Source organism: Monodelphis domestica, chromosome 1 (assembly GCF_027887165.1).
Source record: "Monodelphis domestica isolate mMonDom1 chromosome 1, mMonDom1.pri, whole genome shotgun sequence".
Lineage (NCBI taxonomy): Eukaryota > Metazoa > Chordata > Mammalia > Didelphimorphia > Didelphidae > Monodelphis > Monodelphis domestica.
The window spans coordinates 406,578,335-406,650,423 of record NC_077227.1 but is presented as its reverse complement, the minus strand read 5'-3'; the positions used below and the strand labels follow the sequence as shown (position 1 = coordinate 406,650,423).

The 72,089-nt window shown below is 37.8% G+C and overlaps 1 protein-coding gene and 1 long non-coding RNA gene across 3 annotated transcripts; one reads left to right on the top strand and one right to left on the bottom strand.

Moving 5' to 3' along the window:
* The first annotated feature begins 19,429 nt into the window (after nucleotides 1-19,429).
* On the top strand, nucleotides 19,430-23,152 carry LOC103099804 (uncharacterized). The gene is made up of 3 exons (XR_008915232.1): nucleotides 19,430-19,490; nucleotides 20,725-20,807; nucleotides 22,858-23,152. It is a non-coding gene; the product is annotated as an uncharacterized LOC103099804 (long non-coding RNA).
* Nucleotides 23,153-23,440: 288 nt separating this feature from the next.
* CDK5RAP1 (CDK5 regulatory subunit associated protein 1) lies at nucleotides 23,441-58,456 on the bottom strand. 2 transcript variants are annotated; one of them, XM_016428426.2, is made up of 14 exons: nucleotides 58,323-58,456; nucleotides 55,961-56,296; nucleotides 54,499-54,602; nucleotides 51,892-51,926; nucleotides 50,884-50,984; nucleotides 47,025-47,235; nucleotides 46,628-46,748; nucleotides 43,190-43,420; nucleotides 41,157-41,254; nucleotides 40,471-40,526; nucleotides 37,109-37,239; nucleotides 36,695-36,844; nucleotides 28,503-28,643; nucleotides 23,441-25,698 (listed from the first exon to the last, which is right to left on the bottom strand). In XM_016428426.2, exons 2-14 carry the CDS (start codon nucleotides 56,271-56,273, stop codon nucleotides 25,618-25,620), a joined length of 1,773 nt encoding a protein of 590 aa, XP_016283912.2. In that variant the 5' UTR covers nucleotides 56,274-56,296; nucleotides 58,323-58,456; the 3' UTR covers nucleotides 23,441-25,617. The 2 variants fall into 2 exon arrangements, with proteins under 2 accessions (XP_016283912.2, XP_056667915.1); XM_056811937.1 differs by having other exon boundaries at nucleotides 58,328-58,456.
* Between the last annotated feature and the right edge of the window lie 13,633 nt (nucleotides 58,457-72,089).

Sequence of the window (72,089 nt, the reverse complement as noted above, 5' to 3'; positions counted from 1 at the left end):
AAAACATATTGCTGTTACTTATACAATGTTCTCTTGGTTCTGCTCACAACACATTTTATCAGTTCATGTAAATCTCCCTGGTTTTTTCTGAAAGCATCCTGCTCATCATTTCTCATAGCACAATACTATTCCATCACAATCATATACCACAGCCTGTTCACTTATTCCCTAATTGATGAGTATCCCCTCAATGTACATGCCTTTGTCACCATGAAAAGAGCTGCTATCAAATCCTCCCCCTCCCCTTTTTTTGGATCTCTTTGGGATGAAGACAGTATTTCTATTTTTGGGTCAAAGAGTATTAATAGTTTCATAGCTTTGAGTGTAGTTCCAAATTGTGCTCTAAATCTAGATCAGTTCACAAGTCCAACAGTGCATCAGTATGCCAACTTTCCCACACTCCCTCTGGCATTTGTCATTTTCCTTTTCTGTCATGTTAGTCAATCTGATAGGTGTGAGGTGTTACCTCAGAGTTGCTTTAATTTATATTTCTTCAATCAATAGTGATTTAGAACATTTTTTCACATGACTATTGATAAGTTTGATTTCTACCTCAGAAAACTGTTCATTCATATCCTTTGACTTTTTATCAGTTGTGGAATGATTCTTATTTTTTTATATAAATTTAGCTCTGTTCCCTATATAGTTGAGAAACAGCCCTTTATTAGGGAAGCTTTCTGTCAAAAAAATTTCCCCCAGTTTCCTGCTTTCTGTCTAATTGTTGCTCCATTGATTTTGTTTTTATAAACCCTTTTTAATGTCATATAATTAAAATGCTCCATTCTTCTTTCTGTGATCCTCTCTATTTCTTGTCTGGCAGAAGGGAAGGTTTTGGATTGATGTAAGAAAAAAAGTACCTTGCAAAGAGATCTAAAGTAGCATGGAATGCCTCCTGAGGTAGTAAGTTATCAAGAATGTGGATGAGGAGATTCTCACTAAAGGACAGTTTGGACTTGATGGTTTGGCTTGGTACTTTCAGGCTGGACATTGGTGTCATACCTTCCTTTCTAGACAATCTTCTTTTGCTGAGCCATTCTCTTTTCTGAGATTCTCAACCACAGTCACCAAACACATTGACTCCTCTCTATCCCAAATCCTACTCCAAAATATTGGAAATATTCACTATAGTAATAAGGATGTCACATGAGTCTTATGACCTATCATATATAAACTTGATTTTTTTTCCCACTCTTTTCAGTTATGAATGCCTCTCTGAAAAAAAAGACAGAAGAAATGATCAAATGTTCTAAGGTTACGTTGGCAGGACTGATTGGAGAACTTTTATGTGGATTAATATCTAATGGGGGCCTCTCTGGTCTTCCTGACGTGTTAGGCATGCTTACTAGTGGTCCCCTTTCTGGTTCACCGTTAAACCTACCTGGTACTGACATACTTGGGGGAAATTCCAAGTCCCCTCTTGGAGGTCTAACTGGTCTTGCTGAAGGTGAAAATCCGGCGGATGAAAAGAATCTTGGTGGCTTGACGAAAATGCCTTTAGGGAACAGCAAAGATTCAGAAGAAAGCAAAGAGGGAAATGAAGATGAACCTAAATCGAACCTGGATAATGTTTTACCAGGAAAACCAGACGTGAGCCATGTAGTTGAAAATCTGAAAGAATTGTAAGTCAACCTCTTGGCCAAAAAGTATACTGACTAGTTACTCTGCAGACAGAGAGTTTAGCCTATAGAAGGGATGGTTAAGGGGGCCTTTGTTCTGTGGAAGAGGGATTATATTTGTTCTCCTTGGCCATACAAGGCAGAACTGAGAAGAGTAGTCATCTAAATGGTAGAAGAGACCACTCCAGGGGAGTATAGGTTCCCCACTTGAGAGTAGAGGGTGGATGACTCACTTGGGTCACCTGGACTCTGGAAAAAAAGTTACCACAAATTCCCTAAAATCAGTGAGTTGTCAAACAACAGGTTAGAAGACACTTTGGGGACAACATACAAGTTTAAAGAAAAGACAATTTTCCCAACAAACCAATGCCCATATTCAATCATTCTTTCATTAGACGACCATTTATTAAACACTAATTATGCATAGAACACTGTACTAGGGGTTAGATGATGATACTACTTTGGACTTGTACCTGTTCTCTACAGAAGGACAGACCTTGGACAGCAGATTCCAAGCAGGTAGATTTCCAATTTGATACAAGGAAGAAAAAGTTTGTAACAGAACTGTCCAGCAATGGGATGGCTTTTCAGCTGATGGTCACTTTCAAGTTATAAAATCACTTATTGTTGAAGCTAAAGCTACCTGGGGGTTCACTCGATCCCATTCCTTTCTTTTTGAATATAGAGACAGGATCTAGGAGAGTGAGTGGAGGGGGAAAGTGACTTGCCTTGGGCCACATTAAGTAGCAGAGGAGACTAGCAACCACTCAACTGGGAGAATCATTAGAGGAGTAGAGGATAATTAATCTGGGGGGAAAGATATTGGGAGGGGGAGAGGGAATCTGATTGCTCTCTTTGAGCATTTGAGAGGCTATTACAGAGCTCAGGGACGTGACTTACCCTGCTTGGTCCCAGAGAGGGTAACTAGGAGCCACTGACATGCACATTTGGAATCTAGGTAAGGCTTAAAACAGAAACTACTTCCCTGAGAGGCCATAGGCTCCCAGCCACAGGATGCAAGCAGGAGGCCAACTTCCACTTACCAATAGGTTTCCTTCTTAGCTACGATGGCCCCTCAGCTCCTTCATGCTCTGAGATTCTGTCACTGTAAAATATGGTCTTCGTCCTGGTTGAGTTTACATTGTAGTAATCTCTACTCTAAAAGCCGGCATAGCATAGTGAGTCAAGAGCTGGCCTTAGATATAGGATGTCCTATTCGATACAAATTAACTCTGACCATGAGCAGATAACTTAATCTCTCAAACAATTCCCTTAACTCCCCCCAAACTCTCTAAGACAATAAATTACAAGTCCGTTCCTCATCTGCTCTATGGAGGGAATTCCCTACAATGAGGAACTAGAAGGTCTGGACTTCTCCTTCTTTGCTCTCCACCCCTTCCTACCTCAATTTACCATCTACTCAAACCAAATCCAAATCCAGTACTGAAACACTGCTTCCCTAGTTAGAAATATGATCAGGGATTTTCTGTGTAATTGGGAGGAAGGTGGGAAAGAAAGGGGGGACTTAGAGGTTTTAGAGATGTGTCCAGTGGGATTGGATTAAGAAGATGGCTATCAGGCACCCTGCAAAGGCAAAGACTTTCCCAACTTAGAAAATCCATTTGCATAAGTTTCTTTTGACTCTGTCTTATTGCCTTACAGACTTCATGTTCAAGAGATCACTCTGAGTGATATAGTAAAAACAATGGAGGGCAACACTATGAAGGTTCAAGCTCCTGCCGTAGTGAACATGGGTGGATCCAATGAGTAAGTTCTTTACGACTTCATTCCTCCATAGTCTTCCCATGCTCTTATCAATCTCATCCATCGAGGTTCGATCCCCTCTAATGAAACTTTCTAATGGCAGTTACTTGTTTTTACACACTCCTTAAATGCCCATTGCCACCATCTTAACCCCATAGCAACTTAGAAGCTGAAAGTTTGTTCCCTGAACTCCATTGCCCACTTCCCGCCATTCACACAGGCCTGGAAGGCCTTCCCTCGCCTCCACCTCTCAGAATCTTCAAGTGTCTGGTGGTACCTTCCAATTAAATTTTCCTTGGTCTGGCTAAGGACTAGTGTCCTTCCCTCCTCGCCTACCTTACATTTATATATTTAAGTATCTGTCCCTCCCAGCCACAACCAGCAAAATGTAACCTTCAAAGCACAGAGAAGGCACACTCTGTCTCCGGATGCCCAGTGCCTCTCTCTCACATTGCAGGCACTTTGGAATGGAGTATTGGAACCTAAACAAGAACAAACACTGGGGGGAGGGGCTGGCTTAGGAGGTCATTTTGTAGTATTATCTTCTATCCTGATGTCCTAATATTTATATGACCTTTCTGTGCATGGAAAGCATCTAGGTTCCCTTTGAATGTTCGGACAACCATTATGAAAATCTTACAAGTTTTCAATAGTCTTTTGAAAAATGGCTCTTAAAAAAAAGTGATAGCAATATTTCTCCATAAACAACTGTAAATAACCTAATTGTCCTCAGCAGTGCCTTGATCCAGTCCTAGAGATTCATGAAGAAAATGCCATCTGTCCCCTGAGAAAGAACCGAAGAAGTCTGAATGCAGACAGCAGTGTACTCTGGGTCACTTTCTTCTTTTTCATGATGCTAGGGCTCTTAACCTGTGGCCTCTGTTTGGAGCTAATGGGCTGGCTCGGACAGAGAGTTCACGACCCTGGGAGGAAGGGGTTCCCTTTACACAGTGACCTCTTCCACAGAATGTGGAAAGATATTGGAAATCATATGGAAAAATGTTTTACATGATTGCACATATAAATCTTATAATGCTTACCAGTGGCAGGAAGGAGGGAAGAAGAGAGAATTTGGAGCTCAAAAAATGCTTTTAATAAATGGTAAAAATTGGTTTTTATGTGTAATTGGGCAAAAATATTATTTTTTACGTGGTTCCTGAACTTAGCATGCAAAGATGCCACCCCTGTAGCTTATGACATGGCAAGCCTTCCAGAGTGAAGTTGTGAATACAGGCAGACTCTTTTGACTCTACCTGAAGAATTTTACATTGATTACGAGCAAAGGAAGACCCTGTTGCTCGTGACATACACAATGCCTGGTGACATTGCTTTACAAACAGAGGTTCTTGATGGTTCTACTGTGTAATAGATTTCTATAATTTGATTTCCATGATCCAACTAATTTCAATTATGAACCTATGTTTGTTCTGCTGGGGATTTTTAAAAAGTAGGCCAACAATGCAATGAAAATTGTGTCTTGGTATGACTTTTAAAGTTCAATCTTGAGGGAAAATGGTCCCTTTCTAGAAAAATTAGAAATATGACAATACTCCAAGTGTCACAAGACACAAAAGTTATGCCAAAACTTTAAATATCATTTTTAAAGATGAGTTCCCTCAGCATTAGATTCATGTGAGAAGGAGGGAGTTATGTCCCAGGTGGATTCCTATCCTTTTATATTTATGTAGCTCTAATCTTATGCAAAGGTTCATATTCTCCCTTTCAAAACACAAGGTTTTAACTTGGCCTGTTTTTTGCTTTTCTTATATGATAATAAAGGACAGGCCATAGATTATATTGGGATAAAAATGTGCTACAAAGACACGTGAATTTGCCTGAAAGATTCCCAGGCTGCACTAACAAATAGTCTCTTACTAGTGTTGCATTTTAACCTAAATCTTGTTTCTTCTTTAGCATCACGGGTGCTATCCTGGACATACCAGGTTTTCAAATTATTTGTCAGGTGGAATACCACATTTATGTGACTGAAACGGAAAACTGTCTCACCTTTGCCACAAAGGACGGAAAGATTACCATTAAGGAAATAAAACTTGTACGACTTGATAAGTAAGTAAGAGAAATTTTCACTCATTTGTAGCAACCTTTTAGATTCTTTCAAGGAGGCTCAGTACTGAATTCCAGAATGAGAGAATGGCAGATCTGGAAGGGACCTTACAATACTGAATGTCAGAGTAGAGAATGATCATAAAATATATGGAACATACGATGTCAGTAGAACAGCTAATATTTCTAGGTTTTACAATTGACAAAGGGCCTTCCTCATAATGGCATTGTAAGGTGGAAAAGGGATTGGAGTTTGCTTCATTATAAAAATAATTTTGATCTAATGGATCCCGTGAAAGGGTGTCAGGGATCCTCGGGGGTGCTTGGACCATACTTTGAAAATTGCTGATCTAATCCAACCCTTTCATAGAGAGGAGAAAAATAAGGCTGAGCCAGGCCCACGTTCATATAGCTAAGAAGTAGCAGAAGTAGCAGAATTCAAACTCGGGGTGTCTAACTCTTAAGTACAGTGCTTTTTCTACAAATGTGGTGGAGTGGAAGGGGAGGAGGAAACTAGGAACTCAGATGCTTGAATATCAGGGCATTCAAAAAAAAGCAGCTAGGTGGCTCAATGGATTGAGAGCCAGGCCTAGAGATAGGGTTAGGAAGACCTGGTCTTCAAATCTGGCCTCGGGCATTTCCTAGCTGTGTGACCTTGGGCAAGTCACTTACCCCTCAATTGCCTAGCTCTTACTGCTCTTCTACCTTAGAACGGACACTTAGTATTGATTCTAAGGCAGAAGGTGGGGATTTAAAGTTTTAAAAATAAACCATTATGATCAATATGGGGTTGTTCCCTTACCCAGTAGTTTCTGGGTCCATGAGCTAAACAATATAACACATATATAACAATATAACCTCTTTGCTTTGCCAGGTTAACCAAACAAGTAATACCATTGCCAGTGATGCCACTTGTCTCTACTGTGATCACAATAGACTTGACACAGAATGTAAGTCATGGGGTATCACTTCAGTGGTAGGGATGATGCTTGGCTGGGGAAAGGCATATAGCTGATGATCTCTTCAGGTCTGGCCCACTAGCAGCCCGAGTTTGGGACTCGGCTTCAAATAGGGTCTTATGTTAAGGGCCATCTGCTCACAGTATTGATTCTAAAACAAAAGGCAAAGGCTAAACACACACACGCACATGTGCACAAACTAGAGGGGTCTATTTTGGTTTGGTTTGAATTGAATTGAAATGAATTGAATGAAAGCCTAGTAAAAATAGATAGGGTGACATGCCATATCATGTGATCTTGCACTGAATTAAGAGGATTCGCATCCAGGACAGGAGAGGTGATTATCCAGCTGGGCTCTGTTCTCATGAGACCATCCATGGAGCTCTGTTCATTTCTGGGGGCTCCTTGATAAGAAAGACTTTGGTAAATGGGAGAGCATCTAGAAAAGAGCGACGAGGGTAGTGAGGGCCTTTAAGTTTCTACCAAATGAGGTTTAATTTAAGGAACTGGAACTGTTTAGCCCAGAGAAGAAAAGCTATTGCTGTTGTTCAGTCGTTCAGCCCTGTCCAACTCTTCCTGACTCCATCTTCTTGGCAAAGATGCCAGAATGGTCTGCCATTTCCTACTCCAGAGAGGAAAAGTCAAGAGGGTGGCTTGCCAGCTGCCTGCCTTGGAAGGCTTGGCCTGTGGAAGGGAGATTAGACTTTTGCTCTGTTTGACCCTCAAGGGGAAAACGAGGAGCAATGGTACACAGTGCAAAGAGGTAGGTTTGGGCTGGATTTCGGGAATACAAATGAACAAACTGCGTCCTAACAGTGAGAACCGCCTACTTTGGGAAGTGATAGATTCTCCCCCAGTGGAGTTCTTCAAGCAAAGGCCAGGAGACGTCTTCATTAAGGCCACATTTTGGAGGGGGTGCTTATTCAGATGGGATCTGGACCGGCTGGCCCCTACGCTCCCCTGCTACTCTGAAATGCTGTCTGTCCTCCTCACGCCCCATTGTGTCTGTTACAGAAAGAATGCTTCGGACCCTTCACGCCTCTCGAGAACAGCGGTGAGTATCATATACCCAACACACCGACTGACTGATTACAAATGATGGCATACCCCTAACCACTCGAGTCCTCATCACCGGGAGTAAAGATAATAGTTATTAAAGCAACAGGAAATCAAAAGGGGCCCTAAGAGTCTTGGAGTTATTTTGTAATAATCCTCACTCCTACGGGACTTTCTTCCCAACTATGTCATATATGGTAGGTAGGTTATGAGCATGATTGTTCTCATCTTGCAGAGGAGAAAACCGAGGCTTAGTGAATGGTCCAAAGTCAAGAAGTACACGAGGTGGGATGCAAACATGGGTCTTTTGACTCTCAAGTTCAACAGCAAGTCCACAAGCTGGTATCTTAAGAAGTTCTCTAAACCAGGATTTCTTAATCCTTTTAATGTGTTACAGATACTTTTGGCAATCTGGTGAAGCCCAGTGAACCCCTTCTGAGTTTGTGTTTTTAGATAACTGAAGGAAATATTAGGTTTCAGTTAGAGGCTAGTGAAAATATAAAGGTAATTTTTTTTTTTTTATAAATCTTTTGGAGATTCATGGATTTCAGGTTAAGGACACCTTGTCTAAAACATCCTTTTTCCCATTGAGCAGGAAGAGCATTGAGTTGGGTCACAAAATATTAAAATTCAATTCTGGCTATGCCACTGATGGACCACATAACTAAAAAAAAGGGGGGGGGGTCCTTTCCCTCTCTGGATATCAAGGGCTTCCTATGTAAAAGGAAAGGGTGGGCTAGACCAGTGGGGTCAAATTCAAATAGAAAAGAGGGTCACAATCATACATGAGGGACTTCATGGGCTATATATCGATATAGAAAACCACAAATTAGAATATTTATCTCTTACTGTATTTTTATTTATTTTGTTAAAATTTTCCAATTATATTTTAATGTGACTCAAATTACACTTGCCACATTGCAATCTGCTGGGCTTGTGTTTGACATCTTTGGATTAGAAGATTCTACAGATTCCAACTATCTACATGGTAGTTACTGTTGTCTTGGCCATTTCCATTTTGGGGAATGCAAACTCTTATGGCTAATGCTGGGATACCAGTTGGTCGATTGGTATACTAAACCCAATTAGCATTTAATAAATGGTTGGCATAATGTATGTGTGCTAGGTCACATGGCTGAAAATTAATTCTGCTTATAGATATACTGGAATCAATAATTCAATCAAAATAGTTATTGGATCTCTACTACCTAATGTAGCAATATAGTATAAAAGAAAAAATAACAAGCATTTACTATATAGAGAGCCTAGAGCTTAGCCCTGGGAGGGAAATGAAATTAAGTAAGAAAGAGTTTAGAAGAATGATTTGGATTTGTTTGGGGGGATGTGGGGCGGGTAGGGGTTGGAGGGAAGCATACATTGTGGGAGAACAGTCTGAGCAAAAGCTGAAGTGGGGTAGCTGCTAGGTAGCACAGTGGAAAGAGCATCAGGCCTAGAGACAGGATGTCCTGGGTTCAAATCTGACCTCTGACACTTCCTAACTGTGTGACCCTGGGCAAGTCACATAACCCTGATTGCCTACCCCTTGCCACTAGGCTGCCTTAGAATTGATATTAAAACAGGAAGTAAGAGTTTTAAAAATAAGTTGTACAAGAAAGCACTTATCTCACAGTGTTGTCATGAGAACCTAATGAGATAATTAGATCTAATTTAATTCATTGCAAGTCTTGGAGTGTTATCATCATGACTTCTTAACGTCTCTTCTAGCTTTAAATGTATGATCCTGTGATCTCTGGACTCAGGCACAATGAGTTAAGTTACATAGACTATTTTGTAAACCTGAAAGCTTGATATTAATATTAGTTACTATGATTATTTATCCATTAGCAAAATAATTTTGGATGTAAACTCCTCATCCCTGCACTCCCAACCTTGGTGACTGCATGGCCTTTGATAACAGGACTCCAACATTCTTTTTTTCTGTGTCTGACTTTAGGGTCTGGGTCTAAGGACGGTGGTTACTTCTTATATAAGATGAAAGATGCAAATTTCATTGAAAAAGGCCTTTTGGTGACCTTCTGTGTAAGTGGAATTTTTCATACAATGATTCTTCAGAGCTAAAGAAATAGCCCCTAGTAGAATAGAAAGCTAGGCCTTTCTCCTGCCTGGTACCCTTTCATTTAATAAGGCCCTGACTTGCCAGCATTTCCCTTGCTCCATCTCTGAGGTCCTGGGCAAACATCAAGAGGAGTTAAACCAGATTTTCTGTTCAACAGCCTTCCCATGATGCATTAAGCAAGATGTTGCTAATATGGAAATCAGTCAATAAGTGTATACTGATACTGCCCATAAGTCAGGGCCAAGCTTGTGGGGATTGAAGCAAAGAAGAGAGGGGAGGCTCAGGCTCAGGGGGAGTTTATAGTCTAGTTGGAGCAACATGTCACATACATAAAAAACTATTAGAAACCAGTAACTGCTAAATTTCGTAGTGCTCCTACTCAATATGACCATATTTTCCAAGTTAAAATTTGAAGCACATAATTCGATTGAAGATTCTTTCCTTTGATCTGCAAATTTATTGACATAAGAAACCTTACAAAAAAATTTAAAAATTAAGTTGATTTTTAAATTAAAATGTTTTACATGAAATTGATAAAAAAAAATTTAATGATTCCTTATTTGAAGGCTATAGTACCTGGAAGAAATGAACACTCATAAAGTCAGAGATTATCTGAAATTGTGCTATCTCTGGAAAAGACAAGATGTCTGGTGGTTGGGTACACTGAGGCCATACAATGTAGAAACTGGATGAGAGTCAGGGAGCCTGGGTGCAAATTATGCATCTGCTACTTCCTGTCTCTTGTGGCTTGGACAAGTCCTTCTCTGGGCTTTAATTTGTTTGTTCCTCTCTAAAGTAATGGAGATGGACTTGGCAGCTTCTAAGGTCCTTTCTGGTACTAAATTCTATGATCTGTGACTTCATAAAAAGGCAAGAGTGGAAGAGACCAGTGGGCCCCAGGGCAATGTGGAAAGACTAAAGGATGAGTGATTTGAATATGGCAGAATTCCGAAAAGCAGATAGGAAGGGCATGACTTTCCAAGGTAGATTGAAAGGAGGTAGGACAGAGCACAGATCCCAAGCAGAGGTCTAGAAGAGGAGACAGAGCATCATATTATGAGGGACAATTGAGAAGACAGAAGTGCCTGGAACAGTAGTGTCATCTGGTGTCAGATAACAAAAATCTCTGGACTTGTCACATCTTAAGAATCTCTTTAATTTCTAGCATTTCAAGCAGAGATTTTAATTGGGGTTTCTGAGAGGCAGAAAAAGCCAGAGTTATGATTCCTTAATATCACAAAGGTAGTTTGAGTTTGTAGTGTCTCTTTTGTTCCTCTTTTGGGTCTTTGGCTTGGCATTTCAAAGCCTTCCTTTCATAGGACAGTTGAGGTAATTTAGAATTATCGTCATTAGTGAGCCATTAGAAATGGATTTAGGATTAGTGCATCTAAAATATATTGCATCTCTTTATTTAAATATGGGAACTGATTTTTTCCTGTTTTCCCAAAGGTCCAAAATAAGGGAATCAGAGTAGACTTAAGCAATGTCCAAGTAAATGGATGTGCTGCTTAGAACCTGAAGTACTGACTCTCTGTCTCTCTCTAGGTTAAATTCAATGATAAAGGACAGCTAATTAATGTGCCTGGTAAACAAATACCTAAAAATCAGGAAAATACTAATACTTCCATGGGAATGTCTTCTGAACAAATCAAGAAACTAATTGTTCAATTGGTAAAGGAAATATCTAAAAAGGTAAGCATTGTCAACAGTAGTTGTCTAAGGGAATAAATATTTTTGGTCTAAACCCTTTTCCTTCTGAATTCAGCTAAGAAGTGTAACAAGGGAATCACTTTAAAAGACTGATATATATTAATTTAAGGTCGCCAAGGAATCAGCTATGTAATTCCTAAATGAAAAACTCAAGTCAGCCGTCAGCCTTTTTTGGAGTTTAATTACAATAGGAGCAAGAAAGGAATTAGAGATATATATAGAGAGAGAAAGGGGAGAGAAGGGAATAGGGCTTAAATACCCCTTCTTTTTAGGCTGGGCCAAAAGGCCCAAGCCCTTAGATAGCTGGGGCAAAGAAAAGAGATCAGTCCCTATTACTCACGTGTCCAAAATGGAGAAACAGTCTCAGAGGCCCCCACCTTCAGCTTCCTTCAGAGCAAGCTTCCTCAGAGCCCAGGAACCACACTGACCCAAAAACTCAACAACCACTCTCTCTCGAGTCTCCAGACCCTCCTATCTTTAAGGACACCATCCAAGTTGCCTCCCCTCAGTCCTCACATCTACCAATCACTCTTCATCAATTTCCCTGTCAATGGAGGCTCTCGCTTAACCCAGGACCGCCCAGAGGTTTCTGGCTTTTGCACATGTCTGTTGAAGGTCATATTTTTCAAATGATTAAATCTTTACTCCTTTGTTCCAGCCCTTTCTAAATCCTGTTAACTTGAGTATGGTAGAGATTGGAATAATTAAATTTTGATCTAGGCTGCAGCCCTTACTTAATCCTATTAGGACTGAATAGGGTGGAGTATCTCCATTGTATCAATTCTAAAATCAATCAAGACTCAAAGAAATTCCTGTTCTATGCTCAAGCATAGGTCAAAGTCCTTTCCATTGTTCAGCAAAGGGTTTCTGTCCTAAAGTAATCTTAAGAAGGGAAGAGAAGGAACCTCCCATGCCAATGGAGTTCCCATTCCAATAGACTATCAGTAAGAAATTTTCCAAGTATGAAATATCCCAATGGTGAAATTTCCAACATTTATAAGTCTAAGGAATTTTGAGGTTTACAGAAGGCTCCCTATTTTTTTTAATATCTTCAAGATGGAGTAGTGTAGTAGGAAGGGGCCTGGACTCAGAGTTCAAGGCTTTGTATTATTATTTACTACCTATATATATGGTGGCCTAACAGAGAGAATGCGGGAAATGAAGTTAGGAAGACCTGAGTTATAATCTCGTCTCAGAAACTTATTACCTGTGTGACCTTGGGCAAGTTGATAAATCTCTGTCTCAACTATAAATAATAATACCTACCTCCCAGGATTGTTGTGCAGATCAAATGAGATTATATTTGTAAAGCACTTAGCACAGTGCCTATTCCTTCCTTTCTTCCCTCCTTTCTTCTTTCTTAGTTGACCCTCTTACATCCTCCTCCCCATTAAGTGTCCCAGCACAAACTCTTCCTTTCAAGAGACATTCAAGTGGTTCTCGTTTCTTCTCTCTGATTGATTCTTTTAACAATTCCCAAAGAGATTCAAATGTGGAGACATCATGGAAGAAGGAGACATATCCTGCATTTTTTTTCTCTGAGTTTTGCCAGACACATGGGACCAAGTGGACAGTACGATAAATGAGAAAATCAGTTTTAGCCAGATATGCTCAGTCATTCCTTCTTTTATTAAATAGACAATGATGTTTTAGGCACTGAGGAAAATACAAAGTTTAAGTAAGGTCCAGTCCCTTGACCTTCCCGAGCTTGTAGAGGAAAAGATTCAAACACAGATCAATAATGTACAATAATACATGATAAGTACATCAGAGAGATGCAAAACCCAGGGCCAGATTAGAAGGAAAAGAATTATCACCAAGGTTGAAAAGGACCAAGTTAGGATTCCTAGAGGGATGGGCATTTGAAGGATTTTGAGGGATAATTAGTATTTGACAATCAAGGGGAAAAGGGGAGAGAGAATGACACAATCAAAATCACAAATGCAGAATGTATTCAGATGGCAGAGAAGTCCAATTTGGCCAAAGTAGAAGAACAATTTAAGACTAGAGAGAAAAGATGGTACCAGAATGTAGAGGGCTTAAAGGAAGTTTAATATCTCAAGGAACAAGGCTCCAAGGGCAGCTCCTGTAGCTACTCACCTACTCTCAATAGGTGGGGAACCTCACAAGAATATTATCTTGCTAGAAACAAAGTTCTAACCACTCTTTGAGAGTTCCATAGCAATAAAAAGGTTATAGCTATGGGCATGACTATATGCTAATGGCATACAAGCTTTCAAAGATCTTACTAAGCCAAAAAGATGGTTCCAGAGATATATGGAGTGTTGATCTTTCAAGGATCAGTCTAATTAAATATATAGAGAGATATTTACTACGGAAAGACTAGAAATTGAATATTTTAATCATGGAAATTCTTAGGGGGTTTTGATCTATGAAATGGATGGAGTATCCAAAAAGATGAAGTCATGCCTCTTTTGACTATCAAATTAAACACTGTGAAAAGTTTTAATGACTATAAATAAAAGCAAGATGAAATTATTACTGGTTAAACAAAGTAGATGTCCATCAATTGGGAAATGTCTACGCAAATTGGGGTCCCATGGATATAATGGAATATTACTAAGTTATAGGAAACAATAAATATGGCAACAACAGAAAAGCACGGAAAGACTTCTCTTGCCTGCTATAAAGAGAAATAAGAAGAATCAGGAAAACAAGATGTAATATGTACAATAATGTAAATGGGAACAACAGAATAATTAGAACTGAATGCTGTGAAATTATCATGACCAAGCTTGGCCCAAAAGGATAGCAATAATAATTTATATGGTACTTTACATATATTATTAGGTCATTTGAGTCTCACAACAAACACTGTCTGATAGATGCTTTTATCTCCATTTTCCTGGTGAGAAAACTGAGACCTAGAGAAATTAAGTGGCTTTCCCAGAATCACAGAACTACTAAATATCTAAGGCAGTATTTAAACTCAGATCTTCCTATCTATTACAATGCCAAGTCACTTTATATGTAGAAGTGGGAGGTTATAGGTTTGAAGCACAGAATATAATTAGACTTTTTCAATGTGGCAGTTAGCTTTGCTGAGCTGTTTTTCACCCTTTCTTATGGTTTGTTTAAGGGATTGTTCTCTGGGAAAGGGTCTAGGGAAGGATACGTTGGGAAATGTAGATTCTATGAAGACAGAAGATAACAGTAAGATTTTCAAAAATAAATTACCCTTGGTTGCATTGACAATGAACCAGTCTTCCTTTCTTTCATGCTCCAAATCACATTCTTTTCAGGAACCGTCAAGTGAAATGGAAATTTCTATAAAGAAAACCACCTGTACATTCGAAGTAGAGAAACTTATACTAATTCTTGATTTTGATGTGAAAAAAGATGGCATGATTTCTTCTGGTCAGGTGGTGAGTACTGAGTTCAGATTCAAACCTCTAAAAGTTAGACAGATGAGTCATTGGAAGAGTTCAAGGGAGAACTGTGAAGCATAGATGAAAGATTTGAGGTTAAAGTTTGAAACCATGTAGCTAATCCGTGTATAGACTTGGGCAAGTCAATTGTTTTGTCAGGGCCTGTTTCCTCATATGTAAAATAAAGGGGGTGAACCAGATGATTTCTAGGGGTCCCTATAGCTCTATCATTTAAGTTGGGCCTCGAAGGAAGGATGGGCATTTGATTGGTGGAGCATGGGGAAGCATGAGGATTGCCTAACTGGAATGGAGTGTCAGTTTGAGGAAAAGGCGACCTAGATTCAATAGGATAGAGCAGACTGTACAGAAGAACTCTGACCACTCAAGATGTCCTATGAGACTATTTTGGGTCTGTAGATTTAAGGCAATGACCAGGCTGATTCTAATTCCAAATTCATTTCATGTTTTGTTTTTTTTCTTATTTCAGGTGATCCTCATCTCCTTTAGCTGTAAGATTAACAATGGCCACATAGTTGGTGTCTTCACCCTTGTAAGGTATTGTACAGAAGTGCATTCCCTACCTAGTACTTAGAACAATTTAAGGCCATGTTCAGAAAGACTTGGGAAAAGAAGCACAAGAAAGGTCAAGGTAACCTGGTACAGCAGAGGGTGTGTGACTTTCTCTAACCCATGCTACCTCTGAGCCTTGGACTCCTGATCTCTAAAATGGGGCTAATGCAATTTATCCTCCCTACTTCAAAGCCCCTGAGGAAAACATTTTGTAGACTTTGGAAAGCAATCGAAATATGGTATTATTATTCACAGCATGGCATAGTAGATGGAGTTCCTGGTTTCAAATCCTGCCTTTAATACGCATTAGCAATGTGTACCTCTTGCAACTTTGGGCAGCAAGGTGGCAAAGTAGATAGAATGCCAGGCGGTGAGTCAGGAAGACCTGAGTTCAAGTCTAACTTCAAATACATATTAGCTGGGTGACCAGAGGCAAGTTGCTTCATGCTGTTTGTCTCAGTTTCCTCATTTATAAAATGAGCTGGGGAAGGAATAGCAAACCACTCCAGCATCTTTCCCAGGAAAAGCCCAGGTCACAAACAGTCAGTCAGGACTGAAATACCTGAAGGACATCACTCCTGGAAACTAGACAAGACATGGCTCCTCAATCTGCTGGTGGCGGAGGGGGTTCTCAAGCAGCAGTTAGTTCCCCATAGAGACACAATCAAAGATCCTTCTGATAGGTGGGTCTCACTATTTTGACCCGGGAAGTTTTTGCTTAGACAGAGGCACAGGTGAATCAGCTAGTGATTAACCTAGCAGGGCATTAAGTCTTATTTCATTAGCTACTTCCCAACATATACCGGAATGCCTTTGCTAGGCACTTTATCACCGCCTGGGTGAAATGAAAGCGAAAACTGGTGGCCAAAATCTGAAAGCAAACAAACAAAAACCCCTGCATTAGCAGAAGGGGGAAATACACCAAACCAAATCAACCTTTCTTATGCTTCCCTTCCTGACAGCTCTGAGACCAGGATGGACACCCCTGATGTAAGTCAACTAGTTCTGTGTTTGCTCTTTTTTTGTTTTGTTTTGTTTTAACAAATACATACATATATATATAAGAAATAATGACTTTAGTGCACTCTATAAGGGTAATGGGAATTCAGGAGAAAAGTGTAACATGGGTCAAAATAGGTAAGACCAAAAGCGGGGTGAATCAAAAACAAAACTAGTCAGAGAAATTGGGCTTTAAGGCCAGGTCTTCTACTAACCTTGCTTGACCAAAGACAAGCTATTTCTCTTCTCAGCCTCAGCTTCCCAATGACGTGGTTGGACATATGCCCCCAGAGGATCAGTTGAAGGAACCTGGGGCATTTAGCGCAGAGAAGACTGAGGGGGGGTGTGGTAGCTGTCTCCAAGTGTCCATAAGGCCTTAAAGCACAACTGCAGTTGGTTTTGCTCTATTGGGGCCCAGATCAGATGGCTGAACTCGGAATGGTAGGGAATGGAAGTTACAAAGAGGTCGATTTAGACTTGATATTAGGAAAAACTACCTAACAGAAGTGTGGAAAGGTAGAATGAGCTGCCTTGGGCACTAGGTTGCTCCTGCTTGACAATCTTCGATCAAAGGGTAGGTGACCATTTATCAGTCGTAACACGCAGGGATTCTTTTTAGGGCATGAGTTGAACTAGACAGTCATTGAAGTCGTTTCTGGTTCTAGAATTATATAGTGCTGTGACTAAATGCTTCCTAAGATCCTTTCCAGTTCTGACATCTTCTAGGTTCTCAGGTTCTTTCCATCTCTGATCATTTGTGTTCTAAGTTCCCTTCCAGCTCTAAAATGCATCTGAAGGTCTCTTCTATCTCGACCATTCCGTGTTCTAAAGGCATATGGTAGCTCTTATATTCTGCAGTAAAATCCCTTCCAGCTCTAACATTTTAACATTAATACTGCATTCTTAGAATGATGTTTTCTGCCTTGAGGGTAGGCCCTGCTCAAGACTGAATATAATCTTGTGGAATTATGGGAAAGCCTATATGAATCTGTACTTCTCATGATGTTTGCCACCTTATAAGGAAAAGGAGAAGCGTGAGCATCTGAAATTATGCCCAGGCCCTGGTCATTAAGACAATTCCTTACTTTTATTAGTACCAAATTCACTAATAATTTAAAAATGAAAGAGAAATTAATGTAATGGTGGTCAAATGATAACAATAAAATTATAAAATCATAGACTCTTTAAGCTGAAAATTATCTTTCAAAGTTGATAAATAGCCTAAGATCTATATCAAGCATGAATTCCCTCATGACATAAATAGCAGATGATAGGCTAACCTGCATTTAAAGAAGCAGTGTGGTATACTAGAGCCCTAGATCTGAATTCTAGAAGACTGAATTCAAATCTAGCCTCAGACATTTATTGACTGTGTGACCCTAGACAAGTCACTTAACTTCTATCTGCTTCAGTTCCCTAGACTATAAAATGGAGATAATAGTACTTACCTCCCAGGGTTGTTGTGAAGATCTATTGAGATAGTATTTGTAAAGAATTTAGCACAGTGCCAGGAACAGAATAGGAGCTTAAATAAATGCATGTTCTCACTCCCCACCTCTTCACTTGAAAGAGCAAAATCTTTTTTTGCACTCGGAGGCCTCAGGATAAATGTGTATGGGGATTCTAGCTCTGGCATTGTACTGTGTGAGCTGGAGCACAGGACTCGATTTCTTTGCACCTCAGTTTAAAAATCCATCCTACGAGGAGGTTAAATAAGAGGATATCCAAGTCCCTGGGTCTGTGAACTAATGCTGATGATAAGGAACCTAAATCTTTGTCAGTTTTCCCAGCGCTTTTGGACACCCCCCCACCCCCCCCAGAACATTGCAGTTTGTATCACTATCATGTTAGATTTAAATGTACTTTATCACGTTCCAATCCTCTAAAAATGATCATCTATAGATGGGATCGATAGGAACTTGTTATGAACCGGATTAGCCTATTCACCAACCATAGCAGATAACAGTTAGCAGCGACATTGGGAAATTAGAGAAGATCTAATGAAGGGCAGGGAGGATGGTGAAGGGGAGGATTAGTTAAGGAACTGAGGAAGCTAGAGAAGCCCGGAAGGCTAAGGTGGAGAGAAAAGGAAGTGAACCTTGTCTTCATGTATCTGAGAGGCCATCATATGGAAGAATTAGGCTTGTTTGGGTTGGCTCTTTGAGTCAGTGAACAGATTGCTGGACTTGGAGGTAGGAAAACTGAGCTCAGTGGGCCTCGGACAATTAATAGCGAGTCATTTAAGCATTGCTTGCCTCAGTTTCCCCATATATAAATGAGTACTCAGAGTTGTGAAAACCAAATGAGATCACACACCCCAAACCTTCAAGTGTAAATGCTAGGAAATATCAGCCTTAGAGGGAAGAACCAGAAAACCAGAGGGAAGCAACAGAAAAAGGCAAAAGAGAAGCAGATGGTTCGGTAGAAAGAAGTTTTCTAATGAGAGCTGTCAGTGTGTGGAGTGAGGTCCTGTCAGGGTCCCACCTCTCAAGGTCTTCATATGGATTCTAGAGGAGCATAGGCTACACTCAGAAGCCTCAAGGGACCTTCCCAAACTGAGACCTTTTGAACCAATTGTCATAAGTGGATCTTGGGACTCCAATCAATGCAATGGCCAACTATTACCCCAGGAGGGCAAAGACAAGGCATTCTTTCCACCCTTTGGCAGAGAAGTGACAGGTTAGAAGTGAAGAATGATAGACATCTTCAGATATAACTAATATAAAGATGAATTTGGTTAGACTTTGCTTTGTATTAGGGGTTTTCATAGAAGGAAGGTTAGTAATGACACCAAAAAGAAAAGGAAGAAAAGAACATTAATGAAATATTTTCTTTAAGAATGGAGGGGTACAGAAAGAAATTCAGAAGAGACACCAACAAAAAGGACAACTTTGGAACTAATATGTTGAACTTATGTGTCTATATTTTTGTATGTATAGCTCAACAGATATAGTCATGTATGGCTATAAAGATGTATACTACATATACATGTATATTTTATTATATATACTGTATATACCATATGGTATATATACATATATACATGTGTATACCTATGCATACACACATACACCAAGCTATACTTAAGAGATTCGTAGTTTCATATATAATCTTTTTTTTTTTCTGTTCTGGGAAATTTTCTTATTTGATTGATATGCCAAGTGCAGAATTTAAAAAATAAAATTGACAACCTAAAAAATAAAATGTCTTTTGCTTTTCTTATAGAATGAATTTGCCAATACTATAATAAAAAGTATGCCTGCTGAAGTGGTGAAAAAAATGAATGGTAAGTTGAATCGGCTATTAATAAACTTAGAGGAGTAAGTGATCTAGTATGTGATCCTAGTCGCCTTGTAATGATAAAATGTGACTTAATAATGACAGAATGCATGACCTAAGTCACTGTGGATTCTATAGCTTGCATGTGCATAATTATGACCCTAGTGTTATAGGGTCCCTCCTTGTGGATACCCTACCATTTTGAAGTCCTAGTCTTTACAGTGGGCAAAAGCCCTGGTATTTCTATCATTGAAGACTTGTGGATTATTCAATTGCACTATTTAAAGAGAGTTGATACTTAATTCATTCAGCAGCATTGAAGGCAGAACAGTAGAGTGAAAAGAATAACGAATTTGACATCTTACTATCTGTTTTTTTTCCAGCCCTATTCTGTTATTGCTTTTATGTACTTAAACGAGTCAATGTCCTTTTCTGTAAAATGAGGGTGTCAAACTAAATGATTTTAAGCTCCTGTCTAGCTCTCAATCCTATGATTTGATGTAAACGGAGTTCTTGAAAAGCTCCACAGCTTAAATAAGTACCTCTGGTGTCTTATAACAAAATATGGCTAATTTGTGTTTTCTGTCCATTAAATGCACAGGCCACGAAAGTGTGTGTGGTGCTAATGATGAACAAGGGTTCTGTTTCCCTGTGGCCAGTTGGTATTAAGCCTTTGGTCAACAGAGAGCTGGGAGGAATGTGTGAATGGTTCAAAGTCATCCATCTCCACTGCTGAAGAAACAACTCAGAGCACATGTCCTTCTTATGCCACTAGTAGCAAATTCATAAACAAAAGTTTCATGATGTCCTGTCATGAAACTATGCCCTTATGGTTTCCCCATTTGCCCATCTTCACACTCTAATAGATCTTAAGATTGAGTTTCTCAAGTCTTGTATGAATTTGGGAAAGTCACTCAACTCACTTGTCTGGGCTGTGGTTGCCTCTTCTATAAAATGAAGGAGTTAGACCTGGAATCTTTAAGCTCCCTGCTCGCTCTAAATCTTATGATCTTATGTACACTGAGAATTAGCATGAAAATCCAGGCTTGCTCAGATCTCTCCTGAGGTTGCTTCAGCCTTTTATGGGAAATATTTTCCATGTGCACAAATGTGATAGAAAGGCTATTTCAGAAGTTGGCCCAGGTTGAGAAGATTCAATTCCTCAAATCCTATTAAGTTAAAGCAGAAGCGCAACTTTTTTTAGTTTACATTTCAGGAGAGTGTTTTTTCTTTCATTGCAGATAATTTAAAACAGTGTAACACACCGCCGAATTCATGCCATCTGCCAGGTGTACAAGAGGGAAAATGTCATTTTACAAAACAGGTAAAAAGGATCAACCTGGACATTTTCTTTTCCCAGATCCCTGAGGATCTTCCCAGGAAGACCAAGAAAGGCTCTCAAGACTGGGATACTATCTTCCTGGCTTCTGTCACTCTCTTAAAAACTACCTTGATTCTCTGCCTAGCTAGAACCAGTGTTCTGTATGCCTTAGGGACATCATAAAGCAGTGAAATAAGCTCCAGATTTAGCATCAGAGGGTCTAAGTTATGCAGACCTGTCACTGACCACCTGTGTGACCTTGGACTAGCTCACCTTTCTGGGCCTGCTTCCTTTTCTATGAAATGGAATTGGACTAGATGATCTCTATGGCCCATTCCATCTTTAAGTCCATGATACTATGACATCCTATCCCCAGATCCACTGACCAAGAGACACTAGGCATGGTGGAAAGTCAGCCTTGGTGTCAGCAAGACCTGAGATCAAGTCCTACTTCTGACACATATTCATGGATTAATTCATTAACCAATTAGTGTCTAAGGAAATACTCTAAGACTATAAATTGCAAAGCAGGTTCTCACTTGCATTGATAAAAAGGTTTCTACACTGGGAGTTCCTTATACTACTGAAATCACAAGTCTGATCTTTTAAAAAAAGCTTAATATCTCCTGTTACTACCTTAATCCCTCATATTATCATATTTATTTCTGCCTTTCACCCCTAGAACTATTCCTCTTCTGAATTTCCCTGTTTCTGTCAAGGGTACTGTCTTTCCAGGAACCTAGATTCAGAGTCTTAGCCTGACTGTCTCTCTTCCCATATATCCAATTATTTGCCAAATTCCATCTCTAGAACTTCTTTCACATCTGTCTCCTCCCTATGCACAAAGCTATCCCAGGCTCTCATCACATCAGATCTGGACTACTGCAAGAGCTTCCTAATTAGTCTCTGTGCCCCTGGTCTCCCCACTAAGCAATCAATCCTTCATATAGCTGCTAAAGGGATTTTCCTAAAGTGGAAGGCTGAACAGAGGACTCTCTTGCTTTATAAATCTGTAGTTTCCTACACCAATGTCAAACTGCTGTTCCAGCCTTCTTAAGCATTTATCCCTTCTATTTACTCTACTGGTGCTATTTATCAAACTGGCCTCCTTTTAACTGACATGCACTTTACACACATACTCAATTTCTCTCTCCTCTCTCTCTCTCTCCCCTCCCCCAAATTACTTTGTTGTATTTATACTTATATAGTTGCCTATTTTCTCCCCAATATGAGTATCTTGGAGGGCAGTATATTTTTTTGTCTTTGCATCCCCATTGCCTAAGTAGTGACTGACATCTAGAAGGTGCTTAATATTTGTTGATTAATTAGATATCTGAGGGCCCTTCCAGCTCAACATCCTGTAAGCATGATGTGCCTAATATTGTGGATTATATAAATACATTTTCTCATTTAGCAAATGTCTGTTCAGTGTCCCCTGTAGGTGATATTATACTAAATGTGATACTATCAATTCAAGAGGTATTGAGAGGAAGAAGTGCTCAGGGCACTTTGGGAGACCTGTGGAAGGTTTTCTGGAGATGAGCTGAAGAATCAGTGCGATCTGAAAAAATAATGGGAATGAGGCCACTGCAGTTATGTGCTAGGAGTTTGGGTGGGAGGAAGATCTGAATGGGAAAATCTAAGATAGGGTAGGATCAGATAATGGAAGGCCATGAAAGCCAGACATCATTATTCCTAGTCAGGATAATCACAATCCCATCTTCTTTCCTGGTCTTCTCACCTCATCATCATAACTTTGTTTCTCATAGAAATAATAATCAGAGAACCAAACTCTTAAAAGTATCTATTTCTTGGTTTCATGAATATCCATGCTTAGCATGGATTAGCAGGAAGAACAATAGAACACCCCGGTTCACAGTTTCACCAGTCACCAACTGTATGACCTCATAAAATCATTTAATCTCTTGAAGGCTCAATGACCATCTATCTCATAGGGATGTTGTAAGGAATAAATGGACTGATGCATAGAAAGTACTTTGTAATCATAAGAAGTTATATCATGAACAATTATTCTCTTCTCCCACTTCCTCAGGGTGATCTTATAGCAATGAACTAAAACAACAAACCTGGAGTTGGGATGAGTTTTTCCAGTCTCCACCAGAAGACCTGCAAGACCAAAGTCCTGACGTACCTTTTTTCTCTGATGTTTTAAGCCAAGAACATCCATGTGATTAAAGGAGTTCTTGAGTGTCAAAACTCAACTAATGACTACCATTTTAATCTAACTAATCATTTTAAATCAAATGTGGGAAAAGCAGAAGTATGCCTTGGCAGCCAGTACTTCTTTGCATTTCTGTAACTATTTGCTCAATAAATGACCTCATTTCTCTACCTAAAAATGAAAAAGTGACTCCTTTTCCTTAATTCTCCAAAAGTAGGGGGATTTCATTCTATAGCTAGTAACTAGTAAAAGTATCATGAGTTTGAGAGTTGGGTAATCAGTCATACTGATTTAACCAGACCACTTATGATATAGTAAGTAAGCCTTTGACCTACTGCACAAGAAGAGGATAAGGGAAATTTGACTAGACCACTCATATGCAAGAGGCCCAGTGGACCACAGGATCAATATAAGTCAAGTGTGGCAGATAACCAAATAGAACACTAATGAAGACTTGGGCTTCATGTATAGTTTAATTTTCAGAATGAGAAATTAGTCCTGCTGGGTTCTGCCCTGATCATATATCATATTTGAATAAAAACATTCAATTCTGGGTACTATGTTTTAAGAGGCATATTGACAAAAGTGGTGCATGATCGGAGGGGAAGAGGATTTGAAAGTATGTCATAATGGATCACTTGGAGAAACTAGGATGTTTAACCTGAAAAGAAGATTTAGGTGGGGAGAGGTATAAGATTGTTGCCTTCAACTACTTAAAGGTTTATCATGTAGGAAAGGAATTAATTTGTTCTTCTTGGTCTTAAGAGGGCAGAACTAGGTCTAATGAGGTGGAAGTTACAGGGCAACACATTTTATCTCAAAATAAAAAATTCCCCTAAAATGTAATGTGCTGTGCTGGAAATAGTGAATTGCCCTATAATTGGAGGTATTAAAACAGATTTTACCTCTAAAGTCCCTTTTGACTCTTAACTCTTCAATCAGTAGTTAAGCTATGAGAAAAAGAGATACAAAGAGAAAGAGATAAAGGGAAAGGAGAGAAAAGGAGAAAGGAGACAGAAGAGGGCAAGTTTTATGTACCAGGCACTGTGCTGAGTCCTGGGGAGACAAATATAATACAGACCCTCCCTCAAAGAACATATTCAGTCAAGGAAAGTCAACATATTCTGATAAGCAGTGAGATGCAAATCAAAACAACTCTGAGGTATCACCTCACACCTAGCAGGTTGGCTAACATGACAGCAGAGGAAAGTAGTGAATGCTGGAGGGGATGTGGCAAAGTAGGGACATTAATGCATTGCTGGTGGGGTTGTGAATTGATCCAACCATTCTGGAGGGTAATCTGGAACTATGCCCAAAGGGTGATAAAAGTATGGCTACCCTTTGATCCAGTCATAGCACTGCTGGGTTTGTACCCCAAAGAGATAATAAGGAAAAAGACTTGTACAAGAATATTCATAGCTGCGCTCTTTGTGGTGGCCAAAAATTGGAAAACGAGGGGATGCCTTTCAATTGGGGAATGGCTGAACAAATTGTGGTATCTGTTGGTGATGGAATACTATTGTGCTCAAAGGAATAATAAAGTGGAGGAATTCCATGGAGAGTGGAACAACCTCCAGGAAGTGATGCAGAGTGAGAGGAGCAGAACCAGGAGAACATTGTACACAGAGACTGATACACTGTGGTATAATGGAATGTAATGGACCTCTCCATTAGTTTCAATGCAGTGATCCTGAACAACCTGCAGGGATCTACGAGAAAAAACACTATCCACAAGCAGAGGACAAACTGTGGGAACAAAAACACCGAAGAAAGGCAACTTCTTTGACTGTTGGGCCTGAGGGGACATGACTGGGGATAAAGACTCTAAATGAACATCCTAGTGCAAATACCAACAACATGGAAATGGGTTCAGAACAAGGACACATGTGATACCCAGTGGAATTGTGTGTCAGTTATCGTTGGCTATGGGAGGGGTGGCGGGAGAGGAGGAAGAGAAAATGATTTTTGTATTCAATGAATAATATTTGAAATTGACCAAATAAAATAATGTTTAAATTTTTTTTAAAAAGTCAACACAAAGTGGGATTGGAAAAAGCACACTAAGGTGGGGCTGGGAAAGAGAAAGGAATATCTTGTCGCATTACTGGGGTAGAAACATCAAGGAGTGGTATGGAGTCCTGGTGCCATGCAAGATAAGATGAAAGTTTATCTATTAAACATCTATCACATATCAACTAAATCAGAAAATTGATGTTGAAGAAACAAAACAATGGCTGACTGAATTTCACAGAGTTCCCCAAAAGACTGACCAATGGAAAATAACATTAGAGAAAAGAGGAAAAAACAAACATTTTAGCTGTTGGTGAATCAATTAATTGTGATTCTTAGAGATATATCTAACAAATAAATCCCAAAGATTCATTTTCCATATGTCATGTCTATATGAAGACTATTTCCTATCAATTCTTATTAATTTTTTTTATCAACGCACAAGTAACCTGTCACTTCCCCCTTTCTCTTTAGCAAAACATGCTCCATTTTGTCACTGAATTTGAGAGCTAGAAGAGACCTCAGAGGGTATCTAGTCCAATCTATGACCACCCAAGAATCTTTTCACAGCAATCACTAACAAATGGGCATCCAGAAGAATTCTGTGGTTGTCAATTCAGGTCAGCAATGTGCAGAATACTCCTGCAGAGATGTTCGGCAGAGAGCAACTCCTTTCAGGCTCTGAGAATTGGAAGAGGTGATCTGGAAAAAAAAAGTCAGCCAAAACAAAAACAAGGTCAATAGGCCCCAAAGCACCAATTCTTAAAAGAATTTATGTGTAGTTCTTTTGGGGAAGAATTACTGCTGGAGAATTCCAAGTTTTCTTACTCAATACATATAGGAAAACCCACAGAGAAATATATGTACCAGTGGTGCTCTGGAGGGTAAGGGCTTGCAGATATTAAGTTAAAGACTATGTAAAAAATGCAGTTACTTTAGTGTGAGAATCAGAAGGACCAATAATATTCCACTTTAAGAGCACAGACTCCATCTTGTGCTGACACATGTACTCTCCTCCATTTTGTTGTTCTTTTGGGGAGTTATTTATTCATGGGAAGTGAGATTATATAAATCATCTATTGTTTCATAGGTGTACAGGTGGATATAATCAATCAGCAAATTTTCATTTTATGAGAAGGAAACCATAAGTAAATTGGGTAAACATAGAATAGTATATATATCAGACCTTTGGGAGGGGAAAGACTTTAAAACCAAGCAAGACATAGAAAGAATCACAAAATGTAAAATAAATAATTTCGACTACATCAAATTAAAAGGCTTTTGTACAAACAAAACCAATGTAACTAAAATCAGAAGGAAAACAACAAATTGGGAAAAATTCTTCATAAAAACCTCTGACAAAGGTTTAATTACTCAAATTTATAAAGAGCTAAATCAATTGTACAAAAAATCAAGCCATTCCCCAATTGATAAATGGGCAAGGGACATGAATAGGCAGTTTTCAGATAAAGAAATCAAAACTATTAATAAGCACATGAAGAAGTGTTCTACATCTCTTATAATCAGAGAGATGCAAATAAAAACAACTCTGAGGTATCACCTCACACCTAGCAGATTGGCTAACATGACAGTTATGGAAAGTAATGAATGCTGGAGGGGATGTGGCAAAGTAGGTACATTAATTCATTGCTGGTGGAGTTGTGAACTGATCCAACCATTCTGGAGGGCAATTTGGAACTATGCACAAAGGGTGATAAAAGAATGTCTACCCTTTGATCCAGCCATAGCACTGCTGGGTCTGTACCCCAAAGAGATAATGGACAAAAAGACTTGTACAAAAATATTCATAGCTGTGCTCTTTGTGGTGGCCAAAAATTGGAAAACGAGGGGATGTCCATCAATTGGGGAATGGCTGAACAAATTGTGGTATATGTTGGTGATGGAATATTATTGTGCAAAAAGGAATAATAAAGTGGAGGAATTCCATGGAGAGTGGAACAACCTCCAGGAAGTGATGCAAAGAGAGAGGAGCAGAACCAGGAGAACATTGTACACAGAGACAAACACACTGTGGTATAATCAAACGTAATGGACTTCTCCATTAGTGGCAGTGTAATGTCCCTGAACAATCTGCAGGGATCTAGGAGAAAGAACACTATCCATAAGCAGAGGACAAACTGAGGGAGTAGAAACACCGAGGAAAAGCAACTGCCTGACTACAATGGCTGAGGGGACATGACAGAGGAGAGACTCTAAACGAACACTCTAATGCAAATACTAACAACATGGCAATGGGTTGGAATCAAGAACACATGTGATACCCAGTGGAATCATGCATCAGCTACGGGGGGTGGGAGGGAGGAAAAGAAAATGATCTTTGTCTTTAATGAATAATGCATGGAAATGATCAAATAAAATACTATAAAATTAAAAAAAATTTTTTTCATTTTATGAATAAAGGACCCCAAAATTTATTCATCCTCCTCCCAAAAAAACTGAAATCTATTTCTTCTCCCTCCCAATTTGGAAAGCCCCTAAACTTTCCTCCAATTAGAAATTAGATTACCTAGTTTTATATCCTGAATTATATCCTAGTCAATTGTTTCTGTTACAATAAATTGAACAGACTTATATGATTATTTTGGGGACATAATAATTTGCTTTAGTATGTATTTGGGGTCTCTGGACTAATTAGGGAGTTCCATTGGCCATTTTTTTCCTTTCTTTTTTTTTTAAAGCCCTTCTCTTCCATCTTAGAATCAATACTCTGTACTGGTTCCAAGGCAGATGAGTGGTAAGGGCTAGGCCATGGGAGTAAAGTGACTTGCCCAGGGTCACACAGCTAGGAAGTGTCTGAGGCCAGATTTGAACCTAGGACTTCCCATCTCTAGGCCTAGCTCTCAATCCACTGAGCCACCTAGCTGCCCTCTGGCCATTGCTTTTTAACTGCCTATTGAATTAATCACTTATAACCAAATTATACCTTGAATGTTATTATTTTCTCACTACAGAAAGGAGATGATGATGGAGAAGTGGGTAGGAAGGAAAAGCCATAGACTAAATATGATGGAAAATGAAGCATTGGGGTGCAGGCCAAAGGAGAATCAGATAAGGCTTGAAGGAAAGAAAGAGGAATGAGGAATGGAAAAAATAATGGAGAGCAGCAAGAAGACTAGGGATGGGTTAGAGTTTATCCTTATCTCCCTAAAGCGAGAGGGGGAGGGGTAGAAACAAAGACATATATTTCTCTTCTTCTCTTCCTTCCTATTCTGGATCTCATGCTCTTTGCTGGGAAGATAATGAGGCAATGGAAAAATGCATTTTTCACTGTCCCTTTCCTTTGATCACTACAAACCCAACAGCAACTAGAACTGATTCAAGATAAGAACTGAGAAGTACATTTTTAGAGTAACTGGGATTTCAGTAGAATGAATGTCATGCCAGAAATTAATGAAATATTATTGAAATAATTATTAAAACAAGTCTAATAGAAAAATTAAATGTTCATTTTCTAAAGCAAATTTAAATTAAAAATGGAAACATACCTTCACTAACACATAATCTCCTGGCTGGGCTCGGATTAGGCCCCTACAATCAATGCCATCTCCCATTTCTATGTCAGGGAAGATTACTCTGATGTTTCCATCATTCCTTCCACATAACTCAGTGGTAGAGCGCTTACTGGGCTGCAGAGAGAATAAAATGGGTCACATATAAGGCAGTGAAAGATATTTAGAATAGTAACTTGGGTCTGGTATATGGCTTAAACAAATCAAGCTACATTAATGGAATGTTATTTTAATATAAGAAATAATATATATGAAGAAAATAAAGAAACATGGGAAGACTTCTATGAACTGAGGCAAACTGAAGTCAGCAAAACCAGAGAAACAGGGGGCAGCTGGGTAGCTCAGTGATTGAGAGCCAGGCCTAGAGACGGGAGGTCCTAGGTTCAAATCTGGCCTCATACACTTCCCAGCTGTGTGACCCTGCGCAAGTCATTTAAACCCCATTGCCTAGCCCTTACCACTCTTCTGCCTTGGAGCTAATACACAGTATTGACTCCAAGACAGAAGGTAAGGGTTTAAAAAAAAATTTTTTTTTTAAACAAACAAAAAAACAGAGAAACAACATATACAATGACCACAAAAATGTAAATGGAAAGAGCAAAATCAATGGAACTAAACATTTTCTAATTATAATAACCATTCTTGTCTCCACAAAAATTCCCTGCCATTTCTTCTTTCCAGAGACTAGAAAGCATGAGTATAAAATATTGTACATATGATCAGACTTCATTTGATGATTAGTTTTGCTAAACTGCTTTTCTGGACTTTTAAAAATGCTTTATTATAAAAGACTGGTTCCCTAAGGGGAAGAGGGAAAGAAATTAAGGTGATATAAAAACAAAAAATATCCCTAAATTTTTAAAGGATAATTATTTGTATCCATGGTTGAATACCCCTGCACAATAGCAAACTGGAAACAACAATGTCAAATGTAGCATTTTAAATTAAAAACCAAACTCCTGCTGGGAAATTGCACTCCCTGTCTAGAAGGATTGGTCCAGGATAATAATAACAGTGTTTATTATCTGCCATGAACTGAATGCTATATCAAGAAAAAAGAAGAATAGGAACACAATGCTAAACCATTTAAGATCACAGAATTATGGAGAGCAGAATATGAACTGATTCTGGCTTTGATAATCTTTGAAAATAATAGTATGGAATGTTACTGCTAGAGAATCAAGGACCAGAATGCTACCACTCAACTAAAATGTACTGGGGGCCATTTAAGCAACTAGGCAATGCTGGTATGCATTAGTCTTTACAGAGAATGTTAGATACCAAACAGCTTAGCAACTAGTTAAGGGGACAAAATTGGGTAACATGGAGCAATAGTGTATAGCAGAAGGCAACAACAGATAAACAAGTGCTAAACTATGCAGCAGAATGAGAGATTAGATTTGGAGTCAGAAGATGTGAGTTCAAATCTCTGCTCTGCTATTAAATTACCTGTGAGACCTTAATTTCTATAGGCCACTTAATGCATCTTCAAAATGAGGGAGCTTGACTTGGATAGATCATGGGACTAGAGTCTGCCTTCCCCCAGCACCTGTCTGAACCGTGGGACAAAGCTCCAGTAAAACCTGGCAGGACACCAGGAATTTCTTGACAGGTCTGGACATATGACTTCCCACATCACTGACCATCAGGCCTGAGAACTTCCTACCCTCAAAGACCAAGGTTCCACACTCCCTCAGAGCCATTTAATGAACTTCACCCAGGTAATAATGAACTTCACCAGGACCAACAGAGGTAATCCAGGTTACCTCATCCCAGATAACCACCCTATAAGAGACTGCCCCCATCTTTGCTGTAACTGATCTCCTTCCTGCTCCCTCTCACTCTCCCCTACCCCACTCCATTGTTACTTCAACTGCCATCGGCTTCCCATCTTCCTATGACCCCTCTTTCCTCTACATAAAGCTTTGCTGTATTAATTCACTCTGGTCTCCTTCACCTTGGGCCAAACCCCCCTGTCTGCCAGGTCTGACAGACATGATAAGCTCTAAGGTTTCTTCTGCTTTTAGTTTAACAATCAGAAAAGAAGAAAGAGCAGAGGGGCTGTGGTGGTCATATAAACTTTAAAAAAGCGACAAGACTTGAGTTGGGCCCTAAACAATGGACAAGCAGGAGGAAGAGGGAAGAGCACTCATGAAGAATTGGAATAACACAAAGTAACTTCAAGAGAAGGTAAATCTCAAGAATAGGAAAAACTGTAAACTAACTCAGCATCCTTTGAATCAATAATCAGTCACAATGACTAATGAGTGATTGATAAACCAAGGTGAAGCCACCAAGCAGCAAGGGAAGAGTACCACTGTGAGCACATCCTGGCTTAAAAAACTATCCATTGGCCACTACATTGGCATGGTACTTTATCCTCTTCCAAAGCCCATCACACTGACCATACTGTCAATTATTACATTTGCTCTAAAAACAACTTTCTAAGTTAAGAGGGACAAGACTAGTAAGTTAAAGAACAAGCATTATATACATGAAAAAGTGTTCTAAATCTCTTATAATCAGAGAGATGCAAATCAAAACAACTCTGAGGTATCACCTCACACCTAGCAGGTTGGCTAACATGACAGCAGAGGAAAGTAATGAATGCTGGAGGGAATGTGGCAAAGTAGGGACACTAATTCATTGCTGGTGGAGTTGTGAATTGATCCAACCATTCTGGAGGGCAATTTGGAACTATGCCCAAAAGGTGATAAAAGACTGTCTGCCCTTTGATCCAGCCATAGCACTGCTGGGTTTGTACCCCAAAGAGATAATAAGGGAAAAGACTTATACAAGAATATTCATAGCTGCGCTCTTTGTGGTGGCAAAAAATTGGAAAATAAGGGGATGCCCTTCGATTGGGGAATGACTGAACAAATTGTGGTATATGTTGGTGATGGAATACTATTGTGCTCAAAGGAATAATAAAAGTGGAGGAATTCCATGGGGACTGGAACAACCTCCAGGAATTGATGCAGAGTGAAAGGAGCAGAACCAGGAGAACATTGTACACAGAGACTGATACACTGTGGTACAATTGAATGTAATGGACTTCCCTACTAGCAGCAATGCAATAATCCAGGACAATTCTGAGGGACTTATGAAAAACACTATCCACATTCAGAGGAAAAACTGTGGGAATAAAAACACTGAAGAAAAACAACTGCTTGATTACATGGGTCGAAGGGGATATGAAAGGGGATATAGACCCTAAATGAACATCTTAGTGCAAATATCAATAGCATGGAAATAGGTTCTGATCAAAGATACATGAAATTGTGCGTCGGCTACGGGAAGGGTGGGGGAAGGGGGTGAGGAATAGAATATGATTTTTGTAACCAAGGAATAATGTTTGAAATTGACCAAATAAAATTAAAAAAAAAAGTTAGAAGAAAAGAAAAAGAACATGCATTATAAAATACCTCTGAAGTCAGTAATTTGACATAAGAAGAAAAGTATAGAGGAGAAAAGATGCTTTGAGTTTTTAATGCCATTGCAGTATCTGCAAGATCACAAACCCCTAGTCCTACTTCAACTTCTTAGAAACCTTGCTCCAACTTCTTACACAACCAACTAATTCACTCTAATGTTCCCAGGCAGAGATCACCGAGTATGTTTGAACACTTATTGAAATGAGACACTCACTACTTCACAGAAGATTTATTTCCATTTTGAGGCATGGCTGCCAGGAACTAGAAGATTCTTGAAAAGCACAATGCAAATTACCAATTTTTATCAGGATGGTTAGACAGCAGAGGGGAGGGTGGGTAAGAACATCTCTGAAGGGGAATTTTAATCTCAAAAGCATTTTTTATATTTATCAAACTCTGGGGGAGGAGGAGGGGCAGTGTTAATGGAGAGCTTACCCAGTAGGAATCAGTAGCCAAAATGCTGATGTAATCTTTGTTAACAGAGATAGCAGTTCTGGGAATAAATGGGTTATAGACTCTCCAAATTCTACCCTACTCAGACCATATCAATAGAAATGTGTTCAATTTGTGGCACCATATTTTGGGAAGGGAAATGATGAGGTGGAGAGAATATAGAAGATAGTTAGGATGCTTGAGGGCCTAGAATTCAAACCACCTGTGGAAAAAGACTTAGGCCCTAGGGGATGCTGAACCTGGAGACGAGATAAGACTAAGGGAGAAGCAGGATATCTATTTTCAAGTAAGGGAAGGGCTATCCTGGGGAAAAAAGATTAGAGTTGTTTTGTTTGAACTATGCCTATAGGCTATAAAACTGTGCATATCCTTTGATCTAATAATACCACTAGTAGGTTTCTCTCTGAGATCAACAAAAGGGGAAAGGACCTCCTTGTATAAATTTATTTGTTAGAGCTGCTCTTTTTGTGGTGGCAGAGAATTGGAAATTGAAGTAAGGTCCACCTATTAAAAAATAGGTGAACAAACTATGGTATATGTTGGTAATAGAATACTATTGAGCTTGAAGAAATAATGAACAGAATGATTTCAAAAAGAACTGGAAAGACCTATGTGAACTGATGCTGAGTGAAATAAGTAGAACCAGGAGAAAATTGTACACAGTAACAGGGATACTGTGGAATGATCAACTGTGATAAGACTTAGCTATTCTTAGCAATACATCAATGATCCAGGATAATTCTGAGGGATGTATGACAAAGAACACTATCCACCTTTAGAGAAAGAACTGTTAGAGATGGAATGCAGATCAAAGCATATGATTTTTCACTTTATTTTCTCTTGTTTTTTATTTGGATATTTTGGTTTTGTAGGATTTTCTTACAAAAATGAACAATAAAGAAATGTTTTGCATGATAATACATGTATAATCTAGATCACATTGCTTGCCAGCTCCAGGAAGGGGGAAGGGATGGAAAGGAGGGAGGGAGGTAATTCAGATCATATAACTCCAGAAAACTTATGTGGAAATTTGTTATTACATGTAATTGATAAAAGAAAATATCTTTACCAAAAAAAGAGAATTGTTTTGTTTGGTTTCAGAAGGCAAAACTAGAAGAGGTAAAAAGAAAAGGTAGGTTTAGGTTTGATGTGAGACAAAACTCCCTAACAATCAGAGCTATCCAAATAGGAAGAGAACCAGACTAAGAAACAGAGAACAGAGAAGAATAAATTAAGCAAGGCATAAGTGAACTTTAAAGGAAAGAAAACTGAGATCAAATAGATCTACAAATGAATTCTATCAAATATTGTTTGCAAAAAAAAATTGGAAGTGATCTTGCCAAATTCCTTCTATAATACAAACAAGGTCTTGATATCTAAACAAGAATAAAAAAACTAGAGAAAGAAACAATAGACAGACCCACTGAATAATGTAAACTAAAATTTTAAATAAAATATTTTAAAAAGGCTAGAGGAATATATCACAGAGCTTATATTATATACTATGACAAGTTGGATTTATACCAGAAAAGAAGGACCAGTTCAACATTAGGAAAACTATAAATATTATATAACTCATATTAATAAGAGAAAAGAAAATTCACATAATTTATCAGTATTAAGTTTATAACCCAACAAGAGAAAGGATCATAGAAGATAAAACGGATAATTTTGATTAAAATTGAAAAGTTTTGCATAAACAAAACCAGTGTAACTAAAATGAAAAAGAAACAGTTAAATAGGGAAAAAGATCAAAACAAGTTAATTTCATAAAGGTTTCATTTACAAAATATATATGGAACTGATTCAATTTACAAACATTTATGAACAGCTAGGTGAGGTGGTACACTCCTGCACTGTCTGCTATCAAAAGAGTTGACACTGGTGGATTGTCTGAGTTCAGAAGTTCTGAGCTTCAGTGGGGCTAAAACTGACCCAATGTTCATATTAAGTCTTGCACCAACTGGTAAGCTCCTAGGAGTAGCAAGATAATCACTAGGCTCTCTAAGGAGGAGGAAATTAGCTCAGAAAGAAAGAGTAGGCCAAAGCTTCTGTGCTGATCAACAGCGAGATTAGGTCTATGAACTGCACTACCTACCTGGATACAATAGGGAAAGCCAGTCTCAAAAAAATAATAATAATAATTAACAAGGCAGTTGCCAAATAAAGTCACTAAAGCTATCATTTAAGGGAAAAAGTGACAAATCATTATTAATTATATAAACGCAAATTAAAGCAACTCTGAGGTTCCACTTTATATCTATCAAATTGGTAAAGTAGATAAAAATGGGAAATGAAGAATGTTGGAGGAATTGCAGAAAAAATAGGCACATTAATACATGTTGGTAGAGTTGTGAATTGGTATAGTCATTCTAGAATAGTTATCCACCTTCTGACAGAGAGTTGCTAGATTAAAAAAAAACAGATTTTTAGACATGGTCAATGTATGAAATTTGTTTTGCTTTACTATTTATAGTATTACAAACATTTTATTTATTTTTTCATTTTAAATTGGAAGCATAAGTGGAAGAAAAAAATAAATGCTTGTTAACTGAAAAAAAAAAAGGCAAATTGAAGGCTTTACAATCCTACCCCAGAGATAGGCCGACTTATCTTAAAATAATCACAAACTGCCACAATGATAATTTCTGTCATGTAGCTATAGCAAAAGCAGGTTCAAATCATGATGGGACGAAGAGTTTAGGGAAATATTTCATTGTGAAAAAAATCCTTTTTGAAGGAAGAGCCAAGATGGCAGCTTAGTAGCAAAAAAAAAAAATCCTTTCTAAAAGATGGGCATATGGGATTTTACTGGTAGTAGAATTACCATCCTACTTATGTATGGACAATTTTTAAATTAAGTTTGTACTCTTTGGTCACTCAGCATCTAAAAAGACAGGAAAAGTAATCTAAAAACCTGTGTAGCTCAAGATAAAATATTGATTAAAGGTAATGATAATAATGCTAGCTAATAATCTTAATCTAGATGCTAGATAAATCAGTATAGATAACCAAGTGCTAATTCTTTTATTATCCTAGGTGATCTGAACACAGTAAACATTAAAACTGTCTTCAGCTCTAAATCTCATGATCTCTTAATCCTACTAATAAGTAGTTTCACTCTATTTTTGGTGTAGGGGTAAGGCTAGATTCTTTGGGAACTCCCAATGAAAAATTCCTATCAGTATATTTGCATTGCACTTACAGATTTGCCCAGGGTCACAGAGTCAGTACTTTAGATTCAGAACTTAGACTTAAGTCTTCCTGGTTCCCAAGCTCTATCCACTATACCAAGCAAGGAGACTCACCTATAAGCCATCACCTACAGCAGTGATGGTGATCCTTTTAGAGACTGAGTGCCCAAACTGTACCCTCACACCACATGTGAGACACCCCCTTAACCCTAAAAGGGGAGGGAAGAAGCACTCCCACTGGACTGCTGGACAGAGGGGCAGGTGATATAAAGAATGCAAAGGGTTAAGTCCTTCTTGCCTTGTTCCCCTCCCTTCTAGCATTCTTGAGCAAAGTAAGGCTGGGAATATTATCTCAGAGAAAAGAACACGTTTTGAGACACATGGAGGCTGAACTTAATCAAGAACATTGCCCTAGGTGTCTGGCTGGTTACTGCTAGAAGAAAGATAAGGAGTTTCCAACAATTCTAAGAAGATAACATTTCCCAGAATCTATTTTGGTGACTGTCTAGCCTCTTATGCTAGGTGGGCATGACTTTCCCAGGGGTAAAAACAATAGCTGTGTAGAGTGTTAGTGTGTGGATTAAAGATGGACTGCTGAACATCAGAGGCATTAGTGTTTTCTTTCCCATTTCGCCATATCTCACTCCCTGTTCTTCTGAACCCCTGCAATACTCCAGGCTCCCTCCATTTCCCCTGCTCCCTATATAATGTGAAAAATGTCTTCAGGTCTGTGTGGAAAGGGGGAAAAGAGCAGCCCCCTCAGGCACACATGCCACAGGTTCACCAACATGGACCTAGCAGATTGGGCTTTGGGAGGTTTTTAGAAATCCTCTCTTTGTTGTGCCACTTACATATCTAACACTTTGTCTGATTCACGTGAATGCCTGGGATTTCCCTGACAAGAGCCAATATGACACAAACATACTAAGGGAAACATTTATATTACTTCTGGAAGGAATTATCCTGTCATTGAATAATTTCTAAGTCCATGTCTACCCTGGCAGAATGATGAAGAGGGTCCACTGAACAGGGGAAAAGTGAAGAGATTTACTTATAAGACTGATAAAAAGCTTCCTGAAGCCCTTACCCCCTCCACAAGGATAAGCTGCATGTGGCCAACCATAGCCATGTTGGCTTCTGTGGCACCTTCTCGGAAGGCAGCAATCAGCTCCGCAAGACGCCTCTGCTTCACCTCCTCTGGAACATCATCTTGAAGCCTGTGATATGCTCGTGTCTTCTAAAATGAGAGGGGGAAGGAGTCAGGAAAGATCCAAGTCATTAATTTGGATAATGTTAATTATCTTCCAATATAGACATCAATACATGCAAAGAGTAGAGTTCTTCTATCACACAATCAACCTTGTGCAAGGCCCTGTGGAGGCTCTCTATAGAGCCACTCCTCTGTCTCTGTTTTCAACCTAGAAGTCCGCCATGTCCATAGACACAAGGATGGCTCTATTAGGAATCATCTAACAGTCTTTTTCATGTTCCCAGAACTCACCTGTCTCATGCTGTATGCAAAAAGGAAACCCACATTGTATCGGACTTTCTGAAGCAATGACAGTGTCTGGAGGTGATCATCTTCTGTTTCTCCACAGAATCCAGCAATGAAATCACTGCTAAGGTTCACTCCTGCCATACACAAAAATCAAAGAACCTAATTGTGAAAAGAGATTTCAGAGGATATCTAGTCCAATCCATCCTTGTCTAGAGCCTATCTGACAAGAAGCCATCTGCTTGAAACCCTCCAGTAAGGAGGATCTATCCCTTCCCAAGGAAGTCCATTCCTTCTGGATATATGCAATGGTTAGGAAATTTTTCCTTATACTGAGTCTAAATTCTCCTCTTGCCATTCTCCATATTACTCTTAATTCAGTTCTTTAACCAAGAACATTTCTACTTGTTTTTTCTGATCATGTCCTCTATGCTTTCTTTTTACTGGGCTAAGCCAAAATCTAACCAAATACAACACTTAAATAATGACTTTTCAAAAAAATAATTCCAAGTGGGGAAGCAATTAAGATCCAGTTTCTTATACAGAGCCTCCTATGGCATGGTCTCCAGCTACTTTATATCCTGCTCACCCTTCTCTGGACATGCTCTGGTTTCTCTGCATTCTTCCTAGAATGAATCTCCATAACAAATCATAGGACTCTAGCTATGGTCTGAGGATAATTCAGAAGTATAAGCTTAGTAGTCCAGGCACATACCAAGAGTTTTTACTGACTGAAATACAGGTTAAGTGTCTACTTTAACTTTTCTGAGCCTATCACATATAAATTCCATTTACAGTAAGAATGGCTAAACTCTGGCAAACAAGATGGACTATTTAGCCATGTTATACCTATGACTGACCTGTGCTCCCAGCCAGAATTCTATCTGGTTAAATAAAGAATTATTTTCATTTCAAATGTTGGATTTAAGGACTTAAATTCAAGCCCATGTTTCCAAATTGGTTCTTCTTCATTGATGAATGCCTCTGGAATTTCAGCTTGATATTGTTCATTCAAAATATACAGAAAATTTGGCAATTTCCTTGTGATTTAAATACTACTAAAGAGATACAATTTACCCCATGAGATAAAATACAAAAAAAAAAGTAGACAATAATCAAGTACAACAGACAGGTAAATAATTTTTATAATCTTAAATAGGAAAGAGATTAAATTTCAGAATTAAAAACCATGATATTATTTAATAAACACTATAATTTTAATATTAGTTGCATGAACTCTGAACCTAAGATGAATTATTCCAGACCTTGCTTATGCATTTAGAGAGCATGATCTCTCTCCTATCTGATTTGAAACCAGAACATGGTGCTTGAATTCATAATTTATTAAGCATTAAAGTGAAGTAACTTGCTAAGAAATGTATGGATATAGTAGACCTAACTTTAGAAGGGTCTGGAATGATAAGTGACATTAATGCTTTTACTTTGAAATAAAATGTTTCTTCCTATCTTTATTTACTTTATAGGAAAATAAATTCTGTATCAACTCTTGTATATTATTCTTTTGAAGTATTCTTTAAACTCTTTCTAGTGCTAAAACACAGATCAGAAAAAAAGGATAAAGAATAAAGAAAATCATCTTTCAAGAGAAGGATTGTTAGTTTTTACCTTTATATTCCCAATATCTGGCAGAGTACACAACATAATAGGTACTTAATTATTTGTTAAGAAAATAAGGAAGCTGAAAGGAATAAAAGAGTATGGTGAAATGGTGTCATATCGAAATCACTTTAAAAGACTGATATATATTAATTTAAGGTCGCCAAGGAATTCAGCTATGTAATTCCTAAATGAAAACTCAAGTCAGCAGTCAACCTTTTGGAGTTTTTAATTACAAACAGGAGGAAGAAAGGTATTAGAGAGAGAGAGAGAGAGAGAGGGAGAGAGAGAGAGAGGGAGAGAGAGAGAGAGAGAGAGAGAAAGAGAAAGGGGAGAGAAGGGAATAGGACTTAAATACCCCCTCTCCTTAGGCTGGGCCAAAGGCCCAAGCCCTTAGATAGCTGAGGCAAAGAAAAGAGATCACCCTATCACTCACATGACCAAAATGGAGAAACAGTCTCAGGGGCCTCCACCTCCAGACTCCTTCAGAGCAAAACCTCTCAGAGCAAAAAACTCTCCTCCCTCTGTCCTCAGACCCCGCCATCTTTAAGGAAACCATCTAAGTTCCCTCCCCTCAGTTCTCACATCTACCAATCACTGTCGATGTCCCCCTGTGCCAATGGTGGCTCTAGTTTAACCCAGGACCACCCAGAGGTCTGTGGCTTTGCACATGTCTGTTGAAGGTCATATTCTCAAATAATTAAATCTTGATCTTTGCTGCAGCCCTTCCTAAATCCTGTTACTCTAAGTAGGGTGGAGATTGTATTTTTCAAGACCTGGTTCTATCATTCCAAATATCTCTAATGTATCAATTCTAAAATCAATCATGACTCAAAGAACTTCCTGTTCTATACTTAAGCATAGGTCAAAACCCTTTCCATTGTTTAGCAAAAGGTTTCTGTCCTAAAGTAGTCTTAAGTAGGGAGGAGAAGGATCCTCCCATGCCAAGGGGTTTCACATTCCAATAGAGTTCTTACTATCAGTAGGAAATTTTTTCCAGTATGAAATTTCCCAATGGGGAAATTTCCAACATTCATAAGTCTAAGAAATTTTAAGGTTTACAGTGGATACCCCAAAACAACTGCTTTAGGAGATGAAAATTACTTGTATATGAGCTAAAGGATTGTGGTGACTTGGGGAAAATATGGCCAGCAAAAAATGCTAATAAATATTGATCTGTAATAAAAAGCTGTAAATAAAGCAGCTGAATATGGATAAGAAAATGGTAGAACATTTTGTGCCATAATGAATATAATGAAATATTAGAGCATCATTTTTAAAAAAAAGGAAGAAATTATTAAAAAAAAAACCCAAAAGGCTCAAATGAATTGATGCTGAGTTAAGACAACCCAGGAGAGATGAACTAATATTCTAATATATCTACTAATATTCAAAATTATTTATGGTAATGTAAATGAAAACAACATTAAAAGGAAGTTGAACTTAAAGACAATGACCAATATTCCAGAAGACAGGTGATAAAAAAAACACACTTCCCTCCTCCGAACAGAAAGAAGGGAGACTACAGGTGTAAGAAGTTGCCTGGGTCATCTAGTTTGCTTAATTCAGAGGTTCTTAACCTACTGTCTGTGAATGTTTCTTCTTCCTTCTCGTCCAACACAAAAAAGGTGAAGAACTCCTGACTTAACTGTTTTTCTTCTTAACAAGGGAATGTCTGGGAGTAGGAGACATAGTAGGAAATGTTTAATGTGTAAAAAACAAAAGGCATCAATTAAAAAACAAAAGCTTACCGGAAACAGACTCTCTGATATGGTGAATCAAGTCCAAATAAGCTTCCCTTGTATATCTACAATGGGAGGCAAAGAAAACAATTAACACATTTACACAGTTTGGACTAAATAACTTAGTTTCACTATGAACTAAGTTATATTATGTAAAGGATGATAGATACTGTGTTTTGCCACAATTTTCTTCTGTTTCAGCAAAATACTCTATTCCAAAGATTTTGTGTTTTTTTAGTATTGTTTAGGTAAAAGTCCAGGAAAATCCTACTATAACCAAAAACCTATATCAGCCCAATCTGAGCACCAAGGGTGGTAGTGTTAATTCTTTTAATTTCTTTTTAAAGAAAAAGTAAATATTTAAGGTGATTTCCAAAAATCTGTGCCAAAATGGCCAACAAACTGGACAAGGAAGTTCAAGCTTGCCCTTTTCTGATTTATTTTTGAGTTATCTCTGCAGTATCAATACTCATTAGAATAAATATCAAGAGTAGCTACAAAGCCTGAGAATGTTAATGTTAAAAACTGCAGAACCCAAAATATGAATCAATTTCTCAAGCCTTTGCTTTGTTGAATATACACTGAATTCCAAAGTCTACAGATTTATGAGCAATGTTGAAATTAGGGTTAGTGAAAATACATAGCAATATATGATAGTAGAATGGTGGAAGTCAATGGTCCCAAAGAAGTCTGACCCTCTTCTCATGAGTTCCAAGACCCGGTTACTTCCACTCTGGGCTGGAAGGTGTATCTGTTTACAAATATTGTTCCGCTCTTGGATCAATTGTAGAACCTGAACAAAGAGAACAATTGAAAGATGGTGGGTCATTAAAGTTTCAACAGACGGTATTGTTCCTTTTATGGTCAACAGCTAATACCATTCTCATTCCTCATAGTTAGTTCTTGAATAAATGACAATCGACCATAGATAGGTAGAGATAGTATTAACTGTAGGTTAACCAGACTATTTTTTTTTTAATTTCTCCTTTCTAGAATCTCACAGTACTCCTACAAAACTAGAAGGGGAAGAAAAAAGAGATAAAACTGCTCATTTTGCACCTGTTAGTATTTAGGTAAAAAGTTAAATCAGGGAGAGTAGTGAAACTAAAGGCTAAAATGACATTTAAAAAAATTTTCTGAATTTCAATCTATCTATAATAACTGGGATCTAATCTGGCTGAATTTTCTTAAATAAATAGAATCATTTTTTCATTAAGAACTCAAAATGGTATAGTATGATCTGGAAACGTCCTGGATTCCAGGCTGTCCTACATATTATTATTACAAGAAATGAGGCCACAAATATAAAAAAAAAAACACAAAAAGTATACTAGTATTATATGAGGGGTTCAAATTTGTATTTGGCTGCAGCACAATTTCTTTTCATACTAACTTGATTCTAACTTCCCATTCCATAGCACTTAGTCTGGCACAATCTTAATAATGCTGGCTGACTGACTGAGTTAGAAGACCTGCTGACTACCTCTCCCGCTTCTACCCCTGGGGGGCATAACAACATAAAATCTTCTGAAAATAGAACAGAATACCTATATAGTGCTACTATCAGAAAAGAGTAATAACAACTGCTTAAATAGCTAGTTGTCCCAACTAACTTTTGTTTCAGGAAATGAATTTGACTCAGTAAATCCAAGTTCATTGCAATAGGGAGCCAAGATGAAGGAGGGGCTCAACAGCAAACAATATACAATGAGTGGAATGAGGTGAATTGATCTGGGTATCACTTATTGAGCCTATACCAATTAATTGCTTTTGTTCTATAATTGTATAAGTCATAGATATCTGTCTCTGAACTTGACTCAGAATTCAGCTGGTCTATAAAGGGTTAAGTTTAAAAATCCAGCTCTCATGCTAATCAGGAATCTATTCTTGCCTTAAGGAAATTTACCTGATCTTGAGGGATGTGTGTGAACATAAGGAAGTTGGAGCTAATATCTTTATATCATTGAGTTATCCTTCAGGGATATGTGGTTTGTTATCTTGCCCCTGGATTAAAATAATGGGCACTTTTTAGGCACAGGGAAGAACAGAGGGGGTTGTTACTAGCCCATATCACCAAATTTCCAACCAATCATGCTGTTCCTTGTGTCCCAGCTCTATAACAAATCACAGTGGTCTCAACCTTATGATGTCATCTACCCTGATTCATTTTTTGTTCCTTACTCCCCAAAACTCTGTCCTTTTGCTCAGGATCTTTAGCATAAATGAAGGCAAGCCATTGACCCATTTATTGGCAGGCAGCATGCCCCTGTTAATAAATGTTACCTTACTGGAAGAATTGCCTCAGTTTCTCCTTCTTGTTACATTTCACTTGCCAGAGCATTCTATGATGAAACTAGTCTCATATTTATTTCAACTGATATAACAAAGCGAGAATAGCACAGGTAAGCCAATGAATATCTCCTTTGGTAGTGCTATAGCAAAAGTACTATAAAAATTCCAATAACTCTGCCTTGCCCTGAATCTCCCCACAACATTCAGTTAGTCAATAGTTGGCTCCAATCTCAAACTCATAATAGGCTCTACATTCCATTCTCATCTAAAAAGGAGTTTTTCATTTCTACAAAAGAACAATAGATTTCAAAGCTAAAGAATAATTTATAAACCTGTCCTCTGATTTCTTCTTGGACCTGAATTCAGGCTTTCTGAAGGAAGGGAAGGCTTCTACAGTAAAAGCAACATCATTTCTTCATGGAGATTCAACACTTGCCTCGTCAGGAAAGTCCTTGGGGTGAGGAGAAGTGAAGCGGATCCTCATTTCAGGATCAACCCTGGAGACCTGATCCAGAAGATCAGCAAACCGAAGGCCTCCTTTCTTGGTTTTGTAATTTTCACTAAATCCTCGACTCAGATGAGTGGGCATGGCGTTATTGAATTGCATTTCTGACTTGTCTTGATAGCTATTGACATTCTGACCAAGGAGTGTTACTTCTTTCAGACCCTATAACATGGAATAAATACATAATGAGATGAATTAGAAATACTTATGGCACCTTCAAAACCCTTACCTTTCATCTTGGAGTCAATACTGTGTATTGGCTCCAAGGCAGAAGAGTGGTAAGGACTAGGCAATGGGGATTAATTGATTTGCCCAGGGTCACACAGCTAGGAAGTGTCTGAGGCCAGATTTGAACCTAGGACCTCCCATCTCTAGGCCTGGCTCTTAATCCACTGAGCCACCCAGCTGCCCCCATAAGTTCAAGTTTTTAAGAGACCATATCATATTTTAAGTAGCAGATGAGATGTGACTAAAACTATTTTGATATGACTGCCATTCAGGCTTACCAATATTCTTCCCCAAACTGTAATTATCCAGATGATCTAGAACCATCTGACATTATTCTAGGCCTCTAAACAATATTAAAATTAACTGAATAACTTATGGAACAATTTAAGTACTCTAATAGATCCAACCCAGTAGCAATCTATAAATAAGGAATCTATTCTCCTTGCAAATGCCTGTTCCTAAAAGAACCTATTACTCACAGATAAAATTAAAAATAAGGTCATCTGCTTTCCAGACTCCCTAGACATTCAGTTTCTCACTTCTTAATGTGATTAAGAACTTTAGGTTCAATAAAAAAAAGGAAACCAAATTAAATTTGCACCCACCACTTCCCGTGGGACTGAATTATAAGGGAAGTTCCTACATAATCATAACTTCAACATAATAAAATTAAATCATTCCTCAGAATTGGTGTAGACTTGATAAGAGTGATATTGGAGCAAGGGAAAAGAAAATTAGTTTTTAAGATATACTGATATAGTGTTCATAATGACAGAAGTAGTGACCCCACTGGACTCTGCTCTAATCTGATTACATTTAGAGTACTGCTCTTAGTCCTAGGCATCTCATTTTTGAGATGACATTGGCAAGTCAGAAAATGTCCAGAAAAATGGTGACTAAGATGATAATGCTATTTAAAACTCTGTTACACAAAGATAAGTTGAAAGAATTGAGGATGTCTTGACTGGCAACTTTTGAAGTACCTACTAATTCAAGATTCTAGCATTTTGTGAATGAATAAATGCTAATAAAAAAAAGGCTCTAATTTAACTTTAGCTTTAAAAAAAATAGAACTTAAAAATATAAAAAGAATGGTACCAGAAGAATTTCTTTAGTTACATTGTTAAATATTTGTTTCTAATATTGAAAAGAGATCACCGTGAAAGATACTAATAAATTGTTTTTCAACTATATAATTATCAAATAATATCTATATAACCAATTGAAATAGCTTCAAACATAAAATGAATAATTATGATTATATTAAATTTAAAAGGTTTTGTACAAACAAAACTAAGGAAACCAAGATTAGAAGGGAATCAACAAACTGGGAAAACATTTTTCTAACTAATTTCTCTGATAAAGGTCTCATTTCCCAAATACATAATTAAATAAAATTCATAAGAATATAAGTCATTCCCCAAATGACAAATGGTCAGAGAATACAAATAGGCAGTTTTCAGATGAAGAAATGAAAGCTGTCAATAATCATATGAAAAAAAGTCCTAAATCCCTTTTGATTAGAGAAATACAAATTAAAACAACTCTGAAGTACCACCTCATACCCATCAGATTGGCTAATATGATGGTAAAGGAAAATGATAAATGTTGGAGGGCATGTGGCAAAATTGGGACATTATTGCATTACTGGTGGAGCTGTGAATTGATCCAATCATTCTGGAGGGCAATTTGGAATTATGCCCAAAAGGCAATAAAACAATCCATACACTTTGGTCCAGTGATACCACTACTAGATCTCTATCCCAGAGAGATTAAAAAATAAAAGGGGAGGAAGGGAAGGGCCTAGTTGTATAAAAATGTTTATAGCTGCTCTTTTTGTGTTGGCAAAGAATTGGAAGTTGAGGGGATGTCCCTCAATTGGGAATGGCTGAGCAAATTGTGTTATATAGGATGGTGATGGAATACTATTGTGCTGTAAGGAATGATGAACAGAATGATTTCAGAAAAAGCTGGAAAGATCTACATGAATTGATGCAGCAGGAAATAAGCAGAACCAGGAAAACACTGTACACAGTAACAGCAATATTGCTGAATGATCAGCAGTGATCAATTTAGCTTATTAATGGCAATACAATGACAAATACTTATGACAAAGAAGGCTCTGCACCTCTGGAGAAAGAACTGTTGGAGTCAGAATGCAGATGATAGTATACAATTTTTCAATTATTTATTTGGGTTTAAGTTCTGGGGTTTTGGATTTATAAGATTACTCACTTATAAAAATGAATAATATGGAAATGTTTTATGTGATAATACACATATAACCCAAATCAAATTGCCTGCCTGCATCAGGAAGGGGAAGGGAAGGGATGGAGGAAGATAAGTTTAATCATATAACTCAGGAAAACTTGTGTAGAAATTTGTTATAACATGTAATTGGTGATAAATAGATAAATACTTAAATTTTTTTTTTAAAATAAATAGCCTTTGCTAAAATACTAATGAAGATCATAATTTTTCAAAGCTGTGTGGATTTCAAATAATGTTATTTCTAATTTGACTACACTAAATGAACAGATAACTGATCATGTAAGGTGAATATGAAACCAGGAAGAATGAGTTTAAATAATGCTCATGAGTTTAGCTAATGGCTTGAACAGGATTGAACTACCAAACATTCTTGTTCTTCAAATCTCATGAAAACTTCCATGGATAATTTTTAAGAAAAGATCTTATTTGGCAATCAAGAAATAATTGGTAACTTTGGAAAGAATAATTTCAGTTTAGTTTAGAAGACAGATTGCAAAGAGTAAAGGAGAGGAAACAGCAGCAGTGAGTACCAACTACTTTTTCAGAGTTTGTCTGAGAAAGGAAGGAGAGATATAGGAAGATACCTTAAGGAAATGTGAAGGTCTTGAAGAATTTTTAAGGATAAAGAAGACTTGAGTATGTTTGAAGACAACAGGGAAATAATTGGTTGGTGGTAAGAGTTTAAAGATACACACATAAACACAGAAAGACATAGCACCTCCCTAGAGACCTTTTACTTGACTCTTCTTGAGAAGGTCTTTCTTCCCATTTCTTTGTCTCTCATCTACAGAACTGGCAGACCACATTCATATCAGCCTTTCTTTCTTTCCCCAAATACTAAAAAGGAAAAATGCACAGGCAATATATCACCTGCTGAGAGAGTTTCTTCACTTCTTCCAGAATGGAGGCAATTGGCCGACTTCTTTCACGGCCACGTGTGAAAGGAACAATACAGTAGCTACACATGTTATCACAACCTCGCATAATTGACCTGGAGAGAAAATCATCAGAAATTAGCAAAGAATATTCTCTGCTTGAGATAAAAAAAAATGAAATCTTCACAACATTATGTTTTGGGATTTTTTTTTTGTTAGCTGCATTATTCACACAAAATCAAATTCAGATCTAAGAGACACACAAAAACTTTTAATTTTTAGGAATTACAGTTTTAGACCTAGGGCTCTGTTCTGTGTCCTTTGTATCTGACTTATTACATGAGTCATCAAAAGGAGAATTTAAAAATGCAACACGGGGAAATGACTCTCACACAAATGCTGATGTGGCGTTTGAACTTGTCTGAACTGGCATGATGTCTGCATAGGTCTCCTCTAGCGAAAGCAAAACATTAGCAGATCGCTGGCCAGAATCTGCCAAAGACAGCAGCCGAGGAAGATCCCGGTAAGCATCTGGTCCAGCTACAATGTCCACCAATTTTTCCCTGTGCAGGATCTCTTCCTTCAACCTTTCGGCCATACATCCTGGGGAGGGAAAAATAAATATATCTATGCAATGGTATTTATTCTTACAGTTCATGCAAAGTACACAGATCCACATTCACCTATGAAATTTATGTACATGAAGCCTCTGAGAGTATTCAGCTGTCCTCTGAAAGTGACCAAAACTTGAATAATCTTGCAATCAATACTTTTCTGCACAAGCAATTCAAGAAGAGAATCTTAAATCCTCAAGGTGGTCACTGATTACCAACCCACTAAATTGCCTGAGAAAAAGGCAAACAGCCACTTACTCAGAAATCTTTTACCCACTATTTCATAAAAACTGTTGGGAAAATTGGAGGACAGTGTGGGAAAGATTAGGCTTAGATCAACACCTCACACCCTACACCAAGATAAATTCAAAATGGATGAATGACTTGAACATAAAGAAAGAAACTATAAGAAAATTAGGCGAACACAGAATAGTATACATGTCAGACCTTTGGGAAGGGAAATACTTCAAAACCAAGCAAGAATTAGAAAGAATTACAAAATGCAAAATAAATAATCTGGATTACATCAAATTAAAAAGTTTTTGTACAAACAAAACCAATGTAACCAAAATCAGAAGGGTAGCAACAAATTGGGAAACAATCTTCATAAAAACCTCTGACAAGGGTTTAATTACTAAAATTTATAAAGAACTAAATCAATTGTACAAAAAATCAAGCCATTCTCCAATTGACAAATGGGCAAGGGACATGAACAGGCAATTCTCAGCCAAAGAAATCAAAACTATTAATAAGCACATGAAAAAGTGCTCTACATCTCTTATAATCAGAGAGATGCAAATCAAAACAACTCTGAGGTATCATCTCACACCTAGCAGATTGGCTAACATGACAGCTATGCAAAGTAATGAATGCTGGAGGGGATGTGGCAAAGTGGGGACATTAATTCATTGCTGGTGGAGTTGTGAATTGATCCAACCATTCTGGAGGGCAATTTGGAACTATGCCCAAAGGGCGATAAAAGACTGTCTGCCCTTTGATCCAGCCATAGCACTGCTGGGCTTGTACCCCAAAGAGATAATGGACAAAAAGACTTGTACAAAAATATTCATAGCTGCGCTCTTTGTGGTGGCCAAAAATTGGAAAATGAGGGGATGCCCCTCAATTGGGGAATGGCTAAACAAATTGTGGTATATGTTGGTGATGGAATATTATTGTGCTAAAAGGAATAATAAAGTGGAGGAATTCCATGTGAACTGGAACAACCTCCAGGAAGTGATGCAGAGCGAAAGGAGCAGAACCAGGAAAACATTATACACAGAGACTGATACATTGTGGTACAATCGAAGGTGATGGACTTCTCCATAAGTATCAATGCAATTTCCCTGAACAATCTGCAGGGATCTAAAAAAAAAAATACTACCCACAAGCAGAGGATAAACTGTGGGAGTAAAAACACCGCTGAAAAGCAACTGCTCGACCACAGGGTTGGAGGAGATAAGACTGAGGAGAGACTCTAAATGAACACTATAATGCAAACTCCAACAACAGGGAAAAGGGTTCGAGTCAAGAACACATGTGATAACCAGTGGAATCATGCATCGGCTATGGGAGAGGGAAAGGCGGGGGGGGGGGGGGGGGGAGGGGAGGAAAAGAAAACGATCTTTGTTTCCAGTGAATAATGTATGAAAACGACCAAATAAAATAATATTAAAACTTAAAAAAAAAAAAAAAAAAAAAAAGAAATCTTTTAAATGCATGAGCCTTAACTTGACCTGCTCATTAACTATAATGATTTGTAAGCCAAAAATTACACTATTCTAGGAGCTGACTTTTTTCCTACAACTAAGCCTATTCTTTACCTTTCTCTAACCCCACTTCCACTCTTATCTTTCATCCAGTGGGGATTGCCATTAAAAATATGGGGAATGGAATTTGCCATATACTTAAGAGGCACCTTATGGTGCCTGGTTATAAGGAGGAAGCTTTTGGGTATTCCAAGAACAAATCCTCTTGGATGTTTCTAAAACACACTTACCTGTAAGCAAAAAATCTGGGGCATTTGACAATGAGCCTGATAGTGACATAGGGGCTACCTTGGATTATTAAAGCTAAGTCAGGGAGGCATAAGTTCTGGAGAACCTTACTGTGCTAGAAGGGATCTGTCAACAGACTCAGTTTCTCTCATGAAAAGACAAAAACTAAATTCAGAGAGGCACATTACCAAGGTGAGACTTTTTAAAAACACAATTCTCAAAGAAATTTTGCTAAATCTTAATTAAAGAGGTCACTTGCATTGGTAGAAGGAGCATGAACATCAATGCAATCACAGGTTAATAAAATATTGAAGGAAGTTTGAAAATGTATTTTGGTATATTCTTGAGAATTATAATATAATTATAATTAATTATAATAGCTATGTAATTAAAATTTCTATATAATTAGAATGTTTAAAAACTGTAATTCTTAAGAGAACCACCCAAGAAGGTCAGGATAGCATGAGAAAACAAAGGATCATAAACTTAGATTTTGAAGAAACTGAGGCCCAGAGAGGCTAAGTGACTTGTCTAAGGTTACACAGGTAGTAAGTATCAGTGCTGAAATTTGGACCCAAGTCCTATAACTTCAGAGCCAGCACTCCTTCCATAGTATTACATTGACAAAGAATCTACCACTTTATGGACTGTCCACTCCCAACAATGTATTTTAGGTCAGAAGTGTGAAAAGTAATCATAGATGCTGGCCTCATTCCCCTGTTCTCTTTGGAATCATCCAAGGATTGGCTCAAGCCCCATGCAGGGGCTTATGAAAATTTATCCTTCATTAAGATGCTACCCTGATGAGTCATAGCATGGAGGTGATCCCTGAGTTCCTGAGGTGTATAACAGACCACAAACTCCGGGAAGGTCATAACCCAAGAATAAGTATAGTCTCAGGGACCAGCTATATGTTATATTTGTTGTTCAAAGAAACTAGGCTAAATTTCTTCATCTAATAAATGAGGGAGTGGGACTGGATACTCTCCAAAGTCCCTTCTAGTTCTAACTCCTCTAGTACCTACTTAAGCTCAAAAAGTCAAAACTAGGAGGTTGGCCACCAGATGATGACATTTTGGTCATACTTCAGTTAAAGTATAAACAAGTTGTGATTTGTACCTGTGGAGAAAGTACTCATACTAACAAAATGACAGAACTTTGAGGTATAAAAGACACTGTCCTATTATTCAGCCTTCTTTTATTAAATGTATTCTATGTGCATAGGGCCATGTGCTTTCTTAAATTTTTTTTTAAACCCTTGCCTTCAGTCATAGAATCAATAGTAAGTATCCATTTTAAGGCAGAAGATCAGTAAAGGCTAGGCAATTGGGGTTAAGTGATTTGCCCAGGGTCACACAGTTAGGAAATGTCTAGGGCCAAATACAAGCCCAGGTCTTCCTGACTCCAGGCCTGGCTATCCATCCACTGTGCTACCTAGATGCCCTTGTTTTCTTCATTCTTTCAAGGCAACACATACAAAATCTTGTGCTATGGGAGACCCTGATATAATGAATCCAAGATACAATGTCCTGTTGTATCTGCTCAGATTTCACAAGTGGTGACATTGAAGGGAGAATCTAGTGTATTACAACAATACAGAGCCCAATTCACCAAAATGAATATAATTACCAAACTTAGGATACCTAGAATCCCAATTCGAAGAGGAACTTGTGATCTGAGACGTCTGGCCTTTATGAATTTAAGTCGTTTTAAACGATTCCAAATAGCCTGTTCAGCCTTCTCTCTGTAACATAAATCAAAAAGTCAAGTTAGAATCCAAATAATCAGGGCACTTAAAAGTGCCACAAAACAGAAATGGAGGTAGAGAGAATGTTACAACTGCCTCTGGCTGTTTAGTCTTCTTGCAGAAAGAATCATTAATGAATCACTTTAACCATAATCAGCGGTGGAAAAATAACTATGGAAAATGTGTATAAACAGATGTGAAGCAAAAGAAGAACAATTTATACAGTAATATAAAGGAAAACAATGCTCAAAGATGTCATAACTCTAATCAATGCAGTAGCTAATAGTTACTTCAGAGGACTGATGGTGAAATAAGCCTTTGACTTCTTGTAGAGAAGTGTTGGATGACAGATGTAGAATGTAGCCTACATTTTCAGATGTGGCTAATTGGTTTGTTTTGTATAAATGAATTTTGTATTAGAGAGGTTTTATAAGAACAGGGGGAAGGACATTGAGAATAGGCAATTTTTAAAAAGAGCACTGCATTAATAAAACATTTCTAAAAAAAAAGAAAGAAAGAAAGAAAGAAATACTGCCATACTCTGTATTTAGAATGGAAAACAACTATGTTTCACTCACTAGAAAAGGTTACTCGTAAGACATAGGCACCTAACTTCACATGGATGAAAAATAGGTCCTCTAATCATATACTACATCCTTAGTCCTAGACTGTTGCTTCATAAATGTGTTTCAATGATTACACAAGCTGTCCAAAGAGAGGAAAACTATTACAAGCCAACCCCATCATTACACCTAGAAAAAACATTACATCTTACACAATCAAAAAAACATTCATTAAGAACTTATTCAGTGCCAAGCACTGCATATCCTACAGATAGTACATCAGCACTCCATAATCCAAAAGACAGTGAGTCATTTATCTGTTCATATAAACAAATTCTCACCTTATTGAACATGTAACAAGAAGAATCACGTCAGCCTGAGAGCAGGAAAGAAAAGAAAAATGATCATTTTGAAGTCAAGGATTCCCTTGAAGAATTATTACTATAAACTCCACCTATTCTCCATCCTTATGACAATCTCTGCTCATTCCACCTTGTTGACTTTCTAGGTTGTCTCTCCAGGTCTATCCTCACCAGTCTCCCTTCAAAATTTTGAACCTAAATTCTTATCCCATTCTCCAGAATCCCAATTCTAGTGACAGCCAGTGCACAAATACAGAGATGGGAGATGGAATACTTTGTATGAGAAAACAGTAAGGTTGATTTGACTAGATTGTAGAGATGAAGAGAGTAACATGGAATAAAGCGGAGAAGGTAAGTTGAAACTGAGTTGTAAAGAACTTTGAAAGCCAAAGGGAAGAGTTTATATTTGATCCTAGAGACAATAGGGAACAACTGCAGTTTACTGAGTAAGGAGTGACATGGTGAGAGCAAAAACCTCTGGCAACTATATAGAGGATGGATTGGATAAGGGGAAAATGAAACAGGAAAACCAATTCAAATGCTATGACAATAGACCAGGAAGTGGTAGCTGTGTGAGAGAAAAAATGGAATGAGTAAAGGTAAGGAATCAAGGGTGACAATGAGGTTGCAAATCAGGGTAACTAGAAGGATAGTGGTGTCCTTAACAGTAATTAAAAAGTTCAGAAGATGAGTGGCTTGGTGATTTAAGAACAAGAAACCAAGTTCTGTTTCTAACATGTTAAATTGGAGATGCATATAGGGGATGAAGTTTAAAATGTACAACAGATAAATATCATTCAAGAAAGAGATTACAGCAGGACAGAATAGATTTGAAATCAATTAGTCATCATCTATGCCTCTCTTCCATCTTCATATACTTTATTTTCCAACACACATTCACTTTTCAATCCAGTGACCCTGGCCTTGCTGTTATACGAACAAAACACTCCATTTTTCAGCTCCCAGTATAATCTCTGGATGTCCTCCATGTTTAGAATGCTCTTCTTCCTCATCTCCACTTACTGGCTTCCCTGGCTTCCTCTGAGTTCCAACTAAAATGCAATCTTTTACAGGAAGTCTTTCCCAGCATCTCTTAATTCTAGAGCCTTCTCTCTGTTCATTATTTCCCATTTATCCTGTGTATATATTTATGTGTTTGTTATCTCCCCATAAGATTGTAAGCTCCCTGAGAGCAGGGACTATCTTCTGGTTTTGTTTTGTTTTTTATATCTCTCTTGCTTAGTAGAATGCCTAACATACAGTAGGCACTTAATAAATGTTTATTGATTTACTGAATGAATTGCATGGACTTGATCATTAAACCCATGATAGCCAATGAGGAGAGAAGCCAGCCAAAGATAAAGTTCTAGAGTACATCCACAGTTAGATGGTGTGATAGATGACTGAGCAAAGGAGCTTGAGAAAAAATAATCTGATAAGGAGGAGGAAAACCAAAAGAGAATTATATCATGAAAACTCAAGAGTATATTGTAATTGGTGTCAATTTTTCAGAGTCAAGAAGGATGAGAATTAAGAAAAAGACAGGACTTGGTAACTAAAAGGTCACTGGTAACTTCTGAGAGAGCAGTTTTGAGAGGATATGGTCTCTTACCTTCTTGCAAATGCTAAATCATCCATATAAGCTTTTTATTTTGAACTCTTACTTTCTGTCTTAGTGCAGCAAGGACTAGGCAAAGGGGGTTAAGTGACTTACCCAAAGTCACACACTAGGAAATATCTAAGGCCAGATCTGAACCCAGGTCCTCCTGACTCTAGGGCTGAAACTCTATCCACTATGCCACCTGGTTGCCCCTAGGTGTCTATATCACTCATCATATAAAATATTTCAGTGGTTCCCTATTATCTATAGGATAAATACAAACTTCTTAATTTGGCAAAAAAGCTCCTCTATACTCTGGTTCCAACTTACCCTTCCAGCATTACTTCATTCAATTCCCCTTCAAGTACCTTGAAGTACTAGCTATTCTCTGATTTCATCCTTCCTTTCTGACACCTAGATATTAATGGAAAATACCCACAAAGAATGGTGCAAAGTTCTTTCCTTTTATTTACTGGTTGAAATCCCTTTCAAGACCTAGAATCAGGTAACACTTACTCACTGAAGTCTTTTCTGATCTCTACCTGCCATCTCACTCATTCTCCTCTTCTGAATCACTTAGAATCTTTATTGGATCTCTATACCACTTTCATACTTTACTTTTGGATATTTTTAAGACATGTATCCATCTAATAGACATATATACTGTCCTTGAGGGCACAATTTTTTTTCCCCCTATGAGTCATTTCCTACTAAGTACCAGCTTTCTAAACCAGTAAATTATCCCTCATAGAGGGATACAAAGAAAAAGGTAAGTAAAACTAATTGATAAAGCAATCATGCCTGTTATGTTATGTAACATTCTGTTCTTCATAATCTTCTAACTCTTTATCAAGAAATGAGAAGCATATATCATCATTCCTCCTAGGTAACCAAGATTCGAATCCACATTTAATCCACAGCTTTGACTGTAAATGAAAACTTTCTCCTAAGTCCAGGATATAAGATAAAATTAAATGATATCATACCTCGTGGAGGGTGTTAGTTCTCAAGTAGCCACTCTTCTGAAGAATGGCCCAAGCAATCTCTGCATCATTAACATTCATTTGGCAACCATAAGTCTCTAGGTAGACTGGAAAAATAAGGGAAATTGTATGTAAATACAGCATATGGTAGGGAAAAAACAAGGGGCTATTGATAAAAATACCTTTTCAAATACCCTGCTGACACTTAAAAATATCACAGTGGTATATCAGGTTTATTATTAATGGCTGTACCTATATGCTAACAGAGTAACTGCCACAATAAATGTCACTTATCTCATCTTCAGAATGGGAAAGAGATTGGACCAGATGATTTATTAAGGTCCCTAACAGTTTTGGGATTTGTGATCTTGCTATTCTGAAAAAGAAGTATTAATTTCATAAAAAGACCTTGGAATAGTCAATCATGATCACAAAACTCTCTATAAAGATAAAAGGTATGATTTAGGTTCAACTGAATCTATAGCTCAAAAATGAACAATGAATCTACTTAACATTATAAGCCTAAATGATTCTTTATTCACTTCATGCATTTTGACAATCATTTTAACAATTAAAAGGGACGTGAGACTATCCCAAAGGTCATACAGAAAGACAGAAGCATACTGAACGAATAAATTCCCAGGAATTCAACCTCAGGCAGGCAAAAAATAGAATTCTTATATATAAATTTGCAGTCTTAGGAAATTTCATATCTGTAATACTTTTCTATCATAGAAGTATTCAGTTCCATAACGAGTTTCAACTGAAATCAAATCTTCTCAAGCCTCCAGCGTCAGGACTATTAAGAAACTAGTATGTCTATTACAAATATGAATAATATGGAAATCATTTTTTGAGTGATAAGACATGCATAAACCAGTGGAATTTCTTGTCAGCTCCAGGAGTGAGGAGGGAAGAGGGGAGGGAGAATATAAATCATATAATCATGGGAAAATATTCTAAAAATAAATAAATAAAATAATGTGGGGGGGGGGGGAACTAGTATGATAGATCCATATTGCAAATTATTGTTTAAGTAAAAAATTAAGGGTTCTAATTAATAGATATTAAAATTGAGTAGTCCTTATATTAGTAATTAAATGTCACAGCCCTAGGGGGCAGCTGGGTGGCTCAGTGGATTGACAGCCAGACCTACAGATGGGAGGTCCTAGGTTCAAATCTGGCCTCAGACACTGCCTAGCTGTGTGACCCTGGGTAAGTCAGTTAACCCCCATTGCCTAGCCCTTACCACTCTACTGCCTTGGAATCAATATACAGTATTGATTCTAAGACAGAAGGTAAGGGTTAAAAAAAATGTCATAGACCTAGAAAAAAACAAAAATAGAAAAGAAAAAAATAAATGTAACAATATTTAGTATTATAACAGTTTTAAAAGTTAAGACCTAATATGTGCAAATTGTAAAATGGCACTGAGGAATACAGACAGAAGGGAGTAAAACCAGACCTTTTCTCCCTCTTCCTAAAAGGGCTTCTGGAGTAAGATAAGGTGGTGGATCCTCCACTGTTGCAGAGGAATCAGACTTCTCTTGAGGAACAGAGGCATTTCTTAGAAAGTGTTGAAATGTTGGTCCTGCTGCCAATCTAGAGCTGAAATCTCTCTGGAGTCTATCATCTTGCTGTTTTTCTAACTCTGGGTACACTTCTGCATTGAGATGGTTTGTTGTTCTGTAGGTCCTGAGTATCTGCCCGATTACTGAGGACAATGGACTCTGCCTCAGAGTCTGACCTGTTCTCAATGCACATTTTAAAGGCTGCATCTTGGGAGCAAGGGATCCAAACCCTGCAAAAACCAAAAAATGCCAAATATATTATAAACATTTTTATACTCGACTTCTATTGTAGTCCACTTCTGATGCCTTATCATGGCATGGAGATATAACCGGATCCTCAAAAATCATAACTATAAGCAATGTATAAGCTCTGGCAGTCCCACCAAGCCAGAAAGATTATGAGTATGAAATCAGTGATAATTGTATGTTGGCTATCCAGAGGATCCGTCTAATCTTATAGGGACTCAGAACCAGTTTGGCTGCAGATGACAAGCGTTTTAACCAAATTACCTTTAAAGAACCATCTATCAAGTTACAAAGCAGTTCCAATTTGGAGAGTGTGTTCACATCAACAAAATTATTCATCCTAAGTTTTTTAAAGTATGATAAATTAAACAAAATTATTGAGTAAATATTTGAATCTTGAGCTTATTCCTTCACAATTCTCACTCACACATTAAGCCATTTAATGTGAAGTATTAAATACAATTCATTAATGTTCTTCATCGACCAAGCCCCTCAAATCATCAGCTTCCTATTTATTATATTCCTTACCAATTCATTTTGCACACCTGTCAAGCAAACATCATTATATCTTAGCAAAGGAATATCTTATTCCTCCTCATTCTATATATGTCATAATCTGCATCTAGAACACTCTTCCCACCCCTACAGGCTCTTTCCTTTCCAAAACTAGATAAAAAATTCCATTTTAATATAAATTTATTAAATAATCTCACCTTACTTTAGGATCATAACATGTAAGATGTCAAGAGCTGAAGAGGTCATCTAAAGAAACATTCTTTTATACATACATTCACCAGTTTAAAAAAAAAAAAACAAGTTGTTTCACATTATGCCAATGTTTTGATCACCCAATTTGATTTCAACTTCCACATGGGTAGGGACCACAACTCTCAGTTGCTTTTGTTTCTTCCTAAAGCACACACATACAGTGGAACCTCAATAAATGCTAAATGAAACAATAATGAGAGAACTTCTGAGTTGACCAGAAGGTTGGCGTCTTCACTTTCTAATCCCAGCAGGCTAAAAACAAAGGTCAAATAGATGGCAAGTCTAAAATACAGGTGTGAATGTGTGTGGGTATTCCTATTTCTACCAAACAACAACAACAACAACAAACCCAAACTCTTAAATGTTCAGTTGAATCAAATTATTTTTCCTCAGTGACTACATACTTACAGACTCCCACTGGTATGAGGGAGATAAAACTTAGTACTGGTCCACTTAGTGCCATGTTTTTCCTACTTTTACCTAAGACAGTGCTACATCCTAAATTCTAGTGTATATATGTGTGTTTGTGGAGGGTGGGTATCAGTTTTTCTGTGTTCTTCTATCTCAATAACACTTACAATGGAATAAGTTTCAATTCCAGAAATGTACTCACTCAAAAGACAAACTATGGGGCAGCTGGGTAGCTCAGTGGATTGAGAGTCAGGCCTAGAGACAGGAGGTCCTAGGTTCAAATTTGACCTCAGACACTTCCCAGCTGTGTGACCCTGGGCAAGTCACTTAACACCCAATACACAGTATTGACTCCAAGACGGAAGTTAAGGGTTAAAAAAAAAAAGAAAAACCAATTCTTTTTCAATTTGTAGTAGAAAAAGTGCTGAATATGGAATCTGAATGCCTGACACTTTCTACAGGTTCCGTTTTGACACTACCTCTGGCTGTAAAACTACTCGACTTTGGGGTAGTCACTTCCTGTCATGATTTGTGCAAAGTCTCTTATCTCCCTCCCCACAGCACCGACTGCCCAGTAGGCCCTTCTATGCTCGCCTTTGAGACCCAGGGCTTCAAGGTCAGGACCAAAATGAAAAAGAAAAAAAAAACTTAAACTCGCCCAGAATACCCAACTTCACGTGGGGAAAAAGTAGTGGAGCAGAGTGTTTAACACGCATGCGTCAGATGCCCAGTAACACTGGTCGGTGCATCTGTCTAGTGTTCCAAATCCCTTCACTCGCTAAACTGAACCTGGAAAATGTTGCTTCTTCCCAACTGTACGTCCGTGCTCACCTTACCGGCTTTGCAAGGATACTCCCGGGACTGACGACCGGCAGCCTGAAGCCGGGAGGTCACGAAACAACCTCCAGGTTCCTTTGGTGACTACGGAAGCGCATTTCGTTCCGTCGCGTAACTGGCACCCCCGGAAACAAGCTCCTTGAGATGAGTTCCGTCCCAGGCTTCCATCCACGTGGCTTCCCTGCAAGTCTTCCCTTCCCTAATCTGGACGACAAAATCCTCCTCTCCAAGGAAATAATGATAAAGGACTAATATGAAGGGCCAAATTGGTGCCACCAGAAGGGCAGAGATTATTTTCATGAAACCCTCCCCCACTCTCCCCGCCGCCCTTCCCCTCCCCTTTCCCCTCCTCCCCTCCAAAGCAAAAAGAAGTCTTTACCTTAATACAAAACCTGGAAAGAGAATGATCTCAACTAGGAGTGGCCTTCTCAGTGATCTCAAGAATTGCAAGCCTGGGAGATCCACATAGGATGAGCCTGACTTTCATATCCGACTGCCCCTCAGAGGGCTCCTGTACACCATTCAGAAGTCTTGATCTCTCCTATGCCTACCAGGAAGACCTCTGTCCTCATATTGCTAAGTAATTGTTGAAATTCAGTGGGGGCAGGCACGCTTAGTTCTTAGGGTATTTACCCAGACTGAAACATACTTTATTAAAGCTCAGAAGTGCAAGAGAGGAGAACAGCACAGAAAGTAAAGAGACAGTGGACAGTGACAAAAGGAAGGAATGACATAGAGGCAGGTGGCATGTGATGAGTGGAAATGGTGGTGAAGGAAAGCAGGCAGCATGGGAAAGAGAAACCATCATTTAACCATGAATCAGAGATGGAAGAGTGCTGAGGGTGTGGGGGTAGGAGTTTAAAGTCTCATTTTTATAGATTTTTGGGTTTTTTGTTGGAGGGGACCTACTAACTTACTCCCTGCTACCTTGGATTACTTCATTAACATATCTAAATCATTTCAAAGTTCTTAATAAAACTTTGAAGTCTACATATCCATATCATCTCAGTCAGTAACATTTGGTGTTCTGCTGTTCATATTGTAGATGTCTGGAATTTATCTGAGATTTATATATTGTAGGACCAAAAGACCCTGACAGCAAAGCCTAGATAGCTACCTCTGATTAAGGATACATTACCAGAAGGTAAATTTTGGTTAATATATAGTAGTAGAGTTTGCAAATTATGCTCTTTTGATTTGGGGGTCAATCTGTACATGCTATTGTTACTATTTACTACTTTCCTGCTATTGTTACTATTTACTATAATGAGCAGAAAAGAGAAGAATACTTAAGGGAACAAAACAAGATACATTTTTAACACAGGCCCCAATTGAAATAAATTTCTTTCGACAATCATACAATGTTTTGCTTTGCATTCTCTCAGAAGCTTAGAAGTCATATTTTTTCTCTACATACATAGCACAGGACTGCCTCTTCCTGGATAGGAAGAAGTGTGCTCTATTTTCTTATTTGTATGTACATGTTATATCACAATAGAATCCTTGAAGCTAGTCAGGGGCCGTTTCCTCTTTTTTTTTTTAACCCTTATCTTCCTAACTAATGAAGGTGACTAAACCTTGCCAGCTATCCTGATGGTGTGAAATAGAGTAATCTAAAAGGTAATATGTGAATGTCCTCTGTTGATCAGCAAGAATGCCAAAGCCTTTGGGAAAACCTAAAAGCCCATGTACAATGGATACCCACTGCTATTTGGGTAGTGCCTGGAGGATAGAGCCATCTGGTGGCCAAAATACACACTTTATATAAATTTTTTGAAAGCAGGTCAGCAAGAAAATCATATTGCATGGGACAAGAGGAGTGTTGCAGCCAGCTCATATGAACTAACAAGAGCTGGTAGTTAAATTTTCGGTGTGAACATTTACTCCAAAATTGACAAACACTACAAATTAGGACATGATTTTTTCTTTTGACCAAAAAACAACAATATATTATGTAGCAAATACTATGTGCCAAGCACTATACGAAGTGCTTTTAGAATTATTATTTCCATTGGGTCCTAACAATCTCCCTTGGAGGTAGGTGCTATTATCATCCCTATTTTACAATTGAGGAAACCGAGGCAGAAAGAGATGAAGTGACTTTCCCAGGGTCAAACAGCAAGTAAGTGTATGAGACTGGATTTGTACTCAGCCTTTTCCTGACTCCAGGCCCAATGTTCTGTCCCCTTTTGTTGATTGTCTAGACTTAAGTGATGGAAAAAATGTTAATAATGCAGATTAAACTTAAAAGTATGTTGTGAGTACTTTGCTTTTTAGAGAGGTGCTTATTAAACAGTTACCAGTACATTCTTGCCTAAGATACTTACCAAATGTTCATGTAGTCCACACTATTGTCACATTAATACATATCTATTGAATTAAAAGGAACCTCAGGTTCAGAATTCCAGGATGCCACCTTCAGAATTTATAAGAAAAGAGTGCAACAAAAGGCGTATTTTTGCTTCAGCTCTGTACAAGACAGGCACATGTGTGTTTAGAATACACAAAAAGAAACTATTATTAGTCTTCCAGAATGAGTCTTCAGGAGAGGTACTAGGAAATGTTGGTGGGACTGTGGATACAGGGATCACCCAGATACTTTACAAATTAATCCCTGCCATTCAAAAGGCAAACTATCACCATCCATATGAAGAAGTACTCCAAAACCCTAACAAAAGAAATGAAAATGAAAGCAACTCCAAGGTTTATCCTTATCCCCTTCAAATTGGCAATGATGTTTTTAAAATAGGAAAATGAAAATTAGTAGAGGGAAATTTGCAGTGAAAAGCATTTTTTATTTTCAATTATATTTCACTTTTACCAATTACATGTAAAAATAATTTTGTATTATTATTAAAGGGAGGAATGGAGAGAATTTAGAACTTAACATTTTGAAATAAGAATTTTTTAATGAATTAAAAAAAATTTTAATTATTTTATTTTTATTTTAAATTGATAAAGAAATTAAACTGAATATTTAAAAAATGTTAAGTTCTCCATTGCTCTTTCCCCTTTTCATTCCTTGAGATGGTAAGCAATTTGCTATAGGTTATATAGGTGCAATCCTGCAAAGCATATTTCCATATCAGTCATGTTATGAAAGAAAACACAGACCAGAAAAAGAAAATGAAAAATAAGATGTTTCAATCTGCATTGAGACTTCATAGGTTCTCCCCCCACTCCCTCAGAGGAAAATAGCATTTTTCTCCATTTTTCCTTTGGATCTTTGCATTGCTGAGAATAACTAAGTCATTCACAACTGATCATCATACTATATTGCTGTTATTGTATATAGTGTTCTTCTGGTTCTGTTCACTTCTCTTTATATCACTTCATGTAAGTCTTTCCAGGTTTTTCCAAAATCATCTTGTTTATTAATTTTTACATTACAATAATATTATATTATAATTACATACCACAAATTGTTCAGCAGTTCTCTAATTTATGGGCATCCCCTAAGTTTCCAGATCTTTGTCACAACAAAAAAGTCCTTTTGCCTTTTTCTTCACCTTTTTGGGATATTTCTTTAATCAATAATGATTTAGAACATTTTTTCATATGATTACAGATAACTTTGATTCCTTCATCTGAAAACTGCCTGTTTATGTCCTTTGACAATTTATTAATTGCAGAATGACTTGCATTCTTATAAATTTGACTAAATTCTCCATATACTTGAGAAATGAGGCATGTAGCCGAGAGCCAAGGAAAGATTTAATAGAAAATAAGGAAACTGTTAAAAGAGGAATGAAGTTAATGGCTGATTTTTTAAAAAATTGATAATCTTTGCCTAACATGATTTTTAGAAGAGAAAAACTAAATTATGATTACCAAAAATTAAAAATTAAAAATGACAACAAATGAAGAAATAAAGGACATTATTATAAACTATTTTCCCTAAAAATATAATAATGAAATTAATAGTTTTAAAGACATGGGGTTATCAAGGGGCTCAGTATAATGAATCAAAAAGTATACCTATAGGTTGGAAAACAATATCTCACAAGTAGCATGGAACTATCTTGGACTTAAGAATCAGGAAGATCTGGGCTTGAATACTGGCTAACACTAGCTCTGTAAACCATGGACAAGTCACATATCCTCTAAGACTCGATTTTCTCATCTGTAAATTGTAAAGGATTTGATTTCTAAAATCTCTTCTAGCTCTAAACCTCTATGATTCTATACATTACTTCTTCAAACATATATAGGTGATGTTATGATTCTAAAAAATACAAACTCATGTAAAAGAGTTCAAGTCATGTTGTTCCCACAATTACTGAATTCATACATTATGAATTTTTTATTTTAATTTTTTGGAATTAACAAAAATCTATTTGCTCTTCCTCTTTTTTTCTGCCCCCATCATTGAAAAAGAAAAAAAGAAAAAAGAAAAACCAAATGCTTGTGACAAATATTCATAGCCAACCAAAACAAATTCCAGCTTTAGCCATGTCCACAAAGTATATGTATCAATCTCAATCTATTTCTTTTCTGACTCTGTCAGGAGGTGGGTATTGTATTTAATCATGGATCCTCTAGAATCTTGATCAGAGGTTGCAGGTTTTTCAAAATTATTTACTTTCTTCTTACTGAATAAATTGTTCCTCTGTTTCTAGCATATCTATGTCTCAGTTCAAACAAGTCCTCCTGGGTTTGTCCAAAACCATACCCTTCATTATTTCTTACAAAACAATAGTATGCCAACACATTGATGTAATCTGTTGAGCTATTCCTTTATTAATGTGGAACCTTCCTGGTTTTCAGTTCTTTGCCCTACAAGAAGGACTGCTATAAATATCCCCCTCCCCCCCTCTTTTTCATGGTAAATTTTAAATTTATTGAGGATATTATATGCTGTGATTGATGACCAGAATGGGGTCACCTACATTTACTTTAGGGACTAGAGAGAGGTATGAAACAGACAAAGATATGGAGATAGGGGAGAGATTGATCCTCCCCTCTTTTGCCCTAGGGAAAACAGCACAAGTTGTCTTTTAGAAAGACAGAATATGTTCTCTTAGAGACTGGGTTGAGTGTAGAGGTTAAAGACTGAAACTGGCTCTTCCCCCTTGAGGAGAAAGGTACAAATTTTAGGGACTGGAGAGAGTTCTTCTTTGGGTGAATGGCTTCCTAACAAAGTCCCTTTCACTCCTTTATCTTCAGCTGGATCCAAGGGGGTTTGGGTTCACTGAGAGGTGATCAGTGCTCAGAAAGGTCTTCTGTCTCAGAGGTTTTTCTCAGACCAACCACTCCAGGAGCACTTCCAAAGAGAAGTGAGGTGATCTGCCAGTTTCTCCTCAGCTCTTCTATGTTCCTTCCTGGAATCCTTCCTCTTCCTTGCCCTTCACCCACCTTGGGTTGCTCTTTTCCATGATGGATCTGACTTTCTCTTTTACAGTGCCTACTAGTGATATCTTTGGGTCAAAAGGTATTCATAGTTGAGTAACAGGAGGCATGTATCTTTCTAGACTAGTTGGACAATTTCATACCTGCAGCAACAGTGCTTTCCGTGTGCCTATTTTTACAGATTCCCTCCAACATTTATAATTTCTTTTTCTGTCAACTTTGACAATCTGCTGGGTTTAGAGTGGAATCTCAGAGTTATTTTAATTTGCATTTCTGTAGTTTTTAGTGATTGAAGTGATTGAGGTAATTTGTTCATATTATTGTTGTTAACTTAAAATTTATGTTTAGTAAATCATTTATTCACATTCTTTGACCAGCAATAAATTGGGAAATGGTTCTTATTCTTGCAAACTTGAGTATGTTCCTTATAAATTTGAAAAATAGGACCCATATTTGAAAAAAACTTGATACCAAGATATTGTCACAGCTGTCTACCTTCTAATTTTAGCTACAATAGTTTTATTAAGAACAAAAATCTCTTTAATTTAATCAAAATTCTTTATTTTATTTTTTTGTGATTCTTTCTTTTCCTTGTTTAGTCATATGCATTTCCCCTATCTATTGATATAAATAAGAAAGGTAATTTCTTCCTTTTTCCTCTAATTTGTTTATGAAGTCATCTTTTATTTCTAAGTCATACATACATTTTGAGTTTATCTTGTAATATATTATGAAGTGTTGTCTTATGTCAAGTTTCTAACCAGATTGTTTTATAGTTTTCCTACAAGTTTTCTGTCAAATAGTTTAAAAATGGAGACTTGAATCCAGGACTTCAATCCCCAGAAGTCCTTGCTCCACTTCCCCAGAATGCTTTGTAATATCACTGAATTCTCACCTGGACAAAGAGGGAGATGGGGTATTTAACCTGGTTGTAAAAAGTCTCTGCCCTCTTTCCTACTTCTGCTTGGGAGCAGACTCTGCTCTCCACCTAGCAGGCAAGATGTGACTGGTTGTGAATAGGCTCTTTGGGCCTAGACATGTGCCTTTCTTACTTGTATTTTTCTTAAATTCTCAACCTTTAATAAACCTCTAAAAATATCATACTCCTTGCAGAGAGAAACTAATTTCTACTTGCCTCAGTTTCCCTAAATTTTAATCTTTACAATAGTAAGTTCTTATTTCAATAGCTGAGGAGTTTGGGTTTGGGCTAATTGTATTCCTTTACTTCTATAATGTGTTCCTAATCTGTTCTAGTAATTAATCTCTCAATGTCTTAACCAGTATGAAACCTTTTTTTTAATGATTACTACTTTGTAGTATATTGATATCCGGTACTGCTTGAACCAATAAAATCAGTGTGGTTGAAAGAGTTGGAGCCCCCACTCCTCTGTTTCCTACCTATTTCATTTTAGTGAAATTATTTTCCTGCTGGAAACCCCAGTTTTTTCATCTGTAAAAAGGGAATAAGTTGGACAAGATGATCTCTAAGTTCTCATTTGAGCTCTTAAATTCTATCTAAAAGTCCCTCCCAGCTTTAATATTTATGTTCTAAGCTTATTTCCAGTACTGGCATTTAAAAAATGTTATTGATATCTTTTGTTGATAAATCACCTATATTTTATTTTGAATAAAAATTTAGATATAACCCACTTGCCACCATACCCAGAAAGCCATCTTGTAACATAGAATAAAAGAAAATGAATAGTTCATCTAATTAGCCAATACATCATTGGAGATCCAGTATATACAGTGTTGCATGACCATAATCCCCTTTCTCTTCAAAGAAAAGTATAAGATATATCTTCTTACATCATCTTTGAGGCTGAGCTTTGTTATTATAATTACACAACATTTGGTTTGTTGTGTAGTTTTGTTGGTAGCCAGCCCCCCCCCCCCCTTCATCAGTAGGGAAATTGACCAGGGTCTTCTTGTAGGTAGGCTATGGAGTAAATTAAATCAAGCCAGACTCCATAGAAAGTTAGGTAGGTTTATTTAAGGTTAGGAAAAGAAAGTTTGGGAAAGTCAGGGAAAGTTTGATCTCCAGCAGACATGCAGGGACTAAAGTTCTCACCCAGGTTCTGGGAAAATGTTGCCCAAACAACACTTCTCTCTTCTTTTATTCTCCCTCTGACACCTCCCACAAAGGAAGTGGGATATGTCAGAGGAAGTTGCAGTAGAGAGTCCTGGGAAATAGAGTCTCCCATGGCTTAGGTCCACTTCAAAATGCACATTCTTGATCTATAAATTGAACTGGGGTTGGAAATCACAAACTACTCTAGCACCTTTAACAAGAAAACCCCAAATGGGGTCATAAAGTTGGACATGACTTGAAAAATGACTGACTCACAATTTTCATTACTGTAGTCATCATTTACAAAGTTTTCCTGGTTCATATTTTCTTTTCTCTGCATTAAATTATATAACTCTTTCCATATTTCTCTGAATTCTTCATGCTATTCATTTCTCATGTCATAGTAACATTATATTCATTTACCACAATTTGTTCAGCAATCCTTCAATTAATGGATATTTTCTTTTCCACCCTCACTCCTTAGATTCCACAAAAATGCGACTGAATATTTGGGAGGCATATGGGACCTTTTCATCTACCTTTGATTTCTTTGGGGTATATGTATAGATTGGAATCTCTGCCATTAATATGGAAATCTTAGTCACATTCTTATAACCGTTTCTCATTGTTTCCCAGAATGATTCACACATTTCCAAAAGTAAGCGTCCTATTTTTTCTGCAACCTTTCTAACATTACTGTCTCAATTAGATGTTATGATCTCAAGTCTAAAACGAGATGCAGATATGAGCTGACATGATTAACATCTAAAAATGTAGATATTTACATAAAATTTACTTAAAGCAAGGCCTATATGTACATGAAAATCCAAACTTATTTGATTGTTAGATGAAAAGAGAATTGCTATTTTCTATCTCTCTGTGATTTTAGGAAAACCTTTTTCCATCAATGGGCCTCAGCTTCCTTTTCTATAAAATGAGGAGGAGAGGAACAGATAATTCTGAAGGTCCTTTCCAAAATCTATATAACATAATATTGAAGTAGGGTACTTTGTAAGATGAGTCCAGACACCCAGAAGTTCAGTTATTGGAACCAATATTTATTTATTAATCTATTGATCAATAAACGTATCTACCGGCTGGGACAGACTTCCCTAGTGGAAGCTGCACCAGACTGAAGTTACAGGCAGTTTTTATAAGGTTACATATGTGAAAAATGCAGTGTCAGCTTAATTAGCAGAGTGGCAAGTGAATGATATATTTGCTTTTACATAATTTCACTAACTGAGGGATATAGCCTTGAAGTTACTGAAGCCAATCTTTTCAGTGGCAGTGTCATATGTTGCTCACTAACTTTCCCATGAGAAAGTACATTCTTAATGTCCACAAGGGAAAACAGGTCTTCCTGACTAATATGTTAACTGATTCAATTTACTCCATTTCAATATGATCTTGTGTTAAACTAAGAGATTAAATGTTGTGTGAATGTTTAATATCATCCAAAGGAAGATACAAGGGGAAACCACAATGAAGAATGAGTCACTTTCTTTCCATAAGGAAGTTGTGCCCAGATCAGTGGGGCTTTGGGAGATCTTACCTAGCCTTACCACAATGGAGACTTAGGAAAAGAAAAGTCCTCAAGTTTCACTTTCCCTGTAGCATAAAGTCTGGGTCATAAATGGGAAGCTAGAAGCCACAGCTTCCTAGTGTAGCAAGTTGAATTGATTTACCAAAAGCAGGAAGGACTAAACATTTTCTTCATCTCTTTCTTAGGTATAGATAATAAATTAAAAAAAAATAGCTCAATCCCTGATTTGTAGCTTGCTGATTTCTGAGGTGTAAATGCTCACACTTAAAATTTCTAGTGGGGGTGGGGGGAAGCTACTTCATTCCCCCTCTTTACAGCACCCTAGGACATTTTTTACATGCCCTGCCCCTCTCTCCAGTTGCCCAAAGTGAGCACTTCCTCTCTCCTCTCTCTGGGGTAATGCAGTGTTGGGGGTGGGGGGGGGGACTCACAGACAGCTTGAAATTGTAGTTTGGGCAAGGGACCTTGAAAACCTTCGCCAATGCTACCCTATAGCATTCATCTGACCCAAAATTTGCATACATCATGATATTCTACTGGTCTTGTATCACATCACAAGGATCCTGCCTCTCCTTCCCATTGTCCACCTCCCCATCAGATTACATGGTACAAAAGAATATCCCAAAACAGGATGTCCCTATGAACTTTCCCAAAGTGAATTTATCTAATTTCAATTTGGGAGTTATGATTCTATAAAATCTTCCAGAGCCTGAGCAAACATGGAAAAATATTTCCTTTCATAATCAATTCTGACACCAAGGTTGATGCAACACATATTTAACAATTTTTATCTTGTATCAATAAATACCACCACCACCATCCCTTTAAACTCCATGACCTCCCCTTCCAGGGATACTGGAGAAGAGTTTAGACCCAGGGGAGGAGAAAAGAAAGAAAATGCTCTAAGAGTATCTTGTGCCATGTTCAAAAGCACTAGCAGTAATTACAATGTCTCGTATCCAACAAGACAGATGAAGATGCAAAAGTATTGCCCAGGTCCACAGAAATGGGGACATTGCCTTTTCATTTCCAGACATGTCTTCAATGTTCTGCAGCCAGTCTTCACTCTAGTCTACTGGATGTTGGCTCCTAAAAGCAGAAAGTCCTAGGGGAGGGTCAGAAGAAGACAAAGAGGAAAGTTCATCCTTTCTTCACAAAAGACACTTCTTGGGGAGAGGGAAAGGGAGAAATACCTTCTATGGAAATGTAAACTCTCACTTTGACCTAAAACCAGGTCAACTGAGAAGGATCACAATTTTCCTTCAACCCTGTGGTCTTCATTGAGTCAACTCCTGGGTCCCATCTATCATTTCACAAGTTGATGATTAATTTTCTGGAAGACACAGATAAATGTCACCTGCCTTATAAATTTTGTGTGTTGAATGTACCCAAGAAAAATGTGGGTGCTAAAAGCTTTCCTCTTGCCCCATGTTATATTTTTCATGACCCAAAGAAGAAGATTATTTCCAAAACTTTAGGAAAAGTCAGATCCCTTCCCACTACTATTTCTCAATGAAGAATAGTCAGAGGACTCTGCTGTTGGAGGACAGAGAGCAATTGGAGACTATCACCATCTGAAGGAAACAGATCATTTATCTCATTAGGCTGAAAAACAAGTTGTTTTTAGAGAGATTTATTTAGAGGTGGGAGGGTCATCTTGTCCAACTCTCATTGTATAGATAGAGATTAATAATAATTGCAAATACTTATAGAGGACTTAGCCTGTGCCAGATATTATGCTAAGGATCAAATAAAATAATTGTAATTATTTTATTTGATCCTTGAATAGCCCTGAGGGGTATAGCCATTTTACAGCCTAGGAAACTGAGTTGGACAGAGGCTAAATGACTTGACTTTAGTTCAGTAAAATGTCTGAAGCCAGATTTAAGTTCATTTCTTCCTAACTCCAGGCCCCTATCTACTATGCCTCCTACTTGCCTTTGAAGATATACAAACTGGGGCCCACACAGAAGAAGGAATTTTCCCAAGGTCAAAAAGCAAATTAATGGCAGAGCTGGAATTCTAACTTAGGGCTTCTAGTTTACAAAACAGTCATTTTCCTTTCATAGCCTTTTTTATATAAGTGAAACACTCTTTTTACTTTAGTAGGAAACCTTTCCTAACCACATTATTTTTTTTTGTCTTCTTAAATGACTAAGGAACATGATTTAACTTTTTTCTTAATGGGCTTAGACTTTTGATTTATAAAATCTTAGTCTAACTTTCATAACAATATTGTTTCTTTCCCAGCTGCAAACTGTCACTTCTTGTTCCTTCCCATTTAATATTTTTTTTCCTTCTAGGCTGGAAGCCTGGAGCCCAGCTTGTTGAATTGTATAAAAATTACGAATATAAACTTTATCCCTGCTAATATCATGGAAGCTCAGAGGTCATTTTTCTTTCTTTCCTGAATCTCAGCTTGGCCTGAGGTCTCTAGGCTCTAGGAGAGATGACTTTCAAATGAGCTGGTCTTTAGTATGCTTTTATTACCCCTCTCCATTAATGTTTATAAAATGGAGAATTGAGCAATATTTGGTGACTTTACTTTTGGAATCTCAAATATAGGTTGTCATCTATATAGAACAACTTTCTCCATCCATTCCACAAGTTTTCCTTTGTCAATGTAATTGTCTAGGGTTCCTGCCTTGAGACCAGCTTCAAGAGAGATTTCTGTCCATTCCTCTCCCTTACTCTGAGTTACCAAATCAGCTTTGGAAATTTGGATTGGTTCAGAAGTCCAGCTGGTCTGATTTACATGGGTGGGGAGAGGGAGGGAGCTGAAATCAACTTCTCTAGTTTTGAATATACTTGTTAGAGCTACAACAGCTGGAGCAGTTGTCAATGAGTGGCAGAAAACCCCTTAGCTATGTTTAATGCAAGAAATCCATCCTTACTTCTGGCAGTCATCTTCTTCTCTACCCTACCTCGTGGAAGTAAAGGAGTCTGAGCCTAATACCCCATCAAAGAGTTTCTTCTATTTCCACCCAAAGCCCTGAAATACCTCCTACAGCTAGAGCAGCAGGTCATCTCACCCATCCTAACATCATAGGCTTCTCCATGGAAGCAATGCTTCTCCCTGGCCTTATAAGGCTCAAGAACAAGGTCATTGAAGTAAATGTCTTTTGGCAGACGGAGGGGTAAACCTGTCTGAAATCTCTCTAAAAACTAAAGAAAAGCAGAGAGCAAATCATTGTACAGAGAATCAGAACATGAGAAAAAAGCTTGAGCATTTGTTTATCCCCAAGTAATTAAGGTTGCCTTTTGTCACCTAGAGTTTGGAGGAAGATCTCAGAAGAAAGGATTGAGATATTGAGGCAGAGGTGATTTGGGAAGGAGGCCTACTAACCCTTTTAGCTTTGTTCTAGCTTAACACTCAATTGTTTCCTATCAAGCCAAGTGGAAAAAATCCAGGAGAAGATGCTCTGTCTAATTTGTCAGCCCTTAGACTCACTATTGCCTTATGTGAGCAAATATGGAGCTTCATACTTTCAAAGTACTTGCTCAAACATCATTCTATCCCAAAGCAGTTCTATGACAAAGGTAGAACAGAGATTCTTATTCCCATTTTAAGGAGGTAGAAACTGAGACACATTGAAATGGCATGACTTACCTAATATTTAGTGAGTAGCATACCTAGATACTGGCACTTCTGATTGTGGAACCAGGATTTTCTATATTATTCATTGTCTAATTTCTTTTTAAGCTTATTTATTCCTTGAAAAACACCAGTGGCAGTTCTATCTTAACTCTGGCAGTTGGGTTCAAGAGGGAGCTGTCGCTTTAGGACCTACTCTAATGTTACCACCTAGAAGGAAACAAGAGGCACAAAGTCCCTTTTTAAATTTTTTTCATTTAACATTTTTTAACATTTAGTCAGTTTAAAACATTATTCCTTGGTTACAAGAATCATATTGTTCCCTCCCTCCCCTCCCCCACTTTTCCTAAAGCCAATGTGCAATTTCATTGGGTATTACATATGATTTTGATCAGAACCTATTTCCATGCTGTTGATGTTTGTACTAGGATGTGCATTTGGGGTCTATATCCCCATTCATATCCCCCTCAACCCATGTATTCAAGCAGTTGTTTTTCTTCACTGTTTCTACTCCCACAGTTTTTCCTCTGAATATGGATAATGTTCTTTCTCCTAAATACCTCCATGTTGTTCAGGATCACTGCATTGCCACTAATGGAGAAGTCCATTACATTCGATTGTACCACAGTATATCAGTCTCTGTGTACAATGTTCTCCTGGTTCTGCTCCTCTCACTCTGCATCACTTCCTGGAGGTTGTTCCAGTCTCCATGGAATTCCTCCAGTTCATTATTCCTTTGAGCACAATAGTATTCCATCACTAACATATACCACAGTTTGTTCAGCCATTCCCCAATTGAAGGGCACCCTCTCATTTTCCAATTTTTTGCCACCACAAAGAGCGTAGCTATGAATATTCTTGTACATATATTTTTCCTTATTATCTCTTTGGGGTATAAACCCAGCAGTGCTATGGCTGGATCAAAGGCAGTCTTTTATCGCCCTTTGGGCATACTTCCAAATTGCCTTCCAGAATGGTTGGATCAATTCACAACTCCACCAGCAATGCATTAATGTCCCAATTTTGCCACATCCCCTCCAGCATTCATTACTTTCCATAGTTGTCATGTTAAACAATCTGCTAGGTGTAAGGTGATACATCAGAGTTGCTTTGATTTGCATCTCTCTGATTATAAGAGATGTAGAACACTTTTTCATGTGCTTATTAATCGTCTTGATTTCTTTAACGGAAAATTACCTA

Excerpts from the sequence above, each read along its gene's own strand:
- CDK5RAP1 (XM_016428426.2), bottom strand. The coding sequence starts at position 56,273 with ATGCAGCCTTTAAAATGTGCATTGAGAACAGGTCAGACTCTGAGGCAG. Across the intron at positions 50,985-51,891 it reads CTTGTTACATGTTCAATAAG|AGAGAAGGCTGAACAGGCTA; the intron begins GTGAGAATTTGT and ends TTTATGTTACAG. Across the intron at positions 47,236-50,883 it reads TCTTCGAATTGGGATTCTAG|GATGTATGGCCGAAAGGTTG; the intron begins GTATCCTAAGTT and ends TTCCCTCCCCAG.